Consider the following 72,089-nt stretch of genomic DNA (forward strand, 5'->3'; position numbering starts at 1 on the left):
TGTAAAGCAGTGACATGGCATGAGGGACATGTCAAGAGGTTTTTTAAACCATGTTTTGCATTTCACGTCCTTATGTCAAATCAAGATCAAGGAATGAAAAAGGGTGTATGGATAGTGATAAGATATGGATAGGATAAGCAAGACCAAGAATTGATAAGAGACATGGACTGAAGGTCGGGATAGGCTAAGGGATAGTGGCAGAAAGTTGCAATAAGCCAAGGAATATGGATGAAAGGTTATAATAAGCAAATGGATAAAGACCAAAAGCTATGATGGACTAAAAGCTACAAACAAGATGCATGATGCTCATGATGATCCTCAACCTTGTCAAGATCAAAGGTGGAAAGAGGAAATGGACATGAAGGATGATAGGATAATGGAACAATGAGGGAAAAAAGGATATGATAGAATAAAACCTGTCCTCAAGTATGGTATGCGAGAAGTTCATGGATTATGCATGATTCCTGTTTGCCAAGTTTTCATCACGGTACTTGCCCAAGGTGCCTGTTTGCCAGGTTTTCACCAGTGGATGAATTATTTTTGCTTTACTTTTTTCTTTTGTCTTTTTTTCTTTTTTTTTCACTCTTTTTTTTTTGTATTTTGACTTTTTCAATAGAAGATGGACACATGATAGGGGATGGAAGAAGGAGCCAAGCGTCTTTTTGTTTGGATAGTAGCGTTGAAAAAAAAATGGACCATGACCTTTAAAAGTATGCTCAAAGATGTTGGTAGGATAAGGACATGGAAAAAGAGATGAAATTAAGGCAAGGATTTATGCAAAGGATGGGATCAAAGGGATCGAAGGATGGAAAATATGCATTGGATAATGGATAGGGTATTGGAAGAATTGGGCTTCATTGGATGGAAATGAAGGCAAGATCAACATTGGCACACACCTTGACGGGTGGTGGATTGATGGAGGAAAAACGGATCTCAGATTGTGAAATTTGGATGGAGGAATAGCTTGGGATTTCGGGACATAAGGGCCCAAAATGGATGAAGAAGGCGGTGGAGGAACAAATTTGAGAGGTTTGGATGGAGGAATAGCAATTTTAGATGCCAATTTTGATTTTTCTTTACGCTTTTGTGCTTCAAGGAGCCGCTTAGGGATCCACATGGTTTTTTATTTTTCATGCTTTTGTGGTTCCTTGGAGTGCATTGCTTGCACAAGGGATTTAGGAACCCATATGTATTTTGACTTTGCTTTATTTTGCTCAGTGGGCCTTTGTGACCTCTTGGATTTTTCCTTTTCTTTTTGGATCATATTTTTCTTTGTTTTGACATGTTGATTAGATTGGACATGTTGATCCTTGAATACATGTGGATTTCTAGACTTATGACTTTTATACTTGGCATCCAAATTGCTTGGAGGGGGAAAGGAATGCATGGATGGATATGAATGAAATGGAGTTCTTTTGGATTGATGAAAATTACTCAAGGATGTGTGCCTTTGCTGACCTTGCATAGAGAACGAAGGAATATAAGGACCTAAGATGGATGGAAGGGATGATGGGGAAGGGATATGTTTGGATTTTGAAGGGATGTTGGATTTAGTAGGGGTACCCACGTCTTGAGGAATTTCACTGAGGCCATGACCCTTAATATTTTCTTTAACATGAATGGATTCTTGCTTATGGAGATCTACTCCTTTGCCTTTATGAATATCTTGACTTGTAGGATACTCTTTTCTTTGGGAAGAAGACATGAGTCCATTATGAGGTGGATATGATATGAGAGAAATAATGAGATCTTGAAGTGGATCGGATTGCACCAAAGTGGAAGAACCCATTATGCATGTCAAGGGTTCATGAACATCTTGCACTAACACGTTAGAATCATGAAGGGGATTAGGATCATGAGGGGGACTAGGATTGTGTGGTGGACATGGTTCAATGACAGGCTCTTCAAGAGATGGAATGGGAGAAATAATGGGATCCTCAAAAGAAATGCAATCTTTGAGTGTATATGGAGCATTAAGACAAGGAGATGGAGGAACAAAAGGATCTTGTGGAGGATTTAAAGGAATAATTTGATCTTGATAAGGAGGAAGATCATTGGAATCCTCTTTAAAGGTGCTTTGCTCTTGAATTTTAAAGGGATCATTGAAAAGGATGGAAGGGATATCTTGATCTTTCTTAGGAAGTGGAATGCCAATGGGATTTGAAAGGATATTGTGTTCTTGGATAGAATGGACAAGAATAATGGAATCATTGTGAGTGCCTGGGGAAATGGGATCTTGGTCAACAATTGGATGGGATGATAAGGTTTCAGGATCTTGATCTTCATCTATTTCAAGACACATTTCTTCATGCTCTAAATTATCCTCTTGACATGGGGTTGGACTTTGGATATGCATGGGGGATTTTGACAAGGGATCAATGTTTTGGCATGAAGGAAATGCACTTTTAACATTTGTGAGATCAAACATTCCAGTCGTAAAGCTTTCTTGCATCTTAGATTTGGATCCACTTTTAGGTATTCGAGGAATCACTTCCTGTTGAGGGACACCTATCATCAACATTTGTGTGGCCATCATTTGATCTGGTGTTAAAGGTGTTGCATTAAATAACGGATTGTTTATTGTTTCAAATGGTGACTTTTGAGGAATAGTCACTGTCAATGTTTTTGAAGCACATTTACTCATCAAGGTGTGTTGAGTTTCTTGTTGCACATTTTCTTCATTTGGATGTGGAGAGAAGCTTAACAACTCACCGCCTTGTTGTTTTTGCACATTAATTTGCTCACTTGAGGAGGTCACATTACTCATCATGTCAAGATATTTTTGTGGGAACATCTTAAAGACCTTGTTCAAGAATTTATCCATCTTTTTTGTCAACTTTGGATCTTTAAGGAACATATCAGCATCATCAGAAGCATTGGAATCTGATGAAGAATCTGGTAAAATATTTGGGTTTATTTCTTGTTGAATGCTTTGATCTGAACCAAATCCTTGTGAAAGAGTTTGTTCCTCATGTAATGTTTGAATTTCATGTTGCAGGTTCGGTTGATTCCAATCAAAAGGTGCATTTCCTCTTGGTGTTGGTGGAACACTCCCATATCCCGATTTCATGGGTACAAACACTGGCTCATATAATGGAGGTGGTCCAAGTTGAACCATTCCATATGGTGGTAATGATGTGTTCGATGAACCTTCAACTTGTAATTTTTGAGTAGGTTGAAACTATGAGTTTGATATGTTGTCAATGGGTTGATATGTTGGTTCGCCCATCTTCTTAGACTTTGACCTTGTTTCAACAGGCATGTCACTATGCAAGTAGAATTTGTAAAGGATGATGTATGATATGCAACTAAATACAAACTAAATAGATGAAAATGCAATCTATGGCAAGAATGCAACCTATGTTTTTGTTGTTTTTCAATATTTTGACAAACTTTTTGGAATGCAAACCTAAAGACTCAACCTTGGGAAGTTGAAATGAAGCCAAGACCTTAAAGGACAAAGGACCAAATGACAATAGGACAAATTGACAATGTCTCACCTATATGCTTGGATACTAAGCTAGGTTTGACAAAATGATATTAATGAGAGGACAAATTTTAGACAAGGTCAAGACTCCCTAACAACAACTTAGGGTATTATCCAAAGTTTTGATTTTCTAAGTTTGACAAATCAAATTTTTGAGACTAAATGCAAGAAGGCAATGATTATGACAATGACTTAGGATATGATATGGAAATGATCTAAGGATATGACAATGCAATGATAAGGATATGCGAATACCAATGACTTGGAATATGTGAAATGCAACTTATGCAACCTAAATGGAAACCTGTCTTGGATATGACAATGAAATGCCAACTTAAGGAAAAATGATCTTGGACCTAAGTGCAAAATGAGGACGCTTGCAATAAAAAGGACTAAAATGAATGAAGATGACAATATGCCTTAGGACCTAAGTGGGACTATGCAAAACCTAGCCTAAAGTGACATGAATTTTGAAACAAAGACATTTAATGTGTTGATGACCATGTTCAAATGTTGGATGAATACTTGGACAAATTTGGACCTTTGTTCGGATTGTGTTTTGAGTTGAATGTTGTTGATTTTGAAAATCCAAGTTGATTATGAGCACTTTTTTGAAAGCTTGTTTTTAATTTAACCTTTGACAATCATAGAAAACAGAATGTTAGTTTGACTTTGACTCAAGACAATCAAGCATATTTACAACAAATCTTATGGTTGGCAAGGGCAATATCTATTGAATCCTCTACTCGAAATACAACACTTAGCCAGATAGCTAGACGCTTGGTAGCACTGGCTCCCCCTTACAGTGCACTCACTTCTCAGGCATACCAAGCTTCGAGTTCAAGGGGCATCATTTCCCAAGAACTTGCTATCTCTAACTAAGGAGTACATGAGAGGTGTCTTCGGCATGCACGTATCACAATGCTTGAGCCAACAGATAGAAGGTTTTTGGCCTCTACAAACAAAAGGTTCTAGTAAGGGAATCTGTTCGGGTGGGTATTGATCCAGTGAATAAATCATTGCTATACCATTCTAGCACCCGTTGTCTACAACTTTCATTGCATCCATAGTTATTTAGAGTGGTTCGGAAGAGCTTGGCTTCAGCCCGTCACCACTTAGGGTCGTTCCCTCTCACCAATGCCTGTGCAAAGTGCCAGGAAAATTGGGAGGCAGGCCCAATTCTAAGGGTTAAAACATGAAAACAAACTAAAAGCAATCAAAGCATGCATGGTGTTCATTAACCTTTAGGAAACTAAATGTGCAACTACTTTAAAAATCACATGCAAGGTGTTTTAATAGAAGTCTTTGGCCGCACCCTACATAAGATTTGTTAGTAGTTTCATTCTTAGTCTTCGTCACATGTAATGCCAAGGTGCTGCACAGAGAATTAGTACCAAAGAAAAGCAGAATATAAGAATAGAATGAAAACAAAGTAATTTGCAAGTAAAAACACTAATTTTCACCTCTGTTTCTGGCCTTACATAGGCACAGAATGTCTCAACATAGGCGCAGATTGCCTTGACATAGGTGCAGAATGCCTTGACACAAGTGCATATCCCTCTGACACAGGTGCAGGTCTCTCCTACCTAGGTGCAGAAGTGCCCAAAAAGCCCTGAATTGCCTTGTTTCTTGGGTTTTTTAACCTGCAAATCAGCTCAAAAGCACTCAAAAACACAGTTAAGGGGTTAGTTCACATCGAGTTCACAAAGAAATGTAGATAGGAATTTGGAATTCATCAAAGCTATAGAGATTAAACTAGCTCAATCACGAAAACTAAATTGCAATGATAACAATCCTAAAAACATTTAATAGAGACACGAAAGAAAGACATTCAAATCAAATGCAAACCATCACAAATGCGAATATCTCCTCCATAATTCTCCATTGTCCTTCTTTCTCCTTCAAATTGCTTTGTTTGTGGATCTCACCTACAAAGGCAAAGACATAATATGAAAGCAAGATTGTTAAGATGGAATAGCAGCGTAAGGGTACTAGAAGTGTGATTGATTGATCGAATCCTTTGATTGAAGAAATTCATCCAATTTATAGACAAATTGGAGAGATGACAAGATTAGCATGAAGAGATTTCAAAGGAAATTTCAAATCAAGAATGACAAATATGACAAATCATGACAAAATTGACACTTTCTATGCAAGATTGATTGATTGACAAATTATGACAAAATATGACAAAGTTGCCATGCAAAAATTGATTGATTGACAAATTATGACAAATAATGACAAATTGCTATGTCATTCCCATGAAATTAGGGGAAATATTAGAAAAATAGGAGAAAATAGAAAATTAGATGAATTGGAAATTAGGAAATTAGAAATTGATGAAAATTAGGTAAATTAAGAATTAGGAGAAATTAGTAAATTGGAAAATTAGGTAAATTAATTAATAATTTTTCATTCATTAATTAATTCACAAAAAGAGGGGGAATTAATTAGCCAATTAAATAAAAATTTAATTGCGACGAGAAGACTTAGGATAAATAAATAAATTATTTAACCTAGAGGGAAAATGACAAACAAGATTAAATGAATAAATCATAAAACCCTAGAAGATGAATTAGAAATGCAAGGATGAAAATTAGGTCTTGACAAAAGATAATTGATGCAGGGTTGATTTGATCATGATTCAGACTGACAAAGGACCAATGTTGATAAATGATTGAGATTGGTTGATGAATTGACCAAGATTGATAAAGAGATCAAATTGAAAGGTGCGAATTGACGAGGAGCAATGACTAATTGATCCAAACTGACACAATTGAAAAGGACAATGATCGATGATAAATCGATCGCGAAATGACAAGATTGACAAGGACAAGGATCAATGACGAATCGATTGCAAGATGAGAAGATTGACAAGAGGACAAGGATCGATGATGAATCAATCGCAAGATGACGAGACTGACAAGAATGAGGATCAATGACGAATCAATCGTAAAAAAGACAAGATTGACAAGAGGACGAGGATCGATGACGAATCGATTGCAAGATGACAAGATTGAAAAGAGGACAAAACCTTAATTCCATCATCGATTAGGATTGACGATGTCTAAAATGATGATAAATGAGCACGCACATTGATGTGACAGGATAAGATCAACCAAAATCATGACTGAAGATTGCTATCGACAAGACCAAATGCGAAAGTGAGACAAATGAAGAATGCAGAAGAAGGACTTGATGCTCACAAATGATAAAGACCAAGTGCGCAACATAGAAGAAATGTTAATGCGATGCAAAAAACCCTAAAATAAGGCAATGCGCAAATGTTAAAGTATGACTCCGCAAGCATTGACCATTTTTAGACATCTACAATATGTTCTATATTCTTTCATCTTGTAGAAGAAATACACTTATTCAAATGTTCTAAGATTTGTCTTAAAATTTCAAATAATTATTAGAATGAAAAGGTAGATGCTAGATTATTTGTCCTTTATACTTGTAAGAGATATACATCATTCTGAAATTAAAATTGGTTTTCTAGTAACTAAGCACTTACTTGATTGAAAATATTATAGATGACAAGCTCTTTACTCTTTCCTCTTGTGAAAGACATACATTAATTTGAAATTTATGTTGACTATTTATGGTGAAAATTATTGTGAAATTAAAAACATAGATGCTAGCTTCTCTATTCTTTCCCCTTGTAGAAGACATGCATTGATTTGAAAATACTATTTTTTTAATAGGTGAATAATCATTAGATAAAAATCAAAGATGCTAGTTTCTTTGTTATTTCCACTTGCAATGGCATACATTGAGTTAAAATTGATATTGGTAGTCTAATAGCTTAAAAAATGTTAGATTGAAAATATTGATGCTAGGTTATATGATATTCCCCTTGTATAATATATACAATGATTTAGAACTAGCATTAGTTGTGTAATAGCTGAAAAATTGTTAGATTGACAACATATATACTAGTTAATTTTTTTATTTTTAAAAAAATTGATATTCATTGTCTAATACCTCAATAATTGTTAGATTGGAAACGTAGATGCTAGGTTCTTTGTTCTTTCTCCTTGCACAAGAGACACATTGATTTAAAATTGATATTCATTTTTTAGTAGTTGAACAATTTTTAGATTCGAAGTATAGATATTAGGTTCTCTGATCTTTCTCATTGTAAAATATATACATTACTTCGAAAGTGATAATGATTTTCTAATACCTAAATAATTGTTAGAATGAAAATGTAGATGCTAGTTTCTTTGTTCCTCCCCCTTGCAAAATTTATACAATGGTTTGGAATTGACATTCATTTGTGTAAGAGTCCAATATTTGTTAGATAAAAATAGATGCTAGGTTCTTTGTTCCTTCCCCTTCTAATAGATGTGTCATGGTTTTGAATTGACATTAATTATCTACTAGCTAAACAATTATAAGATTGAAAATATAGAAAATAGATTTTTGTTCTTATATAAGATAAACGACATATATTAATTTGGAACTGATATTAATTGTCTTATAGTTGAAGAACTATTAGATAAAAACATAGATGGTAGATTGTAATAGTTATCTAATAGGTAACGATGAAAATATAGATGCTAGATTATAGATTATCTGTTCTTTGTCCTTATACTAAATGTCGATTGATTTGAAATTGATATTGATTGTATAATAGCTGGACAGTATTGATTTGTCTGTTCTTTTACCGTGTAATACACGTTCATTGAATTTTTGAGTACGCCGTGTAATGGGCGTTCATTGATTTTTCCTCTACTTCACAGGTCACTTGTTCCAGGCAACTACTTGGACGTTCATTGATTTTTTTTTTGCACGCACAACTCAAAATCTTCTGATTTCTGCCACGATGACGTACCGACAAGCTCTTAAATCTGAAGGAGCTTCTGCGAGATTTCTCCGCCCCTCTAGCATTATTTTCATGCATTCTCGCAAGATAACGTAATTTTGCTTAAATTCAAAAAGGGAAATTGGAAGGACAGGCGTAATGCTTTGAGCAACTGAAATGAGTGGTCAAAATTTTATGTGGATTGAGAAGAAATTTGGTCATACATTCAAAACTATTACTACTATTGATCTACCGGCGCCTTTCATTTCTGTCAATTTGCTAATTGTCTTTTGGATTTATCTTTAAATATTAAAGATCGTAGGAAGGTATATTTTCACAGTCTATGTAAGACAATATGTATAGCAAAGATAAAAGTTTGAAAGGTAAAGTTAAAATGTAACATACAAAGCTAATCAGTCATTGCAACATTATGAGAGGGTTTTAACTATCATCTTTTCTCTAAACATTATCTTATATGGGATTATCAATAATCGACTTTTAAATGATAAGATCATTCTCTTCTTTGAGAGCACGGGATTGTTTAACATGTATTGGGGAGATAGTTAGCTCTGCTGGGATTATGTGTCTCAACCTTGGAGTCTTAACATTGGTTATTTAATCATTGTTTATTCTAATTTGTTAATTTTCTAAGTTGTCATTCACTTTGTGGGTCCTCTTGGTGAGGTGGCGTCCTACATGTCAGTGATGAGATGTTATAATCTTGTTTTTTAGGAAATTGGTGTCCACTTGGAAGATTCTACATTTTGGGAAGGTGTTGTCATATATTTTCAACTTGGAGTGGAAATTGATTTGGAAATTTCTTATGTTGACTAAAGAGTATGGGCTTGTGTTTTCTATTATGGATTGGAGTTGTTTTTTAGCAGTTAATATTTATGGTAGAGTTCACTTTTGACAAGTGGTGTGAGGTAAGGAAAGTGCCTATTCCTAATTATGGGAGTTGCTATGTTGAACTTGCATTACATTGGGCAAGATAACCATTTTGGATGAGATAGGTGTTAGTGCTTTGGAAGGTTGCTATGTGCAACATGTCATGATATTATTTATGACGTGACTTACCTCTTAGGCTTTGAAGATGATTTTGGAAACCATGGAAGCCTACTACTTTGTGTTGAGCTTTATAAATATGTGATGCCTTGGTTTATTATTTAAGAGAGGTTGAAGATTTTGAGAGACATCGTTATGCTGCTAGAATTACTCCCAAATCCTGTAATAGTGTGGAGACTCCTGAAGAGCATAGCTCTGAGATTGTATTGTAACTGATGTTGTTGTTGATTAATACAATTGAGCTGAGTGTTTTGGAGTGTGGGTTTTTTCTCGAAAGGGTTTTCTCACGTATATGGTGTGTTATGTGTTTATTCTATTTTGAATATCTATTAATGTTTAGTTAGATGTGCATCTGAATCTGTAATTGTTAACGGGTTTAGAAATTTTTGCATTCGCTCTCCTGATAGTTCAGTGTAGGAAGTTGTGTTCCGCTACATGGTATCCTTTCAATTGGTATTAGAGGTTGATCACCTTTGATCTCAATTGTGGGGATTGTTGGGTTTTTTGTACTGATCTAGTTTCAGTGGGAGTTTTGCAGAAGTGATTTTCTTGATATCCTATTGCAGATAAAGATGGCATGCACATCTGGCGGGATTGAGATGGAGAATATTTTTTTGGGTGAAGCATTGGTTGCAGCTTTGGCAACACAAACATATGAACATGTGTGGTTAATAGATTCTAAGGCATCTTTTCATATGACCTCACATAGAGAGTGGTTCTCAAAATAGGAAGAATTTGATGGTGGAGAGGTGTATCTCAGTGATGATTCTAATCTGCAAATAGTTGGTCGTAGAAGAGTTCGAATTAAATTCGCTAATGGTAGAGTGAAGGGAATTGATGGTTTGTTGTATATCCATGGTTTGGCACGCAACCTCCTTTCAGTGAGAAAATTGAATGATGTGGGTGTGCAAGTTATCTTCTTGAGTGGAGGATGTAAGATGACTAGAGGAGATATGGTTTTGGCTAGAGAAGTTTGAATAGGAATCCTGTTCAAGATGGATGCTTGCACTATCCAGTACAATAGTTCTTCTGATAAGTTGAAGAAGAGGAAATCTTTAGAGTCTTCATCCTCACCATCAGATATAGTAGTGAAGAAATTTGTTGCATCTACTTCCGATGGTCATGCTTTTTTGGGTACCTAAGGGTGCTCATTCTTTGGAAATGAAGCTTACCGCAGAGTGGACAATGTTATGGCACCAGAGACTCGACCATATTGGTGAGAAGGGTCTCCAAACCTTAAAATCTAAGAGTCTTGTAGAAGGCCTTGAAGACTGCAATCTTGAGTTCAACCTATGTGAACATTGTATCTTTGGTAAGCAAAATGATGTGCAATTTTATAAAAGTTCTCATAAGTCTTCTGGGGTGTTGGACTACATTCATGCGGATGTGTTTGGTCCTATAAATGTTCCTTTGTTATCAAAATTTGTGTGCTTTTTATCTTTTATAGATGATTATAGTAAGAGGACATTTGTTTATTTCCTCAGGAGTAAGGCTGAAGTCTTTAGTCAGTTTAAAGAGTTTAAATCGTTAGCTAAAAATCAAACTGATGGAAAGATTAAATGTTTGATAACTAACAACGATGGTGAGTTTTGTTCTACAAATTTTGATAAATTTTGTAAAGACTACGAGATTGAAAGACATAAGACAACTCCATACACCCCTTAGTAGAATGGAGTTGTAGAAAGAATGAACATGATATTGATAGAGAGGGCTAAGAGTATGCTGAGCTGAACTGGCCTTAAGCAGAATTTTTGGGCTGAAGTTGTAGCCACTACATGTTATCTGATCAACAGATCTCCTACATCAGCTCTTATTGATAAGACACCCATGGAGGCATGGTTTGGTAAAAAGCCTTCATTAAGGCATCTCAGAGTATTTGGTTGTGAGGCATATTCAAATGTGCCAAGTGAGAAAAGGTCTAAGTTGGAAAACAAAGTGGTTAAATGTATCTTCATTGGCTATGGTGTCGGTGTGAAAGGGTACAAGCTTTGGGATCTAGTCACCCAGAAGGTTATCTATAGTTGAAGTGTAATTTTCAAAGAGATGAAACCTTCCACTATATTATTGCAGCCAAAGAAAAAGGAGGAAAAGAATGAGGTAGTTAAAGTTCCACTCACTCCAACAAGAGATGAACTACACACTCCTAGTGGACCTGATAATGAGGAGAGCTCTACTAGTTTTTATAATTTTGAAGAAGATGAAGAACCTCAACCTCAACTATTGAGGAGGTCTACACGTAATAGGTGACAACCGGATAGATTTGGCTATTCACCAAAAAGGTTTAGTTATTCATTATTGGATTCCAATTGTTGTTTTTCCTTGATTGCTAACACTGATGAGCCTAGGAGTGTTAGAGAGGCTATGTGTATGGATGATGCAGATTCCTGGAAGAAAGTGATGGATGAAGAGATGGCTTCTTTGAAGAAAAATGATACTTGGGATCTAGCACCTTTGCCTGATGGATGTAAACCTGTTGGTTGTAAATGGGTGTTTAAGAAGAAGTTGGGTCTTAATGGCAGTGTTGAAAAAGCATAATGCACAGTTAGTCATGAAGGGGTACTCACAAAAGGAGGGAATTGACTTTGGTGAGATTTTCTCTCCTATAGTGAAGCTGACATATATTTGTTTTCTATTATCACTTGCAATAGTGTATGATTTGGAAATTGAGAAAATTGATGTGAAGAGAACATTCTTTCATGGTGATTTGGAGGAAGAATTTTATATGTCACAACCTAATCATTTTGTGGTTGAAGGTAAAGAACATCTGGTATGTAAGTTGAAGAAATTTTTGTATGGTTTGAAACAGTCTCCTAGGATGTGGTACCAAAAATTTGACACTATGTGTTGAGTTTGGGATTTCAAAGATCTAAATCTGACTATTGTGTGTATTTCAAAACTAAAAAATGGTCGCATTCTTATTATTGAATTGTATGTAGATGATATGTTATTTTTTGGAATGGTAATATGATTTCAGATTTGAAGTTTCAATTGTCAATACAATTTGATATGAAAGGGTTAGGTGTGGCGAAGTATATTGTGGGGATGGGGATCAGAAGAGATAGAGCTAGTAGAAAAATTTGGTTAAGCCAGAGAAAGTATATGAACTCGGTGTTGGAGAGATTCAACATGTCAACTTGCAAATCCTTGGTAGTTCATTTTCTCCAAGGAATGAAGTTATCAGTGGGTGATTATCCAAAATCTCCTAATGAGGTAGAGGACATGACCAGAGTACCAAATGCAAGTGTTATAGGCAGTTTAATGTATGCCATGGTCTGTACTAATACAGACATTGCCCAAGCAATGGGACTCCTGAATCTATTTATGGCTAATCCTGGATGAGTACATTGGGATGCGGTGAAGAGAGTGTTCAGATATTTGCAGGGGACTTCTAAGTATTCCCTATGTTTTCATGCTTATCGTAGTGGACCTCGACATTTAGTTTGCATTCATGGATTTGTGGATTCACATTGGGCAGGTGACACTAACAGCACGAGATCAACTAGTGCATATGTTTTCACGATGTTTGGTAGTGCTATCAGTTGGATGAGTAAGCAGCAAGCTATAGGCACTTTGTCAACAATAGTGGCAGAGTACATGGCACCTACTCATGCTTGTAAGGAAGCCATTTGGCTTAAAAGGTTGTGTTCTGATATTGGTTTTGATTCAGGACAAATTACAATTTGTTGTGACAGCCAGAGTGCCATTAGTTTAGCTAAGAATCCTACTTTCCATGCTAGAACAAAGCATATTGATGTATATTTTCATTTTGTTCATGATATGGTAGAAGATGGAAAGGTAAAGTTGGAGAAGGTTGATACTGTGGCAAATTTCGCAGATGGATTGACAAAGCCAATGAGCACTGAGAAGTTCAAATGGTGTGTCATTTCGATGGGCCTTGGGGCCTAAGCAGTTGATTTTGTAGACTCTTGCTAGGTCTTCGACAAGTGGGAGAATGTTGTGATTGGGTGTCTCAAACTTCGAGCCCTAACATTGGTTATTTAATAATTGTTTATTCTATTTTTTGTATTTCTTAGTTTCCATTCACTTTGTGGGTTTTCTTGGTGAGGTGGCATCCGACATGGTAGTGATGAGATGGCATAATCTTGTTTTTTAGGAAATTGATGTCCACTTGGAAGATTCTATATTTTAGGAAGGTGTTGTCACATATTTTCATTTTGGAGTGGAAATTGATTAAGCAATTTCTTTTGTTGACTAAAGAATCTTGGCTTGTGTTTTCTATTATGGATTGGAGTTGTATTTGAGCAGTTAATATTTATGGTGGAGTTCACTTTTGACAAGTGGTGTGAGATAAGGAAAGTGCCTATTCCTAGTTATGGGAGTTGCTATGTTGAACTTGCATTGCATTGGGAAAGATAACCATTTTGCATGAGATAGGTGTTAGTGCTTTGGAAGGTTTCTATGTGCAACATGTCATGATAATGGTAATTATATTATTTATGACATGACTTACCTCTTAGGCTTTGAAGTTAGTTTTGGAAACCATGGAAGCCTACTACTTTGTGTTGAGCTTTATAAATATGTGATGCCTTGGCTTATTATTTAAGAGAGGTTGAATATTTTGAGAGACATCGTTATGCTATCGGGATTACTCCCAAATCCTGTAATAGTGTGAAGACTCCTAAAGAGCATAGCTCTGAGATTGTATTGTAACTGACGTTGTTGTTGATTAATACAATTGAGCTGAGTATTTTAGAGTGTGGTTTTTTTCTTGAAAGGGTTTTCCCATGTATGTGTTGTGTTATGTGTTTATTATGTTTTGGATATCTGTTAATGTTTAATTAGATGTGCATCTAAATCTATAATTGTTAAAGGGTTTAGAAATTTGTGCATTCACTCTCTTGATAGTTTAGTGTATGAAGTTGTATTCCACTAGCTAGTTTCCTTTCAAGCTCCACCCAAGGAAATATACCGAATCCTAGTCAATAAGAGGCACCACATCCAGATGAAGAGGTCGAATGTGGTCGTAAGACTTTAGACCAATCATGGGAAGCCTCATATCTATTTTTTTGAGGTTGAGAGCTATGAGATAGGGATCCATAATTTTCTCTATTATGCCAACTTCAAATTTGCAATTTCCTTGGAGAAGGAGAAGATGGGGGAGGGAGGACTCTAGGAATAATGCATGGAACATCACCCTAATGATTTAAAATCCCTTTGTAAATGTGTAACTTTTCTAACTTACACTTGAATTTGTATAATTACATGACAGAAAATCATAAATTTTGTATACAAAAAAAATGAACATAAGTTTTACATCCTAAACAATGTTGTATTTCTAATTTTTCATATGGTAAAGAGAATTTCAATCTTGAAAGCGTTCCATATTTCAATATAATTGAAAGAAACACAAAGTTACTCTCTTAACAAGACTATATTTCATGAAAAAGGAGCATCCCTAAAAGGCCTAAATGAATCGTGAATTCACTTCCAATATTTCTTGGATCTAGTACAATGCTAGAAGAGATGCTTGAGAGTCTTAAGAAATCCAAAAACTAAAAAGTGTGGACTATGCATTCTTGAATAATTTGAGTGATAACCAAGTAGAAGGACTTAATAAAAAATGCACGAGAAAAATGAGCCAATTTAGGTTGAGGAATAACTTGGGAAATAAACAAGAATCAATGAAGACAACTACAAAGAGAAGATTGAAGTTCCAAAGGTTGGTTTGGCTATAAAACATTGGAAGATGAGAAGAAGGGCATAAATATCCTTTAGAAGGCTTATAATTATGAAATGACTTTATTATAAAATATCATTTTCAATCCCTCACAAAGGATTGAAATACTTAACCCTAACTCTCTAAATCATCTTGGGATATATTGCATCAATAATAGTGTGAAAGTTTCATATTCTTGATTAGACAAGCTGAATTTCCTTTGATTTTTGGCCAATGAATTAGTCCTAGCATCTTTTGTAATGAGATTTGACATTTTAATGTTTCATTAGAAGAATTTTAAGGTGTGGATTCATGGCACTTTAGTTAGAAGGTGGTGTTGAAAAGATAGACTAGGAGACCTCCAAATATGTTATTTATTGATTGAAAGGACAGTACAAAAATTATTTCCCATCTATAGAAGCCAAGGAAGAGGAGCCTCATAGTTTTCCAATCACTTTTAATGATAAGTTTTTTTAAACTTGAACATTTTCTCTCGTGAGGAGAGTACAAGAATCTAAGCCTCTTCAATTTGATTACCTTAATGGCACACTTGAACTAATATAATGCTTCATGGAAATTTAATAGGCTTCATTTTCATCAAGAGCCTTGAAAAATTTATTTAGAACATAAGAATATACATTTTTTATGGATTGCTTTCAATCCAAAGCCATGAACATTAGGTGGAAGATATATAGTTTTTAAGTCACATGATGAAATCCTTAATGGTCATCACTAGATGTTACAAATGTGAAGTTGATACTATGTAATTATGTTTGTTATTGATGTCAACATACTAATTATGTGTTTCAGTGATTGGTTTGTGCTTTGCACTTTTGATATGTTGCAGTTGTAGTCATGAATTTTTGGTATGTTTCTAGATGTTTCTTTAGGATGTCATTCTTATGATTTGGTGCTCTAGAAGTTGTGCTCCAGAAATGTATTCAGTGATGATGGTGTTCAACAGTGTTTGTAGTGCTCCACATTTCTTCGCATTTCTGGTTTTGATGATAATGTTTTTGAGTTATGCTATTGTCATCTTTATCTTTATTATTCTGTTTGGGAAATGATGATGTGCTCCAGAGTTGTGGTTATGGATATGTTCATTCCTGGTACGATTGACCTTGAATGTTTTATTTTTTCTCTAGTGATTGTGGCATATGGATAATGTGTTGTTTTGGTCGATGAAGTGCATTTTGGTGTGGTCCACTTCTCATTCCTTTCCACTACAAGAATGTTTAGTGTAGACCTTTTTCAAGTTGTGTTCTAGTAAATTATTTGGCAGACTTGAGAGACTTCTTATTGAAGGGATTAGTATAAATAAAGGATGATTGTAATGAAAAATATATAGAATTAGGTGGATTGAAAAAAAAAATCTATTTCTTGTTGGTGTGAATTTGTGGTTGGGCAGTGTGGTAGTGTGTTGTTGTTTGTTATTGGAGGTAGTGAGCCAAGGATTTTTCTCGACATTGTAGTGTAGTGGTAGTTGTCCTACAGTGGTGGGTTATTTATTTTTCCTTCTTCTTCTTCTTCTTCTTCTTCTTCTTCTTCTTCTTCTTCAGGGCAGTGAGCCCTTTTCTAGTAGTTTTATCTAGGCAGTGAGCCAACCTGTGATGAACATTGTGGCAGCAAGCCATTGTTTGTAAAAATCACCTTAATCGGTGTAACCCTAATAGATGTTTTACACTTGAGAATTAACATTCTCTGTTGTTTTTCTCTTCTTGGTTTTTCCACATAAAATTTGGTGTTTCATGTGTATGCTCTCTCATGCTTATATTAGTTTATGATTGAGTAATTAAGTATTAGTTTACTGGATCCATTTTTGTGGAATAAGTAAAATATTTCAATTGACAATTGATTCACCCTCCTATTAGTTGTTTGAGATATTCAACAATTGGTATAAGAGATTTGGCTCTTAGAAAGTGAGACTAACCACTCAAGGAAGATCTGATGGCACACAAATTGACTATTCCTACCCTTGAAGGAACCAACTATAGTTTTTGGAGAGTGAAGATGAGAAGATATTTGATTTCTCTAACTTGCAACACTTGAAAAGTTGTGGAGACTAAGTATGTGATGTCGGTAAATGGTCCTACTACCTCGAATGAGATTGAAGCCTATGAAGAAATTGAATAAGCAAGGTATGGCATATTTAGTGCTTTATCTAATACTGAATTGGCAAAGGTTGTTGTATTAGATACTACTTATGAAGTCTAAGAAAGACTAAAAAGTATCTATGAAGGAAATGATAGAGTTAATCTATCTAAGATATAGACTACCAAAGGCAAATATGAGAACTTGAGGATAGAAGAAGGTCAAGACATGACAAATTATTTTTAGAAGGTTGACAGTGCAGCCAATGATATTACAAATCTTGGCCACACCTTGGATGATAAGGATGTGATAGAAAATATTATGAGGACTTTATTGGAGTGTTACAATGATAATATTTTAGGCATTGAATAAATTTATGATACGTCTAAGGTCACTAGGAAACAATTATATGACACCTTGACTACATTTGAGATGAGGAAGTTTGGCAAAGACAAAACAAGAAATGAGATAGTCTTTAAAGCCACAAAAACCACAAATTAAGATTCATATGATGAGAGCCTAGATGAAATGGAAGAAAACTTTGTAAGAAAGCTTAAAATAGGAATCGACAAGTATAAAGGTATGTTACCTCTTAAATGTTTTAAGTGTGGAAAGATTGGTCATTAGGTATCTAGATGTCGAGAGAGGAACAAAACAAAATTTTAAACAAAACAAAGGAAACCTTAATAAGAAAGCCTACTATGTTAAAGAGGATGTTAGTATTTCAAATGATGGGTCAGATTATGAAGATGATGACTGTTTGTTCTTGGTTAAAAAAGACGATCCTAACCCTGGCAATAATAAGGTGATATCTTTGAAAGGTAATACTTAGGTTGTTGAAACCATTGCATCAACATTTCATGTTAGAAGAGATAGAAATGAATGCTTGATTGATAGTGGATGTTCAAATCATATAACTAGTGATAAAAGTAAGTTTCTAAAACTTGAAGATTATGATGGTGGTTCTGTTAAATTTGGAGATGATCAAACTACATAGATTGTTGGAATAGGTTCTATTACTTTTGATGGAAAACATAACACTGACAATATATACTATGTGAAAGGATTAAATCATAATCTCTACAAGTGTTGGACAAATGTGTGAGAATGGTTACAATGTTGTCTTTCAGAATGGTGTAGCAGAAAGAATGAACAAGACTATACAAAAGGCAAGAAGAACTATGATCAAAGAGGAAATCTACTAGAATTTTACTAGAGAGAAGTGATATATATTGTGCAGTATACACTCTTAATAGAGTTCCATTCTTGAAGAAATATGGGAAGACATATATGAGTTATGGCATGGAAGGATTCCATCAGTGAAGTACTTGAAAGTATTTGGAAGTAAATGCTACATTTTGAGAGAAGGAAATCTTGGAAATTTTCATAGAAGAGCAGATGAAGGTATATTCCTAGGATATTCTACAAAGAGAAAGGTTTATTGATGTTTTTGATTAGGGTAAAACAAGTTTTGAAGGGGCCTTGTAACCCTTTACTTTCAAAGAGTTGTCATCGAGGAATGGACTAGACTACCTAGCAGGAAACTACAAGTTTTAGGAAGGACCTAATACCTTCTAGACTTATGGGCTTCTAGTTCCTACGAAAAAATTTGCAAAAGACATAAACACAAAAATGCAGTAGTTGTAACACACCAAACACCAACCAAACATCAAGAGTAAAAAATTACAAACCAGGCTAGTCGAAACATACGGTTTAAAACAACAAACAACAGACCTTAGAAAAAATAGATCGAGGGTTTATTAGGAACCCTCAGCCAATAAGAAGGGTTTTCCTAGGCTCCCATAGCCTGTAACAACAAACCAATCCTCAACCTAACAAAAAATAAAAACTGGCCAAACTAGGCCCTTGAAAATAAGATACATGGGGTTTTTTACAGGATCCCTCAACCTTGAGAGTGGGTTTTACAAGGGCCCCACAACCTGAAATAGGGTTTTTTAGGCTCCCACAATCTGAAATAATGGGTTTTTTAAAGGCATCCCTAACCTTGATCTTGAGAATGAACAGTGCAATGCACATTAAACCCTCTAAGATCCCCACCTCAATAGGGGATAGAGTAGGAAAACCAACTAGAAGACCATCCTTTGATCTCCAATAGACAAGAAATATGGAATCAATAGCACCCTGCCAATATATTCCATCATCGTGAATAATAAAACCCAACTTCACTTCAATAGGAGAAGGGTTGACTCCAGCACCATCCCAAAATAAAATCTCCACCTAGAAAGGAAAAGCTTCCTCAACCAAAATAATGGGAATAGGCCTAGCTTCCATAATCTTATCCTATAGAATGAGCACTAGCTTACTAATAGATAACTCCACCTTAATAGGAGATAAAGGGAAGAGTTTAGAAAAAGAGCTAGCAACAATTCCCTTACACTAAAAAAATAGGGTTTCATTAGTCACCCAACAACATTTCCAGGCATATTTGTAAACATCCAGCTCCACCTCAAGAGGAGAAAGGACAAGTCCAGTCACATCCATCTTCCTCTCAATAGAAGACATGACCACCTCAATAGGAAAGACCAGAGAATCCCAAAGATGCATAACATGAAACATAGAAACCAAAACCTAGAAAGAAAGTTGATAGGGAACAACAAAACCTTCACCATCGGGAGAAGAGGGGAACAAAAGATATAACTAGAAAGGAATAAACCTTATCCTCCAAAATCAACCCAAAAATATAGGGGAACCAAATAGCACTAGAAAAGGCCCTCTTCACAAACCGAGGAACAAAAATAGAACATAGGAACAGATCAAATATAACCCCAAATACCGAATAATATGAGCCAAGAAAGACCCTCACAAGAAGATTCCAATAGGAGAAAAAATCATAGCCAAAGGTACACGATCCATCTTCCAAACTGAGATGAGAGAAACTCTCAACCGCATCTGAAGCAGAAACCCAAAGCCACGAAACCACAGAAAGATAAGAATTAGGTCCTTCGAACACAAAAACAACAAAACCACCAACAAAAGCCACATTGTGACCTTCGCACCACCCACACACTCTTTTGAACTTCCCATACATCCCACGATCCACCTCCAGTCGAGCACTCCTTCTACAGAGAGAGTCAACTATAGGGAACAAGATTACATCAGCATCAAGATAGAGGGGGTCGAAACCAATATCAATAGAAATCCATCACATGTAAAAGGTGAACATTGTGTGCCAGAAAAAACAACGAGCACTGGTCTTATCAATGTTACAATAAAAGATTGAATAAAATTGTGAAGGTTGAGAAAAATATTTCCAAAGACTTTGGTATAAAAGCAGGTTGTGTATCTGATGAGTCCACAAGCAAAGAAGGTGAGGAGAAGAACATAGAAGAAGATAAGAAGAAAGAAACTCAGGTTTCTCTGCCAACTATATCTAAAACTCTAAGGTATGTACAAAAAAATCACTCTGAAAACCAAATTACAGGAGATAAGAACATAGGTGTTATTACAAGAAGTAAAGTTGTTGAAGAACAAGTTCTTTTGTGTTTACTTTCTGAAGCTAAACCTAAGATAGTTGAAGAAGCTTGTAGAGATCATAATTGCATATAAGCTATGAAGGAAGAATTAGATCAGATTGAGAAAAATTAGAGTTGAGAACTATTTGCTAGACTGACAAATAAGAATGTCATTGAAACAAAGTGGGTATTCTAGAGTAAGTTGGATGATGATGGACATGTTGTAAGAAAAAAGGCAAAAGTAGTTTGCAAAGGTTACACACAAGTTGAATGCATTGATTTTGAGGAGACATATGCTCCTATTGCTAGAATGGAAGCTATTAAGATATTTTTGGCTTTTGTAGCATATAAAAATTTCAAAGTTTATCAAATGGATGTGAAGTTAATATTTTTGAATGGGGAACTTAAAGAAGAAGTCTACATTGAGAAACTAGAAGGATTTAAATTGTTAGATGATCCAGATATTGTCTGTAGATTGAAGAAGTTGTTGTATGGGTTGAAGCAAGCTCCTAGAGCTTGGCATGGAAGGCTAGACGAGTGTTTATTGAATAAAAGTTTTCAAAAAGGGCCTATCAACAATAATCTTTACTTTAAAGTTTAATTAAATAAGATCCTAATTGTTGTAGTAATTTGGAGGAAATAATGGAATGTGCAAGAAATTTGTTGGTAAAATGCAAAAGGAATTTGAAATGTCCATGATTGGTGAGTTGAACTTCTTTCTTGGATTGCAAGTGAATCAAAATAGTAAAGGTATTTTTATTTCTCAGTCAAAGTATGTTAGAGATTTGTTGAATATTTTTGGATTGGGGAATTCCAAACCGAGATCTACTCATATGACTATTGGATGCAGGTTGACTAATGATCATAATTCTCTTGAGACTGATGCAAGCAATCGTAGATCAATGATTGGAGGACTATTATACCTGACTGCTACTAGACTAGATATCATGTATGATATCTTCCTTGTAGCTAGATTTCAGCAAGATCTTAAATAGTCACATGTTGTTGCAGTTTACAGGATTTTCATATATCTAAAAGGTTGTAAATGATTTTGGACTTTGGTTTCCTAGAGGATCAAATTTTTCTCTAAAATTTTATACTGATGCATATTGGGGAAGAAGTGTTGATGAATAAAAGAGTACTAATGGAGGAGCATTTTCCTTGGCTCCCAATTAGTTTGATGGCTAAGAAAAAAGGACTTCATGTCTTTATCAACTATATAAGTTGAATACATTGCAACTGCATCATGTTGCACTCAGATACTTTGGATAAAATAGACGTTAAAGGATATTGGTGTGATGTTTGATGAACCAATCTCAATCATGTGTGACAATACACATGTGATAACTATCTCTAAGAATCTGGTATTGCATTCAAAAACAAAGCATATCTCTACTTGGTATCACTTCTTTAGGGAGAAGGTGTTGGACAATAAAGTAAAAATCGAGTATGTTCCTTCAAAAGAGTAGGTTGCAGATATCTTTATGAAGGATTTGTGCAAGGATACTTTTGAGTATCTCTAATAGAAGTTGGAGGTAATACCCCTTCCTACTTTGAACTAAGTGAATTTAGTAGTGCATTAGACTAGGGAAATTCATGTATATTTTATCTTTGACTAATGATTGGGGCTTCTTCTTATGGGGAGATGTGTGGATTCTAAAGCTGATTACAAATGTTGAGTTGTTGCCTTCCTTTTCCCTTTATGTCAAAGGGGTTGAGATTGGAGATATTGGAGAGATTGGAGAGATATGGAGATGTTTGGGAGAGAGATGTATAGATAAAGGAGTTATGAATTTGATTTTGTATTTTTTGTTGATGAATGTTACCATTAATGAGAAAGGGGGAGATTGTTGCAAATATGAAATTGATAGTGTGTCAGTATGGTTGTCATTGATGTCAACATACTGATTTTGTGTTTTATTGATTGGTTTATTTTGTGCACTTCTGATATGTTGCAGTTGTAGTCATGAAGTTTTGGTATATTGTTGGATGTTTCTTTCGAATGTCATTCTTATTATTTGGTGATTCAAAAATTATGTTGCAGAAGTGTATTCAGTGATGATGGTGTTTGATAGTGTTTGTAGTACTATGCATTTTTCTGCATTTCTATTTTCGATGATAATATTTTTGAGTTATGTTATTTTTATCTTTATCTTTGCTTTTTTTTATTCAGGACATGATGATGTGCTTCGAATTTTTGTTGTGGATATGTTCATTTCAGATCTGATCAACCTTTGATCGACCTTGAATGTTCTATTTTTCTCTAATCATTATGGTGTATAGATAATGTGTTGTTTTGGTCGATAAGGGTATGTGCTAGATCATGAGGGGCCAAAAAGTGGTGATATTCTGACTAAGTCTTGATTGATAGATTGATTGAAAAATATCTATAACTTTAAAATGGTATCACATTTTTTGAATTTGAAAAATGTGTCACATTCTATGCTTCATATACTATAGCATTAAAAAAAGAAAATTTGAATTTCATTAAGTTTTGAACAAGTTATGGTGGTCAGACATACAAGTTTTTATATTTTTAAAAACCTGTAGTAAAAAAATCATAATTAATTATTTATTTAGAAATAAAATTAAAAAAAATATGTGTCACATCCAAACATGAGTCTTCTACTTAGATTTAAAATATTATTAAAAAATATTATGATTTGATTGTGGTTAGGGTGGTCAGACAAGCACCCGCTTCTTATCTTTTTCCTGCATTTTTAGTACTACTGCACTCAAATTTAAAAATTTTTGTCAAATAGATTTATTTATTTTTAGAAAAGAACTAGTAGCTTAAAATCTACATTCAATTTTCTACAAATTCTCTTCTTACATATTTTTAAAATAATGTTGGTATTTTATTCAAATTTTTACATCAAGGTGCCTAGCTAAGTTTTGTTGATTTTCATTGCCACTTAAGGGCCTGTTTGGCCCACCATGATCCTGTACATACCCATAAAGTGCATTGTGGTGTGGTCCACTTCTCATCCCTTTCCATTGTGAGAATTCTTAGTGTAGACCTATTTCAAATTTTGTTTTGGTAAATTCTTTGGTCGATTTAGGAGACTTCTTATTCAATAGATTAGTATAAATAAAGGATTATTGTAATAAGAAATATATCAAAGCAAGTGGATTGAGAAACAAAATCTATTAACTATTGGTGTGGATTTGTGTGAAGTTGTGTGAAGTTGTGGTTGAGTTGTGTGGTAGTTTGTTGTTGTTGTTTGGTACTAGAGGTAGTGAGCCAAAGGTTTCTTTCAGCATTGCAATGTAGTGGCTATTGTCCTACACTGGTGGATTACATCTTTTTCCTTCTTATTCTTTTGGGTAGTGAGCCCTTTTTGGTGGTTTTAGCCAGGTAGTGATCCCACCTACGGTGAGCATTCTGATAGTGAGCTATCCTTTGTAAAAGTCATCTTAACCAGTGTCACCCTAATAGGTGTTTTATACTTGAGAATTAGAATTCTCTGTTGTTTTTCCCTTCTTGGGTTTTCCACGTAAAATTTGGTGTTTCATGTGTGTGCTCTTTCATTCTTATATTAGTTTTGTAATCGAGTAATTGAAACAATGTAAAAAACTTTATAATCTTCAAGTAAGAGGATCTAAAACAAACCAAACAAGAACATTCATAAAAGTGAGTGGCTACTAAAGTTTTAGATAAAATCTAGAAGTTACTAGTTAAAGAAAGAGGCTTGGTAACCTAACAGTTGAAAATTATTCTCAATCTTTCCAATAATGACTTATTAGATGGAAATAGGAGAATCTTGGAAAGGAAAGGAAATTATTCAATTAAAAAACTTTCCTATATTTGATTTATTACTTTCCAAACTTATCCAAGAAAACTCACTTAGCAAGAAATGATTTCCTATAGAACTATGTTTATTGTCATTAGATGCTTCAACTAGATGTTAGAAAATAAAGAGGTTATTCATCATCAATGAGGATGAGAAAAGATTGATAAAAAATGGCCATTAACTAATAAGTTAGCAAAATTAGGAAGATTAATCCCATAAACTAATATTTTTGAAATCGCATGGGCCAAACTAAATAATAAATCCCTTCTACAAAAAGCATATAAAGAGCTATGGAACTAGGAAATTGTTGATGGGTGTATTGAAAAAGAATAAATAATATGGATTACTAAAATTTAATAGTTCAATTGGTATAAGAGAAAAGTTCCTTGGAAGAATCTTAACAACTTGAAGTGGATCTGATGACACACATAGTTGTTCAAGAAAGATTTTATTCAAAAAAGTCATCGTCCTTTGATTGATTCAATTATTGTTTTTAAACTGTGAGGATGAAAGTATATTTTATGGTGCTAGGTTTTGATAATAAGTTGTGGGTGGTTATGAATTACATGATAATCCCCCATGAGATTAGGTTAGAATGAACGATTGTTAGAATAATGCCAAGGCAAAGAATGCTATTTTATGTGGATTATCGAATTCTAAGTTTGTGAAGATTATTTATTTGAGGATAACAAAGCAAGTATGGGTTAAGTTGAAAAATATCTATTAAGGAGATGAAAAGGTTAATAAAAAAAATCTTTAGACCTATCAAAGTTAATTTGAGCCTGAAAGTGAAGGGAGAATAGAATGTTGCCACATTCTTCCTCCAGGTTGATGAAGTTGTCAAATCTATCAAAGGAGACCATTATTATGAAAAATGACATTTAGATCCTTTCCCTTAAGTATTAATGAAAAGGTATCTATTGTTGAAGAAGATAAAGACTTGGATAAATTAACAATGGATGAGTTGCATAAAATTTTAACTTCTTATGAGATGAAGATTGTTGTTGACAAGTTTTGAAAGAAAGAGCCTACATTTAATGTTTCTAAGAAGAAAGAAGATTTTGATTTTCATTATGAGTGTGATGTAGAGGAGGCAAAATTTGTTAGAAATTTACATAGAGGTTCTAAAAAGTATAAAGTTTAAATTTCCTTTCAATTTTTTTAATTATGATGAAGTGGACATATTATGGCTAAGAATCCATACAAGGACTCTAATGAGAAATGTCTAAAGAATGGGAAGAATTAATTTTCTAAGAAGAATCAATTTTAAAAGAATTAGAAAACTTTCTTTATGAATGAGGATTTAGTTGTTCATTTGATGAAGAGGAAGATCAATCCTCTTTTGAGAATTAAGGTGAAAAGGCTCTATTCATGGCCATGGAGACTACTATTGGTGATGCTAGAATAAATTCCAAAAATGATGATGAGGTGGATCTTGTAGAAGAGTTTATTTGCATTGGATAAGAGATCAAGAGGTTGAAGAACAGGATCACTAAAGGAGTGAAAGCTAAAGAAAAATTGGCTCAAATATTGAGAAGGAAGAGATGATGGTCATTGATCTAAAGATTCAAGTAGAAGAAGCAAAGAAAATTGATAAAGTTATGATAGAAAAACTACTAACAAGAGATAAGGATTGTTAAAAACTAGAGGCAAAAATTGTGTCATTGAAAAGAGATCTTGAAAAATTAAACAATGTATATGTAGTGTCATAAAATTATTACCCTAGCAATTTACAACTGCATTAGGGTCCTCACACATGCAAAATCAAATCCTCTAGCCTGATTGGAGACCAAAGAGTGCTTGACTTGCAAAAATATCTTGTTCCTTGGCCTCTGCATCACCCCGTCCGCATTCTACCCTGGAGAAAGAGGTAGGAAAGAGGCGTGGCGCCACTGTCCTCCCAGGATAGGAGCATGGTGCCCCTATCCTTGCCCTATTTTAGGGGAGGACCCTTCCTAGAGCATGACTTGTGGGTCATGCCTCAGGCGGGAAACCTCCCAGATGTCAGCCCATGACAAAATTCAAATCCTTCAATATTGTATTTAAGGGGAATTCATCCTCTCATTTGTATAAGTTGGAGTTGGATAAGCTGGATAGGTCAAAGTTGGAAATATTCAAGTTTCATAAGCGATCAAGCATTTAATCATTCAAGAATTTAAGCATTCTTTTCCAGCATTGATCATTCTCAAGTCTCCCTTCAAGGCAAGGCGTTGCATTCAAGTCAAGGATTCAACCATTGAAGAGGAGATCCCTTTGAACATTCAATTCCACACAAGCACTTATATCAACATTTCTATCACAACCTCCCTTGAGGTGATTTATAATTTAGTATTTCATTTACATCTACTTGCAAGTACTTTCTTTCATTACTTGGTTAATTCCAAAACTAGGGTTTGACCTAAAGGAAAACCCCCAATCCCAACCCATTTTCCTCTCTTTTCTGTGTGTAGGTTGCAAGTGCACAACTATACTTTTGGATTTGGGCTTCATTTGCAGAGGCGGAAAAACCCTTTCTTTTCACAGATTTTTCAGAGGACCGTGTACATTCCCACCACAATCCAAACAACTTTTCATCAGATTTACAGGGCGACTTTGTCTCAACATTTTACTGCCAAATCCAAGTGCATAGCCTCATCCCATATTTTGATCTCAAGTTATAATTGATTCTTTGTCACTTTTTCTCTACATAACTCAATCAATTCCTTTCCATTTCAAACAATGAAGAAGGGATCATCCTAACATTCTCAATTCATTCAGAATTAAATCTACCATCTTCATGTGGAGAGATTGAATCTAGTGAATTATCTCATCCCTTATCTTCCTAATGTAATGGTGAAAAGTGCTTGAAGAATAATCAATAGTGAAACTCTCATCTCTCTTTGAGGGAAAGGGTAGTTTTCCTCTTGATCTATCACTCATCATTTTCCCACCATTACATTTTGGTGAACCCGACATCTTGTATTCTTTCCTTTGAACAAAATTGCATATTTTCATTTACAAGTTTCAACTCTCTGCAAACTTAGTGGTTAAATCATTCATAACCCTAGTTTTTCAATTTAACATCGAACTTGTGATTTGTAAAAATTTCTTGTGGTTATCTTAGATCTGAAAATTGTTTTGATTGTCAAATTCAATTTCCTCACTATCTTGTTCAATTTGCAATTAAAATTTATAAAATAAAGAGGTTACTTGTTAAAACCCTAATATTCATAAATCATCTTGAACTTGTGCAAAAATTGGATTTCAATTTAATTTTTAGTTTTTTTATTGTTCTCAGATTTGTCTTCAATCCTACAATTCAAATTTTCAATTTCTCCCCTTTTTCCCAAAATTCAAATTTCAAAATTAAGTGGTTAGGTCATCAAACCCTAATTTTTAGAATTAATTGGATTTTGTGTGAATTTCAAATCAATTTCAATTACATTCAGATTTCTAAACATTTTCCAAGGTGTCCCTATCCATTAGGTTTGACCCTTTTCAAAATTACAATTCAATTCCTCTTTTTCTTCAAAACCCTAATAGGGTCCTATTTTCACATTTGTGTCTTCATTTCACCCATCTATAGATCGTTAAATTTGCCAATTTTTTGAGGTTAGCTTTAAAATGATCGTAATATCCATCCCTGAAAATTTTGAAAAAAGTTGGTCAGACCTTGTGCGTTCCCACCACGGTCCTCGAATTTTTTCTCAAAATTTCAGGAGACTGTTATGACTATATTTAATAGCCTAAATCCGAAAGATTGGTTGATTTTATTGATTTTTTATCCCTCTAGAATTGAAAATACCTTCAAAATTCAATATTTCAACTTTCAAGAAAAATTTTAAAATTAAGAGGTTAATTATAGTCTGCTTTGATTTTAAAAATTCTAATTTTAAAATTAAGTGGTATTCCCTTGGCCCTAATTTTTAAATTCCAATTTCCTTTTATTTTGGAAATTGTGTCATCCTCTTCCTCCAACAAAGTTCAAATTGCGTAATCATTATTTTCTTTACTTTTGCATTACTCAATTTTGTAAGCTTTGTTTCACAATTCGAAATTCAAATTTTTCCTCTAGTGCATGAATTTTACCACTATTAGTCCTACCTATCCTATCCCCGTTATATGAAGCATTCAAATTAAGCCTTCCCAAGGTTTAATTACCAAGGGGATGGAGCCTAATGGGTGACTTCTTTAATGAGGATCATGCTAATTCTTCCCATCCTAATCATGTGCCTATTGATGGATCTCATGATAAACAAGAATCTTTAACTAGGGTTTCTTTAGTTTAACTTTCTACATTGGACAATCAATTTGATAGTTTTCAACAATGGATGTACAAAGAATACCCTAATAGTGAAACTCTTCCATTAATTGAAGGTTTTAAGTGCATGCTTCAAAGTGATAAGAATGGAATTGATATATTGCATGGCATTACACATATTGTTGATTCTAATGTCCTACCTATCAAGAGTTGTGTCGAAACCCTAAGTTATTCACAACCTTCAACACAAGTCAATTCCTCTATTCCTTTGATTAGAGATAGAAATTCAATAATTAGTAATTTATTTAAATAATAAAGATTATTTAAATTGGGGAATTAATCAGAATTAATTTAATAATAAATATTTAATTAATATTTAGAAAATGATTAAAATGATTAAATGATGATAGAATAAGAAATAGAAATTGAGAATTAATTTATTTAAATAATAAAGATTATTTAAATTGGGGAATTAACCATAATTAATTAAATAATAAATATTTAATTAATATTTAGAAAATGATTAAAATGATTAGATGATGATAGAAATAGAAAATAGAAATTGAGAATTAATTTATTTAAATAATAAAGATTATTTAAATTGGGGAATTAACCATAATTAATTAAATAATGAATATTTAATTAATATTTAGAAAATGGTTAAAATGATTAAATGATGAAAGAATAAGAAAATAGAAATTGAGAATTAATTTATTTAAATAATAAAGATTATTTAAATTGGGGAATTAACCATAATTAATTAAATAATAAATATTTAATTAATATTTAAAAAATAATTTAAATGATTAAATGATGAAAGAAATAGAAAATAGAAATTGAGAATTAATTTATTTAAATAATAAAGATTATTTAAATTGGGGAATTAATCATAATTAATTAAATAATAAATATTTAATTAACATTTAGAAAATGGTTAAAATGATTAAATGATGATAGAAATAAAAAATAGAATAATTAGTAAGATTATGAGGAAATATGAAATTAGAAGAATAAGATTAATTAACTTAATTAAATAATTAAAGAATTATTTAATCAATTAGACGAATAATTAGTACATGATCAATGAGACATTTTTAGGTGTCTGCATAAACCACAATATGATGCTTCTAATGTAGTTGTGAAGTTATTTGATGGCTTCTCTTGCCCTACCATTGGTTCTATCACTCTTCCTATTGAGGTTCATGCTAAATCCATGGATGTTGACTTTGTTATCATACCTTCTTCTAAGCAATTTCATGTGAAGTTCGGCTATCCTTGGCTATCTTCCATGAAGGCTATTGCTTCTCCAATCCACAAGTGTCTTAAATTTCCTCATAATAAAGAAATCATAACTATGAACCATATCTTATTTTGTCCATCCGAAAGAAGCCCCGGTGTTCCTATTGATCTCTTTTGGCCTAAACAATTTCAATCTCTTCCATCAAGGAGCGATGCTCTTTTTCAATCTTATAAAAAAATGGAAGAACGATACGATCTTATCCTTAAGTCAACCTATATCTCCAACACTTGATATTCCTATTATTCTTCAAGATGAGCTTCTTCCTCTCTTAGATAGAACTAATCTCCCTCCTAAGGAAAATTTTCCACCTACTCCTATGGATGTGACTTTACCTTCTCTTAAGGAGAACCACAATATTCTTCCTGAGGTTATACCTATACCTCCTCCTCATGATGGACTTGGTCTCCTCTCTACACCTAATATTCCTCATTTCAATGGTACAGTTCCACCTCCTTCCTCTTATTAGGAGAAGAGGCCTGCTTCTCCTATTGTTCAATCAAAAAGACCTCAACCTAAATCTTCAACTATCAAGGAGAGAAATGTTCCTACTTGTTCAAGTGTTCCTCCTTCTTCTCATCCTTCCACTAAAACTTGACGAAATCATTATGTGAGAGAACGCCGATGAAGACGTCATGTTTGAGCTTGTGAAGCTATTTCTCACAATACTCAGTCTCCTCAGACTCCAACAATTGACATGATTCCCTTTTCTCCTAAGAAAAATGTTCAACCTACATCTCCAAATCATAAGTTGCATAAAACATGTGATGGTTTTACTCCTATTCATGTTCTTTTTCCTCTTGCTTTAAAATTTGATGAAGAAATGGGTCAAAATGTTATTCATAATGGCAATAGAACTCCTAATGCTTCTAATAGTGAGTATGAGTATGTGGATGTGGACAAACATTTATCAGATGAGTTTTCACAAACCTTAATCCTAGCTCCTATAATCGAACAAAGTGATGCATAAGTGCACAAAGATGGTGGTCAAAAAGGGGGTATAAGTGGACACTTTTTTTTTTCTGAAATCAGGTGAACTTGAACTTGGAGGCAAAATTTGAAAGTCATCCACTCAAGATATGAAGATAATCCAAGAACAAATATTGTAGTACTCTGAATCTAGTTCCCAAACTACTAAACTACTTCAAAATTGGATAAGATTAAGGGGGTCAAATCCTTCGTGTACAAAAAATTGACTCTGATTTTTTCTGAAAAACATAACATAGTGTCTAACGCGCACATCAAAAAAGTCATAGTTAGATTTATTATTTTGACAAATCCTTTGGCAGAAAGATAGGTAAGAGTGAGAACTAAAAGATGTGTATTTTTTTGTAATTTTTTTATGAGTATTTTTTTTAAATGATTTTTCCAATCGAGCACATCCTGAATATTAGGTATTTGTGCGTGCGCGAAGCATAAGTTGCACTAAACAAATCAAAAATACATTTTTTTTAATTGTAAAGAATCAAGTGCACTACAATAATATACAAAGTTTTTTTAAATTTGGATAAGTATATCAAAAATTATTCAAAAAATGGTGCACCTATGTCTATGAGAACTATGGAGACACTAGTAAAAGAAATTCAATAATAATATGTTATTGTTGTTCAAATTGAAAAAAAATTATATGGTTAGAAAGATCAGAAGATGGGTGAAAATATGGTGGCAATTTTAGAAATACCCACTTGATGAAGTGTAAACTTGATGATGACAAAGTTGATAAACCAAGTTGATAAAATAAAACACATCAAAAATGAGAGAAATGGAGGGAAATCAAACTTCCAAACCGTAGCTTTGTCGTCCAGGCCTATTTCCAAGCCTAAACAGTCAAAAGCGCGTACGGGGTACTTATGGTGTAAGCAGCACGTACGCGCTCATTTTCCTATAAACAGTGCATGCGCGCTCTTTTTACTATAAACAACACATACGTGCTATTGTATAATATGATATTCTATATATAATATGTGTATATAAATATAATATATGTATATATAATATATAATATATATATATATAAATATATATGTATATATATATATATAATATATTAAACATATATATACACATGTAAGTGTATTGTTTCCCCCTCTCAAACACATACAAGATGCCTCTCTCTCTCTCCCTCCCTCTCTCCCCTTCTCCCTTCCTCCATACCCCATCCCTCCCTCTCTCCCCTTATCCCTTCCTCCATAGCCCATCCCTCTCTCTCTCTCTCTCTCCCCTTCTCCCTTCCTCCATACCCTATCCCTCTTTCTCTTCTTCTCTCCTTCCCTCCCTCCATACCCCACTGCAACTTTGTCTACACTTCTATAGAAGTAAGTGAATTTATTTCTTGTCTACAACTTCTTCTTTTATTTTTATCATGTATGCTCTCCTAAGAAAATTGATTGATGGATTTGTGTGTGTATATTGAATAGGAGGAATAGGGTTTGAAATTGAACCATGAGTGTGTTACCGTGACAAACAAGGAAACCTATAGCAATATTCTTCTTGAATGTGTTTTTAATGAGCAAAGCAGATGTGGAAAATAGTGTCAGCAAAGCAACATGATGAGTCAGAGTACCTGCAATATTTTTTTCAAAAAGAAACAATAGGCAGGAAGAGAAAGAGGGAGACTAACATAGATGATGTCTTGTAGAATGATAGTTGTGGGTATGCGAGAGTTCCCATGTTGTTACACACCACCTGTCACCTATAGAAATTAAAGTTTTTTGTATGCATGGTAGTGGTAGTATATGATGATCATCACTTATCAAACAGCTTGGAATGGTACATACCCATGAAATAAATCAAGTGTGTAATTCCTATAGTCACAATTGAGATTAGTCTTATAACCTTGCAAATTTAATAGCATCATATGTTTTAGAACTTAGGCAATACTCTTAGGGTTAGGTCAAGCTCTTACACTTTCTTTTTAGTGAAACCTCATTGTTTGTTTGCTTGGAGTCTCGATGAGTGATGGATTTGTGTGTGGATATTGAATAGGAGGAATAGGGTGAGAAATTGAACCATGGGTGTATTACCATGACAAACAAGGAAACCAGCAGCAATATTCTTCTCGGATGTGTTTTTAATGAGAAGAGGAGATGTGGAAAATAGTGTCAACAAAGCAACATGATGAGTCAGAGTACCTGCAATATGTTTTTTGGAAGGAAACAATGGGTAGGAAGGGAAAGAGGGAGAGTAACACAGATGATGTCCTATAGAATGATAGTGGTGGGTATGCGAGAGTTCCCATGTTATTACACAATGCTTGTCACCTAAAGAAATTAAAGTTTGTTGTATGCATGGTAGTGGTAGTATATGATGATCATCACTTGTCAAACAACTTGGAATGGTACATACCCATGAAAGAAATCAACTGTGTAATTCCTATAGTCAAAATCAAGATCAATCTTATAACCTTGCAAATTTAATAGCATCATATGTTTTAGAACTTAGGCAATACTCTTAGGTTTAGGTAAATCTCTTACACTTTCTTTTTAGTGAAGCCTCATTGTTTGTTCACTTGGAGTCTCATTGTATGATGTTCTATTCATAACTTTAAATTTAATATATCATTTTATTAGCCCACCATATGACCCCTTAGGTGTCATTAGAGGTCGTATTGTTTCCTAAGAGGTCATATGGTGTCTTGTGACCGCTTAAGACCCCTTGGGACACCAATGACCCATAACAACACCATATGGTGTTCTAAAGGGTCCTATGGTGTTCTATGACCCCTTAGGACACCATTTGGTGTCGTTATAGGTCCTATGGTGTGCTGAGGGATAATATAGTGTCATATGACTCCTTAGGACACCCTAGGACCCCTTAGATGTTGTTAGGGGTCAATATTGTGTTCTAAGGGTCATATTGTGTCTTGGATTCGATATCTCTTCCTCTCCCTCTGTCCCTCCTCTCTCTCTCTCTCTCTCTCATCTCTCTCTCTCTCTCTCTCTCTCTCTCTCTCTCCTCTCTCTCTCTCTCTCTCTCTCTCTCTCCATACCCCATCCCTCTCAGTCTCGCTCTCTCTCCCCTTCTCCTTCATCCATACCCCATCCCTCTTTCTCTTCTCTCTCTCCCTCCCTCCCTCTCTCCCTCCCTCTACTTCTCTCCCTCTCTCTACCTTCCCTCCCCCCTCTCCCTCTCTCTCCCTCTCTCTCCTTCCCTCTCTCTCTCCCTCTCCCTCTCTCCTCTCCCTCCCCCCTCTCTCTCTCCCTCTCCCCTCTCCTCTCCCTCCCTCCCCATACTCTCCCTCTCCCTTCCTCCATGCCCCTTATTCTCTCCCACCTCCCCCCTCTTCTCTCCCTCTATCCCTCCCTCCTTCCCTTCTACCCTCCCTCCTCTCTCCCTCCCCCCTACTCTCCCCCCATTCCCTCTCTCTCTCTCTCTCTCATCTCCTCTCTCATCTCTCTCTCTCTCTCTCTCTCTCATCTCTCTCTCTCTCTCTCTCCTCTCTCTCTCCCTCCCTTCCTCCATACCCCTTCTTCTCTCCCACCCTCCCCCCCTCTTCTCTCCCTCTCTCCCTCCCTCTCCCTCTCTCCCTCTCTCTACCTTCCCTCCCCCTCTCTCTCTCCCTCTCTCTCTCTCCCTCTCCTCTCTCTCCCTCTCCCTCCTTCCCTCCCCACTCTTCTCTCCCTCTCTCCCTCCCTCTACCTCTCCCCCCTCTCCCTCTCTCTCTCTCCCTCTCTATCCCTCTCCCTTCTTCCTCTCTCTCTCTCTCTCTCTCTCGTCTCTCTCTCTCTCTCTCTCCTCTCTCTCTCTCTCTCTCTCTCTCTCCTCTCCCTCTCTCTCTCCCTCTCCCTCCTTCCCTCCCTGCTCTTCTCTCCCTCTCTCCCTCCCTCTACCTCTCCCCCTCTCCCTCTCTCTTCTTCTCTCCCACCCTCCCCGCTCTTCTCTCCCTCTCTCCCTCCCTCTACCTTCCCTCCCTCCTCTCTCTCTCTCTCTCCCTCTCTCTCCCTCTCCCTCCTTCCCTCTCTCTCTCCCTCTCCCTCTCTCTCCCTCTCCCTCCTTCCCTCCTTGCTCTTCTCTCTCTCTACCTTCCCTCCCCCCTCTCTCTCTCCCTCTCTCTCCCTCTCCCTCCTTCCCTCTCTCTCTCCCTCTCCCTCTCTCTCCCTCTCCCTCCCCCTACTCTCCATCTCCCTTCCTCCATACCCCTTCTTCTCTCCCACCCCCCCTCTTCTCTCCCTCTCTCCCTCCCTCCTTCCCTTCCACCCCCCTCCTCTCTCCCTCCACCCTACTCTCTCTCTCTCTCTCTCTCTCTCTCCCTTTTCATTCACATCTTTTCTACTTCCAATAATGTGTACGGGGTACTGAAACTATTAGTTCACTACCCTTCCCTAACTTTTTTAAGGCAAAGGAGTGCATACATGATACTTATTACTTGTACTAAGCCCATTATTCATTACCCTATGATAACATTTTTTAGGCTTAGGAGTGCGTATGCACTACTTATTAGTCCAGAATGGGAAAAAAGAATATCATTGGGCTTGTCAACATTTTATGGACTAACAGCACATATGTGGTTATTAATGTAGTGCATACGTGCTTTATAGACATAGTTTTAGTTGCCCAAGAGCCTCAATGACCTCAAAAGAATTTTTTGAGGTCGATGAAGGCCCCAGTGTAACTGTGTCTGCACTTCTATCATTGTTTTATACACTAAAGTAAGTGCATTTTTTGTTTTTGCATGATTTCAAATGATTGAATTGTTGTTCTTAGTTTTTGTCAATAGTATTGTGATTGTTTAATAATTTGATTCTAAAAAATAGTGATAAGATGCATATTTATGGTTATTTATTTGTTTATGAACTTTTGTTTACATATGTATGTAATATGATTCTATTTAGGACAACTGATATCAACCATGGGAAAGAACAAGCGAGGAACAATGGAACAATGAGAGGCTCAAAAGGAAAGACAAAGACAATGTATGAAGAAATTATGTGACATAAGAACAATGGGAGAAGAAGGTATGTCATCCTCAACATCCCAATTTGATTTACCAAATGAATATAATGCACCTAATGCAATTGAAGAAGAGACATTTGATTTACCATTTAAACCTAATGCAATTGAACAAGATAGCGCATCGAATAATCAATTAAATGATGAACATATGACACCTTCTCTACTTGATGAATTGAATGTACATAATGCACCAATGTTAATACCTCCTAGAATCATCCATAGGAAACCAAGGTATCTAATTGACATGGACGAGAATATATTGAAGTCAATGCCCAATAAAATGAATGAATGAACTTGTAGGAGAATGGTTAAAAGAATATGGGAAAACTATTTTAATAACTTAAATCAAACCGTAAGATGTCAATTAATTGTTCAAATGATTAAAAAATTGAATTTTAGAGACACAATAAAAATTCTATGCCTAAGATCATCTGAAAGTAATAGTGAAATAACTATTGTGGGAAATATATTTGATGCATGTCAAGATAATGGTTCAAAATCATGTACTAAAGATTCTAATGCTATTCGACATGTCATTACATCAACCATAAGGAGAAAGAAAATAAAAAAAGATCATTTGATAAGCAAAAAAAGTAAGTCATTAAACATTAGTAGAACAACATTAAGTAAAGCATTAAAGAGGCAGGAAAAAATAGAGGAACCTAACAATAATTCTCTCTGGGAATTCTTGGGTAGACTACCATGCAAAGACAAGGTTGTTGTTGATGCACTAAAAACATTAATTGAAAAATTTTGGCATGACAACACAAGATTTTCACCCAACCACAGAGATGTTGTTAGAAGGTGAATTGGGTCTACAAATCATGAGCCACATGCCAAAAACTATTTGGATATGACTCAAACTAAATTTTATGAAAGATTCCTTCAAAAGTTTTCTCAAATAAGAATTTCTCAAAGATTTTTTGAAATGGAAAAACTTTTTCATATTAATATTAATCATTTTTGCACCACGTGTTGTTGTAGGATGCATATTGAATTTTCCATGCATTATGATATTTTTTGTCATATTTGTTCTACTTTGCACACTAACGATGTTTTGTAGGAATGTAATATACAAGCACCTCCTAAGTTGGTAAGAGAATTTATTTTAAGTGTGCTATGTAATAGACATGATGGTTGCATTTATTATAAGATGCCTTGTTTGGAAGGTTCTTGTGCTATATGTGGTGGTTTGCAACGTTTACCAAGATGCGTACATCTAGAGAGCACACATGAAATTCGTACGAAACTAGTTTCTTTTGAAAAATACAAGACAGTCACATATGGAGTTAAAGATGGAAAAGATTTGAAGAGATGTGAGCTAGTGAAAAATGATATATGTGTAGCTCAATTTATGAAAATGTTTCAAGAGAAACTATTTTATGAGTACATAATGCATACACATAGAGCTCGATGGTTCGATGAGCAATTGAATTTATGTAAGGACACATTTCCTCTTTGTACCATTGTCTCTATTGTTGATTTCACTAAAAATTATACACTACAACCTCAAAATGAAGTTCAATCCATGCATTATCACTCTACACAAGTTTCTATTTTTGTATACATAGCATTCATGCATGCAGAGGATAGTAGAGAGGAGGATAGAAAATTTGTAAGAGAGTATCACTTCTACATAAATGATGATTGTACTCATTCATCAAATTTTGTACAAGGATGCTTTAAATTTTTCTATGATAGTTTAAGGGAAAGGAACATATGATACAACTGACACTTAATATGGTCAAATAATTGCACCACACAATTCAAGAATGAAAAAATGTTTTATTGGTTGATAAGGATGCATATGACAAGTGGTGTACAACATTTTTGGAATTTCACAGAGGCTGGACATGGTAAGGGAGAGCATGATGGTGTAGGAGCATGTGTGAAAAGAGCCCTAGCTAGGGAAGAATTGAAGTATGAAGGTGGTGCTTAGTTGATAGATGCAGAAACAATTGTGTGATGGTGTAAGTCTACGACAGGTCCAGGTAATCCAGGTACGTCATTGGTTCATAGATATTTTTGGTTGATCAGTAAATCTAACATTGAAAACTATCTAGATTATTGTACAGTTGCAGGATCATGTGACATGCACTTATTTATGAGCTCAAATTCAAGTTCACTGGTAATTTATATGAGATAGATTGTATGCTTTTTCTCTTCATGCATGTATTATTTGTTGGAAGAATGTGAATCACAAGAGTGGGTTGACAAATGGTCTTGTAGATTGTTGGTTCCCATTGATTCATATCAAATTCCCAAAGCACTACAATTGAGCTAGATGGAGACATCAGTGGATTTTGACCATGTATCCAACCTCACACAACCCCAAGAGTTCAAATGGATCAACCATATGTGTCCTGGATTTTAAGAAACAGTCTATCAAACTTTGATAATTTTTTGGAATCGAGGCACTTGAGAGATTGCACCAGTATGATATGAATCTCGATGTTTTGGTGCTTTGGGATGCACAATAGGGGAATGCCTAGCATAAACCTGCCCACCCAGATGCACTTGCAACATCATTTTGTGCACACGACAAACCGAATCAATTCTAGCCAATTTGGCAACTTTGCATTGCATGCAACTGACAGTTTTTGTAGCAGGCGAAAAAATGCCACCAATTGAAAATGGCTTCGACTCATCAAAAACTAAGATAGGAAATTATAGAGGAGCCTCACATGACCCCATGAGTTCAAACAGATCAACCATATGTGTCCTGGATTTAAAGAAACAGTCTGTCAAATTTTGATAATTTTTTGGACTCAGGGCACTTAAGAGATCGCACCGATACAGTATGACTCTCAACGTTCTAGCACTTTGGGATGCATGATAGGGGCATTCCTAGCGTAAATCTTCCCACCTGGATGCGCTCGTGATGTCGGTTTGTGCACATGATGAGCCAAAGCAATTCTAGCCAATCTGACAACTTTGCATTGCATTCAACTGATGGTTTTATAGTAGGAAAAAAATTGATACCAATTGAAAAGGGCTCTGACTCATCAAAAACCAAGATAGGCCATTGTTGAGGAGCCTCACGAAACCCCATGAGTTCAAGCAGATCGACCATATGTGTCTTGGATTTGAAGAAATAGTCCGTCAAATTTTGACAATTTTTTGGACTCAGGGCACTTGAGAGATTGCACCGATATGGTATGACTCTTGACATTCTGGCACTTTGGGATGCATGACAGGGGCATGCCTAGCATAAAATTGTCCACCTAGATGCACTTGTGACATTGGTTTGTGCACACGAGGAACTGAATCAATTCTAGCCAATCAAGCAACTTTGCATTGTATGTAACTAACGGTTTTTGTAGCAGGCAAAAAAAGGCTACCAATTGAAAATGGCTCCGACTCGTCAAAAATTGAGACAATCCATTGTAGAGGAGCTTCATGTGACCCCACAAGTTCAAACGGATCAACCATATGTGTCCTGGATTTGAAGAAACAATCCATCAAATTTTGACAATTTTTTTGACTCAGGGCGCTTAAGAGATCGCACTAGCACGATATGACTCGACATTTAGACAGTTTGGGATGCATGAAAGGGGCATGTGTAGCATAAAAATTCCCACCCAGACATACTCCTGATGCTGGTTTGTGCACACGATGAACTGAATCAATTCTAACCAATCTAGCAACTTTGCATTGCATGCAACTGATGGTTTTTGCAGCAAGCAAAAAATGCTACCAATTGAAAATGGCTCTGACTCGTCAAAAACTGAGACATAAAATTTTAGTAGAGCCTCATGCAACCGCACGAGTTCAAATGAATCAACCATATGTGTCCTAGATTTGAAGAAACAGTCTGTCAAATTTTGACAAGTTTTTGGACTCAAGGCACTTGAGAGATCGCACCTGTACGGTATGACTCTTGATGTTCTGGTGCTTTGGGATGCATGATAGGGCCATGCCTAGTGTAAAATTGCCCACCTAGACACACTCGCGACATCAGTTTGTGCACATGACGAACTGAATCAATTCTAGCCAATCTGGCAACTTTGCATTGCATGCAACTGACAATTTTTGTAGCAGGCAAAAAAATGCTACCAATTGAAAATGGCTCTAACTCATCAAAAACTGAGAGAAACCATTGTAGAGGAGCCTCACATGACCCCATGAGTTCAAATGGATCGACCATATATGTCCTGGATTTGAAGAAACAGTCCATCAAATTTTGACAATTTTTTGGACTCAGGGCACTTGAGAGATCGCACCGGTATGGTATGACTCTCGACATTCCAGTGCTTTGGGATGCATGACAGAGGCATTCCTAGTGTAAAACTTCCACCTAGATGTGCTCACGATGTCTATTTGTGCATACGACAAACAAAATTTGACCATTATGAGCGTGAGGGTGCTCTTGCACCAAACACATATTGTTGTTTATATTCATATTGTCGATTTTTGTTGTTTATATTCATATTGTTGATTACATATGCAAATATTCATTTAAATTTATAAAAGGGAAACCACCAAATATAACGAATACACAATAATGAACTAAATACAAGGAGTTTTGTAGGGTTAATTCAACATTTTAGAAATTTTATCAAATCATATTCCACGAGTGCAATGTTTTATATCATATATTTTTGTTGTTTATATTCATATTGTTGATTACATATGCAAATATTCATTTAAATTTATAAAAGGACAACCACAAAATACAACAAATACAAAATAATGAACTCAGTACACATTTATTAGATAAAATATCGATATTTATATATATAAAAAAAGGCATGTCTACCAAGTCAATATAAGTATTACAAAAATGTCGCATATGCCATGTCCAAATCGATATACAATAAAAATGTAGAATATATCTACATGTATTGGTCATTCTATGACCAAAACTAACAATATATAATCCTAAACTTGTAGTGGATCATCAAAATTAAGCCTCTTCGATGTAGTACACAGCTCTATAGATGACTACAAAACCACAATTCAAAAGCCAAGTTAGAATTCTTTTGTAAAAAATAGTTCACAATTAACAACATAACTATGCATTTAACTTATTGCGGGATTGTTTTGCTTATTTATGAGCATTGTAAAACCCTCGCCCTACTAGAAAATAAGAGGTTATCCACCTCTCTGAGGAAGAGAAAAATGGAGGGAGGCGATTCCAGCAAGGAGAAGGCGTCTTCTAGCAAAAAAAGAAAGAGTGCCCCTGGGATAGAAATAGAGAAAATGGGAAAAGAAGGCAGTGAAATGGAGACGGATGATTCCGATGGTGAAGACAACTTGAAAGATGAGGAGGTGGGTAATGAGGAAGAAAGTTGTGATAATGAGTCTGACAATGAAAGCCCTATCCACAGTGACTGCCCTGACAAGGACAACAACCATCCTATAGAGGATGTGGAATACAAGAATAATGAGGAAATAGATGCTAATTCTGAGAGGGAAAGGAACAAGGAACCTGAGAAGGATATGACTAAGGACAGTTTAAGCGAGGATAAGGAAAGTGTGGATAAAGGGTTATTCCTGGATAACCTTAAAAAAATCACTGAGGCAAGACTGAATTATGATAGATGGACCTATGAACTCTTGAAGAACCTGGAAAAAAGGGGAAAAATACAACTAAGAAGAGAGAGGATGATGATAGGGAGCAAATAAAATGGAAGCAGGATATGGAGGATAAGGTTAAATTGCTAGAAGAAGGGAGAGAGGCTATGGAAAATTTGTTGGGTATTATCCCAAATATCCTGTCAGCTGTCACTAAAAAATTGGAGGAAATTGCTAAGGTCTTTGATCATACCATCTCTCCTAAACGAGTGGTGTAACTTGACATGGATGATGAGACTATCCAGATTGGCAGTGGTGAAGCTACTCCAGTTGGTGGTGCTGCTAGGAGGGCCAAGACGAGTGTCAAGAAAGTTGTGGCTACTTCTGTTAAGGATCTCCCAAATCTCAGGGCTAACACCAAAGATCTACATGGGATTAGCAACACCTTGGCTAATACCCTGAAAAAAATCAATTAGTCTCTCTTCTTGGGTCTGGCTGGTTTTGCTAGCTTTGTCGGGCTTTAGTCAGTTTTCTATGGTTTTTCATTGGCTTTTCATTGGCCTGTTCCTTTTTGTCTCTTGTTGCTTTTTCTATTAAGCTCTATTTGTAAAGGGTTTTAGGGCCCCTTCAAAACCTATTTTTACCTTAATAAAAAACTATGCATTTAACTTTAATTCCTTTGCAATTCAAATGTAGATTACCTCATCGGCTACTCTAGGAGCTAATGTCTTCGCTCTCCTCTCCTTGTCACTCTTAGGAGTTTTCTTGAAGACATACTTAAATGGATCCACGTTATGGTCATACCGTGAAGGGGTCTATTGTAGATTAAATTTACAATTAATACAATGTACTAACATAAATATATCAAAAACACTTAAAAGCTATAATATAGAGAACAATGACGTACCTGTACCTGAGATGCTTCTTCAATGGACTGAGGATGGCTCACCATCAATGTAGAAACTGTCCCTATTACCTATACAAAAAAATTTCAAATATTAAATACAATTAATATAATCATAAGTATTGAAGGTTAAAAACAATTAATTTTACATATCAAACAAAAGTGTATCGGATCCTGAGATGCTTCTCCACTGCGCGGAGGAGGGTTCACCATTGATGAAATAGGTATGGATATTTTCTCTATGGAAAAATTATAAGATTATAATATATCACAAGTTTACATGTACGCATGCATATAATCATGAAATCAAGAAAATAAAGTAGAGATACATACCTCTACCCTCTCTTAATCCATAGGCAAATCAGGTGCATTCAACAAATCCACATAGCTCAATGATCATTGTACATGTAAAATATACAAAAAACACTAATCAATCTACAAATCCCTAACTAATACTTGATTTCAACATTTTCAAACAATTGTACAACTAAAATTGTGTTCAATTACCTTCTTCCCATGTTTTGGCATCTTCGAGGAATTCTTTTTCTTAGGATGAGCCAAAGACATAGAGGGGGTACCCTAAAAAATCAAAATTAACATGAGATATTAGTATAGATAATAAATTAAACATAACTTTAAAAATCTAAAATGAAATGACTTGCATATTCCATCAAAACAGTACATAAAAAGGGTTGTACAAAATATGATGTCGTATAGCCTTGTAAGCCGAAATCGATCATTGGGAGTGTGATGTCATCAATATGGGACATTTCATCCCCTGTCAACACCTACAAACCAGAAATTGGACCAAGCATTAAAGATAGTTATTATATCTTGTATTTTTTTGAATTCAAAGTGTACTATTCTATTTTAACATGTTACAAAATTTATACCTTAGGCATCGAAGTTGTAGCTATAGTAAATGGGGGAAGACTATGGGATACCACTGTTGCATCCTAAAATGCATATTATTTGTCTCAATTTAAATCGATCTATAAATGAAAATTCATTTATGTAATTACAAATTTAAAGTGACTGATAAATAAAATGATATGAATTCAAATCAACACACTCGTGTTTGTGGCTCATGGGCAAACACCATGTCCATCAACTCATCTGTCAATGCAAAATCCTTAGCCATGCAAGCCTAACATCTTATGCATACTAAGAAGGGGGGGTGAATTAGTATACCAAAAAATACCGAACTCAAACACTTAAACAATTTAGCAGTAAGCTGGCATAACACATTTACTAACAAACCGGTTAAAACAAATGCAAACCAAACAGCAAATAGGGCATTCACCCATAGGAGCACAATCACCATAATGCAAGAGGTTTTAACATGGAAACCCAAATGAGAAAAACCATGGTGAGCTGAAACTCACAAGTAACTATCTGCATAATAGAAACCAGACCAGTTAAGGTCAGGCCAGTTAAGGTCATACAATGTTCTTCACCAGAATAGATCCTGTTATGAATCTCAATCTCTGTTAGGACATAAGTCTGATTAAAGACTACCTTGTGAGAGGAGTTCAAATCCATAGTTGTGAACCACCTTGCTAGAGGATTTACAAAGGCTTTGTCAGGCCTACCTAGTTAAGGGTTTCAAACTTGTCGAAGGTGTGAGTAATCAACAAGTGAGTGATCTAGATACTAGCATAGTATGCTTGGTTAGATCCTTGATAGCTCATTGTTAATGCATTTTAGCATTACTTTAGTCTTCAATATCTCCACACTCTCCTTCTTCACATAGACCTAATCTCCTCTTCTATGATCACACATACAAAAGCCCCATATACTTCTAAAAACCCTGACTCCTACTAAAACCCTAGACATGATGTCCTTATAAAGGAATCTGATTTTATGTCAGTCCAATAGGATTACATTGCAAGTTCCTAGGTTCAGTGCGTCTGGACACATTTGGTAACATGACACAAAATCACTACCAAATTGTTGGTGGATGATAACTCATCACAAAAATACCGGTTGGTAACTCATCATAGAGTAATACCGGTTCATACATTTAACCAATTACCGGTTGTCAAAACGAAGACTAGGAAAATGATAACCGTCACTTTTTTTCCTTCGTACCACTTGAGATCCTCAAACTACTTGAGGTCTTCATACCGCTTTGGGTCTTCATACCGCTTGAGATCGGTAAACACTTTTTGCAAAACACCGAAAGTCTAAAGACTATAATACATAATACTGGTTGGACCAAATACCGGTTGAGCATAACTCATACATACAAAAAGTGATCTCAAAGTAAGTGTGTATCCATCAATGACAATCACAACATCATCATCAAAAATGCCAACAATCTCCCCCTTTGGCATTGATGGCAACACTTAGGAAAAATTTTGACATCTAAGTGTTTTACAACAAAAATATGCCATAATCAAAATTCCTACCCCTAAGCATATACACTATCCTTTTTGTAGAAAATACAATGTATACTAATCCCTTAAAGAGATATCATGAAAGTATACATAACATTCATCAAAATTTTAAATACAAAATACTACTCCCCCTTTGCCAACAATGACAAATTACTGCAGAATAACCCTTGTTTCTCATTATCATTAATATAATAAATGTTTATGACAATAATGAGTGAAACTTATCACAAACCCATTTAAAATCCTACATAAAGGTCTTCATGGATAAAGACCATGAGTCAAGTAATGAGGTAGCCACCTCACTTTCTGTTTGCATCTGGGATACTTGTTCTTCCATGGCATCAATTGTGTTCATCTCTTGAATGATCGTTAAGGCATCCATATTGAAATAGCATTTCTGAAGTATTTGCAATCTAGGTAGTAGAACTAGTTGAAGTTCCTGCAAATCTCTTGACTGGTTGCTGATCTCCAACTTGATTCTGGCAGACTGGAGCTGAAATCGATGAACAGTTTGCCCATATCTAGTGAAGGAATCATAGGGCATCTTAAAGGTGCTTATATATGCCTGCAAATCAGACTGCATTTTTTCCTTCTATGCAAGCACATCATCACAAAATAGATGGGGTTGGCTTATCTTACTTAGCAGTAGTTTTCTCTTATCCATAGTATCTCTTATGTCATTTTGCTCTTTCTAAAGTTTAGACCCGATCTCGTTTAGTTTCTTCAGTAAGGCAGTGTTTAGTGCCTTTTGATGCTTCTTTTGTGCTTTATCTTCAATGACCTCTTCTAGGCATTGTACCTGGTCTTCCACAACTGTGCATAGAAGTTTTAGTTGGGCCAAAGAGGAATCAGTACTATGGAGGTTAGTACCAAGAATCAAACTAGTAAGAGTTTCAACCACAGTTTGAATAACGTCTTGCTTCTTTTTCCTCCTTAATGCTTCTAGTCGCTCTTGAGCAAGCTTAATGCTTTGGAGCAGCTCTGATTCATTTGCAGATTGGAGATCAATAGGACTGGTAATGTCAGCTAGTTTGGCTTGACTACCGGTTGCCTTTGGTGTCTCCACATGTGTGCTCTTTGCCACTTCCTTCTTCTCTTTGGCTCTTTGCTTTTCCTCTTCTACCTTCTTTTGCTCCTCTACTTCTTTCTTTTTCTTCTCTTCATCATTCTTCCTTTCTTCTTCCTTCTACTTCTCTTCTTCTTTCTTCTTCTCCTCTTCCTATTTCCTTTTCTCCTCTTCTTGTTTCCTCTTCTTCTCTTCCTGTTTCCTTTTCTCTTCTTCTTTCTTCTTCTCCTCTTCACGTTTCCTCTTCTCTTCTTATTTTCTTTTATCCTCTTCCTATTTCTTTTTCTCCTCTTCTACTTGTTTCCTCTTCTCTTCTTCTTTTCTCTTCTCCTCTTCCTATTTCTTCTTCTCCTCTTCTTCTTGTTTCCTCTTCTCTTCCTCTTGATTCTTTTTCTCTTTCTCAAGCTTGCACTTTGTCTTGTTTCTCCTTGTCCATTCTCTCTTTATCAGCCTTTTCCTTTGCTACATTCAGGGTGACATTTTCCACATCTAAGGCATCAACATCAATAGTTTCCCTCTATGCAGTAACTAGTTCACCTTCATTGTCATACACCTCATCTGGTTTTCCGGTTTCCATTTCTTGTTCAGTCTTTTTGTTCGCTTCAAACACTTGGTGCAACCTCAGAGTGGCTTTGGTATGTGAGTGTTTATCTTTCGCCACTTTAGGGACTTTCCTTCCAGTAACAAGAGTCTTCTTATTCTTATGAAGAAGAGGCCTTTGTATTTATCCATAACTTCATAGAGTTATGAATTTGACACATCAGGAAAATATTGTGCAAAAATTTCCTCTCCTATTTCATGTTCCTTTTCTATGGCAATGTGACATTTGTTATCTAAAGAATTGTATAAAGAATTTGGTGTCACAAATCTAATTTCTGATGGTGACCAGTCATTAATACATAAATATTGAATAACTTCCTATTCAACTTCCTCCTTTTCATTGTCATTAAAATCATCAAAATGATCTATTAAATCACTTAGCACTTTTCTCCTAATATTCTTGATAGTTCTTTGACAATGTGTCAATGGTTTGTAAGAGGAAATGTCTATATTTACTGGTGTTGATGATGCCAGTTCATTATTGGTTGTCTTTGCTTTCTTCCTCGTTTGCCTAGTCTTTTTAGGCTACACTTCAAGTTTTGTATCCTCAAAATCTGGTGAGTTGTTCTTAGTCTTCCGCTTTCTTTCAAAAACCTTGGTAGGTGCAACTTCTGGTTTCTTCTTGGTTGATGACCACTTGGTCACTTTAGGACTTGCTGAAGTAACCAGTATCGATATCGATGGCACTGCTTTTCCCTTCTTCACTAAGGGATCTTCAACCGGTGTTACCCTTTCCAAGTAGGTGTCAATTCTCTTCTTCTTTGGATCAAGAGGTGAGGTGATTAGGGTAGAGGTATACCCATTGAGCATGTCATATATCACCTCATATCCCATGGGCTCCACTTCTTCCTTTGTGGGCTTAATCGCCTCCATTATGCACTCATCTACTCTGATGGTAATCAGATGTCCTCTTCATACTTATTGATAATATCACCAGATATCCTCATCCTCTGGCTCATCTTCTGTCTGAATTCATCAAAGTATTTTCTCAAGACTTCAGGATAATCGGTTCCCACCATTTGAAGACTTTCTCTGATTTGTTTGGTAACTGGTTGGTCAGCAGACAATTGAATATCATTGACTCACAGAGAATAGCCTTGAAAGTAGAAAAACAATCCTACCAACAATTGTCCAAATTTAAATCTTAAGGCATTGTCCTGTTTGATAGACTTCATGTTTACCAGAAGTTGCCTTTGCATACAGGTGCATAGATCAAATGATGCATCTTCCATGATCATTTTGTAGGCAACATTAACTGCAACAGTAGAGATAATGTTAATTATGCTAGCATAGAACATCCGGTATCCAATCACCATGTAGGCATACTTGACCAGATCATCCTTGATGGTGTTAACGGTCATTCCCCATTGGTCACTCATAGAACCAGTGAGCTTAGTTATTTCCATCTTAATGACTTTCCTTAGGGTTGGTACCTCACTAGTATTGTAGAAACCAATGACGACATGAATAGCTTCAGGCATAATGTCATGTGTTCTCTCGAGATACATTTTGTCTCCATGTACTCTGCTCAAGATAATGTGGATGTGATCTTCCATGAACTCTTCAAGAAAATACACTACATTGTGAAGTTTCTTCCTTTCTAGGATGTTGTATTCAAGTTTGATTTTCTTGTCATCCCTGCAAAATAAACGTAACTGAAAATGGATCACTAGGGATCCTAGGTCTTCTATTTTGCAATCAATATAATCTAAAATACCTTCCTCAACTATAACACCAATGGGTATCTGGGATAGGGCATTGTATTTCATCTTCCTTTGTATGAAATCTATTGAATCAATAGGCACACTTGAACTGGAGTGTGAAGCAGAAGCCATGATAAACAAATAAACTTGAAAAATACCTTCACGAATTGAGATTTAGGGATTTGACACTATAGCTAGCAATGCACCACTTCGGTTGCTTGGAACACCGCTTAGTGTTCTTCACTTGATTGATTAATACTATCTCTGGATTCTACTTCAAAGTTATTGAAATCTCCCTAAATCACAAAACAAATCACCTTTGGTCACTCTGCACTTGAGAATTTCTTTGCTCGCAAATTGATAAGTGAAAATGATGAAAATCTCTTTTAAACAAATTCTTCACCTACCATAATAAATGCTCCACCATTAGGGCATAAACCCTAATTTTGCCTTTGACCATTTTCGGTCTTCTGCCAATTGACAGGTAACACATTCTGGTTAAGGTTTTTTATCGATATAAACTGGGGGTTCAAAATATTTCACCGATTTACTCCCCCTAAGCTTTTCTATAGCTTAGTTTGTCGGTTCAGAGATTTCCACACTAGGCGCAGAAACCAGGTCTTCTTGTGATACTTCTTCTGGATTCTTTTTCTAGGTTTTCTTCATGTCCATTGGAATAGTTTCAACATCAATATTTCCTTCGGGAGTGATTGGTATATCATCCGATATGTTCTTTCTCATCCTGCAGAATTTTGTTGTGTGACCTAGTTTGTTGCAATGATAGCAAACCATTCCAGGTGCTTTCCATGGTCCATTATTCATGTTTCCATTCTTCCTTCTACATGTTGCAGCAGTGTGACCACTACCATGATAAATCATACAAGTTGCTCTCCAACTGATTGCCACTTGATATCCACCACTACCTAACTGATGATTATAGGCATTATACCAGTTTGGATTTCAGTTCACAAAGGATTCAGGAAAAAGTCCTTGACTCCTTTGAGGATATCTTCTAGTGTTGTGCATGACAGAACTACATTAAAATGCTCTATGCCCAAACTTGTTGCATGCATAATAGTTACCATTGAATCTATTGGATCTAGGCTTATTGTTTAGAAAGTAAGGAAAATTATTGTAAGCCTTACTTCTACATACATTGGCAGTATGTTCTTCCTTGAGACAATTAAAGCAAACAGGTTTGAAATTTTGCTTACCTTTATCCTTTGGTGTCAATTGCTTCTTTGATGCTCTATCTTTTGTTCCAGAGCTCTCACCTTCCTCATAACCAGAGAAACCAAGTCCATTAGTATTCTTTACCAGTTTGGCTGATTCAAGCTTTTGCTCTAACTTAGCAGCACTCTGATTGAATTTGGCAAGTATTTCCTTTGACTCAGTGAGTTCCTTGGAAATAACAGCATTGGATTCCTTCAAGGTTGCATTCTCAAAAATAGCCATGCTTAGTTCACCTTGCATTTCTTCTTTTTCCACTTTACTCTCTTGGAGATGAGTGGTAAGGGCATTGATTTCTTGCTTCAGTTTGGAGATCTCATGATCTTTGTCTTTTTCCAGATCTTCAGCTTTCCTTCGATTCTCAAGCTCTTGACACATTTTGATAGTCAGTCATTCCACTTCCCTTCTTAGGTTGGCATTAGACTCATTCATTTTTTCAACTTCTTCAACTAGGGCTTCCATGTCTGCTTCATCAGAAGAATTATTTTTAGTAAGCTCCATCAGTTTCTCAGCATTCTCTCTTCTTTTTTCTAGAGAGGCTTTATATTTGACTTTGAGTTCATCAAAGGCTTTCTCAGTCTGAGTGAGACAGTGAGTAATCTCCCTCACAGTGTATTCCCCCATATCTCCTTCCAAGTGGTTAGACTTATAGAAAGGTTGTCTCTGATACCAATTGATGAATACTAAGATGGGGGGTGAATTAGTATACCAAAAAATACTGAACTCAAACACTTAAACATTTTAGCAGTAAACTGATATAACATATTTACTAACAAACTGGTTAAAACAAATGCAAACCAAACAACAAATAAGGCATTCACCCATAGGAGCACAATCACCATAACGCAAGAGGTTTTCATGTGTAAATCCAAATGGGAAAAACCATGGTGAGTTGAAACTCACAAGTAACTATCTACAGAATAGAAACCAGACCGGTTAAGGTCAAACCAGTTCTTCACCAAAACAAATCTTGCTAGGAATCTCAATCTCTGTTAGGAGATAAGTCTGATTAAAGACTACGTTGTGACAGGACTTCAGATCCACAGTTGTGAACCACCTTATTAGAGTATTTACAAAAGCTTTGTTAGGCCTACCTAGTTAAGGGTTTCAGACTTGTTGAAGGTGTGAGTAATCAACAAGTGAGTGATCTAGATACTAGCATAGTATGCTTGGTTATATCCTTGATAGCTCATTGTTAATGCATTTCAGCATTACTTTAGTCTTCAATATCTCCACACTCTCCTTCTTTACATAGACCTAATCTTCTCTTCTATGATCGCACATACAAAAGCCTCATACACTTCTAGAAACCCTGACTCCTACTAAAACCCTAGACATGATGTCCTTATAAAGGAATCTGATTTCATGTCGGTCCAATAGGATTACATTGCAAGTTCCTAGGTTCAGTGTATCTAGACATATTTGGTAACACAACATAAATTCACCACCAAAGTGTCGATGGATGATAACTCATCACAAAAATACTAGTTGGTAACTCATCACAAAGTAATACCAGTTCATACATTTAACCTATTACCAGTTGTCAAAATAAAGACTGAGAAAATGATAACTGCTTCTTTAGTTCCTTTGTACCGCTTGAGATCCTCAAACCGATTGAGGTCTTCATACCACTTTGGGTCTTCATACTGCTTGAGATCGATAAACACTTTATCCAAAACACTGATAGTCTAAAGACTATAATACATAATACCGGTTGGAACAAATACTAGTTGAGCATAACTTATACATACAAAAAGTGATCTCAAAGCAAGTGTGTGTCCATCAATGATAATCACAACATCATCATCAAAAATGCCAACAACATCTACTCCTGCAAATCGTCCACAGATGAGATGAGGATCCATCTACACTGGTTGCATCATCTATCCTTGAGCATATCCCTGAGCAACTGATACACATATGCTAGATGGCTCATCATCCAATACAATAGGGTGTGCTAATGACGTCCCATGCTGGATGATGGCACCAGTCAATTTTGTGGCCACCTAAAGAGTCTGTAGCTCCATCGACTCTTTCACCTCTACTGGGACAGCCTAATGCACCTTGGGTTTGGGTGCTAGGGGGCGGTGACTCTCCGCGGGTAATCACCTATGGGCTCTAGGTCTATCTTAGGTAGAGCCACCACCTCTACCATGGAACTCTCTCATGTAAAAATAGTTTGGATGCACATTGAGCACAAACTCACAATATACTTTTCTCAAAAAATATAATGGTGCCTCATAATTATTACAAGGTGGATCATCATAGACCATCCACCACCTCTGCCAAAAATGATTCTTCATCTGTACATTGGTACACCAATGTATGGGAAACTTCTTTGCATTAAGAGGTAATGGCTGACTAGTTTTGGGATCAATGAAAAGGGCACATATTTGTTGTTTAGTAATATTTTTGTTTTTTACTCCATCGTATGATAGCCCATCGCCATAGAATTAATGACACCTATCCCTAAAGCTTCCCCATTTGGTAATTTGTGTGGAAACAGCTATGGTACCACTAGCTAATTTTCTAGGCTAGTGGTGAGGGATTGATGATGCTCAAGTTCAGAAGTTTTCAATTTAACAATCAGTCTATTGATTTTAGATGTATTTTGTCCTAACTGATTAATTAATTTCTCATGTGCTTCGGGTGTGTGGTCAAATGGAAGAATTGGGGGTTGTTCTTGTATGTTTTTCAAGAGGTGCATTTAGTTATTCTTGTGGGTTTTTAGGAGGTGCATTTGGTTGTTCTTATTCTAGATTAGAAGAATCTAGTTTTTGAAACAAAAAATGAAAAAACCTAATCAAAATTAATGAAATTAAATTCAAAATGTAAAACAAATTGAACAAACAGGAAAAAAAGACAAAAATAAACAAAAAATAACCTTGATCCATAGCTTGGAGGACAAATCTAGCACCCTGTTCGCGGTGTAGGATAGGAAATGGGAAAAAATGAAGTAAAAAATGCGCTATTCATAGGTAAATGAGACCCAATTTTTTTTAAAACTTTTTTTACCATGTACGCAGTTATATTTGGATTATTAGCACGTATGTGCTCATTTTCCTATGAGAAGTGCGTACACGCTCATTTTCCTAGGCATAGCACGTATGCGCTCATTTTTTGAAAAGTAGCATGTACACGCTATCTTTTCTAGGCTCGGGAAGAACAAACCTAAGCGCGTATGCAGGAATTTCAAATTTTAAAACCGTGTATGCACTGCTTGTTTTTCCATGTTTTTTTGGATGGTGTCCACTTTTCTGACCACCATCTTTCTGCACATACCCTGACCTACAACATGATCATAGTCCTTGTTTGGATCTTGTGATAGCTCCATCTATTGTGTTCAATATCATTCCTCTAGCATGTTGCTTGCCTTGCCAAAATAGTGATCAACAAGATCGGTAGGTGGATGTCATGCTAGATTAGTGATACTAGTACTATATATTTTCTCTCTCTCTCTCTCTCTCTCCTTTATTTCTCCTTTATGACCATTCTTTTATGTGTATCCCTATTGTTCTTTTGTTCCCTTAAATGTCTACTTGGGGATGATGCACAACATTGAGATATTTTCTTGATCTCTTTCATGTTGACTCAAAAGACATCCTCTCTTCCCTTTCTTCTAAAGTAGTGTCCTTCTTTGGGGAATGAAGATTATTATATACATATACATACATGATATACATGAGTTATCATATAACATACTGATCCTGAGGAAAGCGACACTACCTCGTGTTTTATTTTCATTATCCTTGGGTTTATACCTCGATTGGGAGCTAAATATTTGCGATAATGTGCTCCCTCTCTTCTCTTTCTCTTGGGTGTATCCTACCTTAAATTCATCGCTCCTGATAAGGCATGTGTGATCTCTTTAACGTGGGGGCATACACTCTGCTCATACTTTCCTTCTTGTGATACTTAGAATTACTTAGTGAACTTTGTTTTGATTTGTAATAATTTTATCCTTGCTTTCATGATGCATATTGAAGGGAACTTTTCTACTTCCAGTCATGGTTCTCTCCTTCTTGATCTTCCCTTTTACTTTTTCAATTGAATTCATAAGATCCTAAGTCCACTGGGGGCTTGGTGCATCTTGCCCCCTTGACATGGTAAAATTCTTTCAATCTTGTTTCCTTGTACTTTATCGACAGTATTGGCATACGCTTATACTCCCGCTAAAGTGGGGGCTAGATGTAGTGTCCTAAAATTGGGACCCTAGCAATTTATGACTGCATTAGGGTCCTCACGCATGCAAACTCAAATCCTCTAGCTTGATTGGAGACCTAAGAGTGCTCGTCTTGCAAAAAAAGCTTCTTCCTTGGCCTCTGCATCACCTCATCCGCATTTTTCCCTGGGGAAAGGGGTAGGATAGGGGCATGGCACTGCTGTCCACTCTTTGACAGGGGAGTGGTGCCCTTTTCCTCCCAGGAAAAGGGCATGGCACCTTTGTCCCTGCCCTATTTTAGGGCAGGACCCTTCCTAGAGCATGCCTTGTGGGTTGTGCCTCGGGCGGGAAACCTCCTCGATGTCGGCTCGTGATGAAATTCAAATCCTTCAAACATGTATTTAAGGTGAATTCTTCCTCTCATTTGCATAAGTTGGAGCTGGATAAGCTAGATAGGTCAAAGTTGGAGAGATTCAAGTTGCATAAGCGATCAAGCATTCAAGCATTCAAGCATTATTTTCTAGCATTGAGCATTCTCAAGTCTCCCTTCAAGGCTAGGTGTTGCATTCAAGTCAAGGATTCAACCATTGAAGAGGAGATCCCTTTAAACATTCAATTCCACACAAGCACTTCTATCAACATTTCTATCAAAACCTCCCTTGAGGTGATTTATAATTCAGTCTTTCATTTACATCTACTTGCAAGTACTTTCTTTGATTACTTGGTTAATTCCAAAACTAGGGTTTGACCTAAAGGAAAACCCCCAATCCCAACCCATTTTCCTCTCTTTTCTATGTGTAGGTTGTAGGTGCGCAACTATACTTTTGGATTTGGGCTTCATTTGAAGAGGCGGAAAAACCCTTTCTTTTCATGAATTTTTTAGAGGATCATGTACAGTCCTACCACGGTCTGGACAAATTTTCATCAAATTTGCAAGGTGACTTTGCCTCGACATTTTACTTCTAGATCCAGGTGCATAGCCTCATCCCATATTCTGATCTCAAGTTATAATCGATTCTTTGTCACTTTTTCTCTACATAACTCAATCAATTCCTTTCCATTTCAAACAAGGAATAAGGGATCATCCTAACATTCTCACTTCATTCAGAATTCAATCTATCATATTTGTGTGGAGATTGAATCTAGTGAATTATCTCATCCCCTTCTTCCTAATGTAATGGTGAAAAGTTCATCAAGGGTAATCAATAGTGAAACTCTCATCTCTCTTTGAGGGAAAGGGTATTTTTCTTCTTGATCCATCACTCATCTTTTTCCCACCATTACAATATTGAAGTCAAAGTTTGGGAAAAGTACCAAGATCTTGGATTAGATAATTAAAAGTAAGATATCACCACATCTAAAAATTGGCATTGGTTTTGCAAAGGATCAAAAGGGAAAGGGAGTTGAAGAACCTATGAAGTAAAATGGTAAGAGTTTGGAAGAAAATGGATCTATAGTTCAAGATCTAAATAATTTGTGACAACTAAAGAGAAGAAAAAAGTTGATGATAGTTAAAGTCAAGTGTAGGAGTAGATATGTGACACCTCAACACCCCCAAGATCCCTACAAGAATAAAATATTTTCTACAAGAGATAATGATAAGATAACTTATATAATAATACATAGATTTATAATGATTGAATATAAATAGAAATGTACATAGGCCTTTCTTATAAAGTCAAGGTGATGAGGTAAGAGTACACAAGATGTGAAAACACCTTAATCATGTGTGATGAGATAACTACCCTTGATAGAAACATTAAATTCATGTGCTAATATTAAATTTATATGTGTCTAAAGTAAATAATGAGACATGACCCCATTATAAGATAATTCCTAGAATTCCAACTAGGAACAATAGTAAATAACAAGTTAAACATTAAATAAATTTATGAAATCTAACTTAACATAACTAATTATCTAGTATTCTTAAAGAAAATTAACATGTGAATTATGTCCCCTTCAATAGGAATCAAGTTACAAGACCTTGTTGGAACATTATATTCACTCTAAAACACGCCTTCAATGGAACATAGGGAGAAAACTTATTATAAAAATTATGCAAGATGATGATGGGTCCTAGAAACTAGGTTATGTTAGGTTCCCATGCACAACCAATCATGTAAGTAATCTCTCACAAATTGAGAAAAGGAGAAAAAATTGTGAGGCAAAGATCATCTAAAATGAGAGATAATGGAAATTCTATACAAAGGATAGAAGAAGTGATGTATGAAGGTCTCAACATCACTATCCCCCATGAAATACATTCATCACCAAATTTAATAGATAGCCCCCCTAGGAGGGAAAGAGAGAGAATATGTAGCCCCCCATAATGAATAATCTTCTATAAAATGGTGTCTAAAAATATCATGCCATGCATACAAATAAATTATCTCTCAATAAATAAATGAAACCATGCATACAAGGATATTGATCATATCTCTAAAGAATGACCATGTCTCCTTGTCCATGTTATTGATGCCACAATCCAATCAAGTGATGTATGCCCAATTAATGAAGAATGTGACAACTTGGAATAATGCAAATGTAGAACAAACTCTAAACACAAATAGGACAGCTGAATTAGTCATTAAATATAGATGTTAGCGATCATAAATGTAAAATAAAAATAGATCCATCACTAGTTCAATCAACATCCTTTCAATATGAAGGATGACCACAAGAGACATTGCCTCTCATAATGAGATTTCCCACTACAAAGAACACTAGAGGCACTATTGGAGTAAACTCTACAACCCTCAAATCTCAACAATCAAAGGACAAGATACACCTACACAAAAACTGTTGGAAATCATTGTACATTTCTATTGCTAGGATATGTTATTGTCATTGATGTCAAAATATTCCTATGATTTGCTTCAGTGATTGCAGATTGAGAAGATCTTATGATCTGGTTTGTAGTTTTGTTTTGATGTATTGGTGGTTTGCAGAGCTTAGTATTTCCTCCGGTATATTCTGATGTGATAATATATTGAGATGAGACTTTGGGATATTGTTTGGGATGGTCTTATGTACCTTCATTTCAGATGGTTTATGATTTGATGCTTTGGAAGTTATTTTTCTTCATGATAGTTGTTGTTCTTGAGTTTCAGGCATTGACAGATGAAGATTTGATAAGTGGTGTTGGTGCAACTATTGCTAATGATTATAACATGCTTGCTGGTGTTTCCTAATTGTGTCCTATTTGTCCTGATGTTTCGCATTGATTGTTGTGTGACATATTAGTAGTTTTCATGAATCATTGATGTTCTTGGTGTAGTTGTTGATAATGATTATAATGTTCTTGCCGGTGTTTCCTAATTGTTTCCTAGTTGTCCTGATGATCTACATTGATCATTTTGCAATTTATTGATGGTTTTCATAATTCGATGATGTTCTTTGTGTTATGCGACATTTCTGGTGGTGTAGTGTGTTGCGTTTGATCTTGGTGTGATTTCTGGTGGTGTTATGTGTTTGATAATTTGAATTAGGTCCATGTTATGTTAAGTAAATCATTATATCAGTCCGGTGGTAGATCTTTGTATCATGTGATGTAATTTTGTATTTATGAGTTGAGGGTTTAGTCGACCTTGTTTTCAAGGTTGATGATTTGTATATATAGGTGGTATTGTCATATAATTTGGTGATAGTGGTTGTGTCTGCATTATCAAAGAGAGATTTATGTGAGAACAAGGATTCATCATTCGGTATTGTGATTGAGTAGAGATTAGTGTTGTAGGGAAGACATTTGTGCTTAATCAAAATGGTAATTAGGCATTTGGAGATGATATTCTTTTAGTTCATTCCTTCCGAATTGTCATCAAAATCTTGTTGTAAGTCAGTGATACTTCCCTAAGGGTTGTAGCCTTTCGGGTCATTATATTTTGAGTAGTGAGCTATAGGCAGTTTTCCTGAATGTATGTGCATTCCCCATTGTAATATTTTCACATACTACTGCAGAGTATCATCTTATTGTGGGTAGGTTCCCATCATGGTTTTTCCCTTAACCAGGTTTTCCACATCAAAATCTTGGTGTTGTGCGTTGTGCTTTCAATTTTCTTATCTTTGTTACTGCAGCAGTTTATCAGATTTGTATTTGTAGCGAAAGTTTGTAGATCTCATGAAGACCAATTCACCCCCCTCTCAGTCTTCCTTCATTATTATTGCCAATAATTGGTATTAGAGATAGATGCTCCATAAGAAGTCTAACCACTTGAGGAGATCTAGGATGGTAGTTGCAAGTGTTATCTTTAAGAAGGAAAGTCTGAGATTTGATGGAAGTAACTATGCTATATGGAAGAACCGGATGGAAGTTCACTTCAAATGTCTTGGAGAATATTAATGGAAGATTACAAAGAATGCCTATTCTTCTCCTTTGAATGGACTGGTTACTGTAGATGAGATCAAGGAAGCTAAACATAATATTAGAGTGAAGGAAGCATTATTGAGTGCCTTGACTGATTCAAAGATGACAAATGTAATGGGACTTTATACCATGCATGAGATCTAGGAGAATCTTGAAATTCTGTATGAAGGAGACAAACAAGTGAAAGTTGCTAAGTTATAGAGTTTACAATGAAAGTATGAGATGTTGAAGATGAGAGATGATGAGAACATACACTCATTCATGGCTAAGGTGAATGATCTTGTCCTAGGTATCAGATGTGTCGGTGGAACCCTTGAAGAAGATGAAATTGTTGCTAAGGTGCTAAGATCTTTGCCTCCTGCTTATAAACATAAGGTGGCTTCTATTGATGAGATCTGGAGTGTTACTACAATGACAAGATATATGTTAGTTGCAAATACTATTGCATTTGAGCTAAGCGAGTTTGGAGAGTCACATGGAAAGTCTGAGATAACATTTAGAGCATCGACATCTATATTCAAAAAGAAGAAGTATGATCCTGATGAGTGCAGAAAATCCATATATGAAAGAGAGATAAGAGAGATGGAAAAGAAAGAAAGAGATCTAGATGAGCTTGAAGCATTGATTTCTTAGAGATTGCCTAAAGGAGCTAGTAAGCATGATGGAAAAGTGCCCATGCAATGTTTCTCTTGTAATAAGATAGGACATTTTTCTTCTAGATGCTCGGAGAGAATGACTAAATGTGATAGGCATGATAAGTTTGATAAGCATGATAGGAATGATAGATATGAGAAGCATGAGAAATATGACAAGCCTTACAAGTCTAATAGGAAGTATAGAAATCAGAAGAACTCTTATTATGCTATTGATGAAGGTGTTACAGATGATGAATCTAAAGGGGATTAAGTTTTATTTCTTTCCATTAAGGAAGATGGACCTATACCTATTGATTCCACTAGCTACGATGTTGAAGAGAAATCTTTAGCTATTAAAGTTGAAGAGAAAGATGAATGGGTTATTGACAATGTCTATTCACATCATATGACTGGTGATAAAAGAATTTGTGAGTATGGAAAGATATGATGGTGGAATAGTAAGATTTGTAGATGACAAAGCTTATGTGATCCATGGTAGAGGTTCTATTTCCTTTGATGGTAAGAATAATATTGATGGTATCTTGTATGTTGAAGGTTTGAAGCATAATCTTTTGACTATTGGACAAATGGTTGTTGAAGGTTATGATCTACAATTCAAGAATGGAAAATGAAATACCCTAAACACCTCTGGTATAGAGATTACATCTGGAACTAAGACTTAAGGTAACATTTTTCATTTGAATCCTAGTGAGAAAAGTTGTTTGATTGCTGAGATGTATAAAAATTGAATGAGAGATATGAAAGCAGAATTAAATCAGATTGAAAAGAATAACACTTGGGTGTTTGTGCCTAGACCTAAAGATAAGAATGTTATAGGTACTAAATGGGTATTCAAAAACAAATTGAATGAAGTCGATGAATTTGTCAAAAATAAAGAAAGACTAGTATGCAAAGGATATTCACAGGAAGAAGGAATTGATTATGAGGATACTTTTGCTCTGGTGGCTAGACTTGAAGTTGTTAGACTATTGCTTGCATATGTTGCCTATAAAGATTTCAAGGTATATCAGATGGATGTCAAATCTCTCTTTTTGAATGGTGATCTTGAGGAAGAAGTATACATTCATAAACCAAATGTATTTTAATTATCAGATGATGGAGACATGATATGTAAACTAAAGAAAGCAATTTATGGATTAAAACAAGCCCCTAGAGCCTGGTATGAGATTAGATAAATATTTGTTGAAATTAGGATTCAATAAAGGTGTTACTAATTGTAATATGTACTTTAAGATTGAGAATGATAACATATTGAATGTTAAGTCTTTTTTGATGATATTATCTTTGGAGGAGATGATAACTTGAGCATGAGGTTTGCCAATGATATGCAGAAAGAATTTTAGATATCTATGATTAGTGAAATGAAATTTTTCTTAGGTTTGTAGATTTCACATACTAGAAAAGTGTTGGATATTGTTGGTCAAAGCTGCTAGTAGGATATATTATTTTCATTGATGTCAACATATTCCTATGTAGTGCTCCGTTGATTGCAGATTGGGAAGATCTTATGATCTGGTTTGTAGTGTTGGTTTCCTGGTCACTATTTTGTAGAGTTTGGTATATCCTCTAGTATCTTCTAGTGTGATCAGATCTTGTGCTGAGTTTTTGGGATATTTCTTGGTATGGTATTTTGTATCTTCATTTCATATGGATCATGATTTGGTGCTTTGCAAGTTATCTTTCTTTGTGACACTTGTTGATTGGTTATGACTAATGAAGATTTGATAAGTGGTATCGATGCAGCTATTCCTGATGATTCTAATGTGCTTGTTGGTGTTTCCTAGTCCTTTCCTATTTTTTTTGGTGATCAACATTGATTGTTGTGCTAGATATTGGTGGTTTCTATGAACCGGTTATGATTTTTGTGTTATGCATTTTTCTGGTGGTGTAGCGTGTTGCGGTTGATCTTGGTGTGATTTCCCATGGAGTTGATCATTTGAGAACTTTTTTTAGGTCCATGCTATGCTATATGTAAATCATTGTATTAGTTTGGCAGTCAATCTTTGAATCCTGTGATGTAATTTTGTAATTGAGGGTTGACTATTTAGCCAACCTTGTTATCAGGGTTGATGATTTTTATATATAGGTGATGTATTAATGTAATTTTGGTGTTGATGTTATGTCTGCATTATTAGAGAGAGGTTTGTGTGTGAACAAGTGATTTATCCTTCGGTGCTGAGTTTGAGGAGAGATTGGTGTTGCAAGGTAGACCTTTGTTCTTAACCAGAACTGTAATTAGGTATTTGGAGATGCTATTCTTTCAGTTCATTTCTTTTGGATTTTAGTTTGAATCTTATTGTAAGTCGGTGAGACTTCCCTAAGGGTTGTAGCCTTCTGGGCCATTATATTTGAGCATTGAGCTCTACGAAGTGTGCCCAAATGCATATGCATTCCCTATTGTAATATTTTAACATACTATTGTAGAGTATCATCTTACTATGGGTAGGCTCCCACCGTGTTTTTTCTCTTAACAAGGTTTTCCATGTCAAAATTCTTGGTGTTGTGTGTTGTGTTGTTAATTTGTTTATCTATCTTATTACTGTTTTTTTTTAGATCTGTGTTTTGTTTGTTATTCTGGTGAAGACTAATTCATCCTCCCCCCTCTCAGTCTTCCTTCTTGGTTGTTGATAACAATTGGTATCAGAGCTAGATCCTATGATTGAAGCTTAATCTCTTGAGGAGATCCAGGATGGCAGCTCAAGGTGTAATCGTTTAAAAGGATATTCCAATATTTGGTGGAAGTAACTATGTTATATGGAAGGACCAGATGGAAGTGCACTTGAAATGTCTTGGTGAAGATTATTGGAAGAATACAAATAATTCCTATATTGTTCCTCTGAATGGACTTTATAGTCCTGATGAGATCAAGGAAGTTGAACACAATGTTAGAGTGAAGGAAACATTTCTTAGTGTCCTGACTAATTCTAAGATGACAAATGTAATGGGAATCCAGACCATACATAATATCTAAGTGAAGGTTGAGATTCTATATGAAGGTGATAAACAAGTGAAGGTTTCTCAATTGTAGAGTTTGAAAGGAAAGTATGAGACATTGAAGATGGGAGATGATGAGAACATAGACTCTTTCATGGCTAAGGTGAATGATTGTGTCCTAGGTATCAGATGTGCCTATGGAACCATTGAAGAAGATGAAATTGTTGCTAAAGTGTTGAGATCTTTTCCTCTTGCCCATAAACATAATGTTGTTTCTATTGATGAGATCTAGAGTGTGACTATAGTGACAAGAGATATGCTGGTTGGAAAGCTTGTTGCATTTGAGCTGAGCAAATTTGGAGAATCACATGAAAAATCTGAGACAACATTTAGAGAATTTGCATCTGTATTTGGTAAGAACGAATATGATCCTAATGAGTGCATAATATCTAGATATAAAAGAGAGAGAAGAGAGATGGAAGAGTAAGAAAGGGAGATGGATGAACATGAAGCACTGATTGCCTAGAGATTGCCTAAAGGTGTCAGTAAGTATAATGGAAAGTTGCCTTTGAAATATTTCTCTTGTAATAAGATAGGAAATTTTGCTTCTAGATGTCTGGAGAGAATAGCCAAGTATGATAAATATTATAAGTTTGATAAGCATGATAGGAATGATAAATATGCCAAGCATGAGAAGTATGATAAACCTTACAAGCCTAACAAAAAGTATAGAAATCAGAAGAACTCTTACTATGTTGTTGATGAAGGTATTATAGATGAAGAATTGGAAGGAGATGAAGTTGTATTTTTTGCCATTAAGGAAGATGGGCATGTACTTGTTGATTCCACTAGTTGTACTATTGAGGAGAAATCTTTAGTTGCTAAAGTTGAAGAGAAAGATGAATGGGTTATTGATAGTGGTTGTTCACATCATGCATGACCGGTGATCTAAAAGCAAATTTGTGAGCATGGAAAGATATGAGGGTGGAATAGTTATATTTGGAGATGACAAAGCCTATGTGATCCATGGGAGAGGTTATATTTATTTTGATGGTAAGAATAAAATGGATGATGTCTTGTATGTTGAAGGTTTTAAGCATAATATTTTGAGTATTGGACAAATGGTTGAAAGGTTATGATCTACAATTCAAGGATAGAAAATGAAAGATCTTAAATGCCTCTAGTATAGAGATTGTATCTGGAACTAAGACTGAAGGTAACATTTTCCATTTCAATGCTGGTGAGAAATGTTGTTTGATTACTCAAATTGATGAGAGTTGGTTATGGCATGTGAGAATTATGTGTCATGTAAATTTTGATTCAATGATTAAGATTAGTTCTACACATGTTGTTAGAGATCTTCCTATGATTGTGAAGCCTACTAATCCGATATGTAAGGAATTCTAATTAAGTAAGCAAACAAGAATTTCTTTCAAGAGGAAACAATATACATCAGAAGGATTGCTAGATTTGTACATATTGACCTATGTGGATCTACAAATGTTAGAATTGTTTAGGGTGGTAGATATTCTATACTGCTAGTTGATGATTATTCTAGGATGATGTGGGTTGTCTTTTTGAAGGAGAAATCAGAAGCATTTGATAAATTCAAGATATTGAAAGCTAAGGTTGAGAATGAACCTAGATTGAAGGTGAAGAGTTTGAGATCTGATAGAGATAGAGAATTTTGTTCTAGTGAGTTTAATTCATTTTGTGAGAAACATGGGATTAGAAGACAATTATCTTCTCCTAGAACCCCTTAGTAGAATGGAGTTTTTGAAAGGAAGAACATAACTATTTTGGATGCTACAAGGACTATGTTTATTGAAGGAAACATTCTGAAGATATACTGGAGAGAAGCTATTAGTACGGTTGTTTACATATTCAATAGAGATCACATCAAAGGTGATAACGGTAAGACCCCTTATGAGCTTTGGTTTGGTCATGTTCCTACTGTAAGTTATTTTAGAGTATTTGGTAGAAAATGTTATATCAAAAGAGATGAGGATATACAAAAGTTTGACAGTAGAAGTGATGAAGAAATTTTCTTGGGATATTCAACAAAGAGAAAATCCTACTTGTGCTACAATAAGAGACTAAGGAAGATAGTGGAGAGTGCAAATGTGAAGGTGGATGAGAACCTTGCAAAAGAGATCAGAGCATGTGGTTATGATGATGGGCAACATATTGTTTTAGCCCCTATTTATCCTAAAGAGCCTAAGAAGAATGATCCGATAGAGACTGTTAATCTAGATGTTGTTGGTGAAGGAGTGCAAGAACCTAAGAATTAGAACAATCAAAAGACTCTGAGGTATGTAAGATTAAATCATTCTAAAAATCAGATTATTGGTGATAAGATAAAAGGTATGATGTCTAGAAGAAGGTTAGCTACTGAAGAATTATGCTTGATTTCTAAAGTTGAACCTAAAGATGTTATTGAAGCTTGTAAAGATGAAAATTGGATGAGAGATATGTAACAAGAACTAGATTATATTGAAAAGAATAGCACTTGAGAACTTGTGACTAGACCTAAGGATAAGAATGTTATTGGGACTAAATGAGTGTTCAGAAATAAATTGAATGAAGCTAATGAAGTTGTCAGAAATAAAGCTACACTGGTTTGCAAATGATATTCACAACAAGAAGGGATTGATTATGAGGATACTTTTTCTCTGGTTGCCAGACTTGAAGTTGTTAGACCATTGCTTGCTTATGTTGCTTATAAACATTTCAAGGTATATCAGATGGATGTCAAATCTACCTTTTTGAATGGTGATCTTGAGGAAGAAGTCTATATTGAAGAGCCTAATGTATTTTTACCATCAGATGATAGAGACATGATATGTAAATTGAAGAAAGCTCTTTATAGATTGAAACAAGCTCTTAGAACCTGGTATGCTAGACTAGATAAATATTTGTTGAAATTAGGATTTACTAAAGGTGTTGCTGATAGTAATTTGTAATTTAAGATAGAGAATGATAACATCCCTATTATTGAAGTCTTTGTTATTAATATTATCTTTGGTGGTGATGATAACTTGAGCATGAAGTTTGTCAGTGATATGCAGAAGGAATTTGAGATGTCTATGATTGGTGAGATGAAATGTTTCCTGGGTTTGCAGATTACACAAACTGGAAAAGGTATATTCATATCTAAAACTAAGTAAGTGAAGGAATTGTTGAAGAAGTTTGAATTAGATGACTCCAAACTAGTTGTAACTCCTATGGTGACTATTGAAAATTGTCTAAGAATGATGAATCTCCTAAAGCTAATCAAATTTTGTAAAAATCTATGGTTGGTGGACTGTTATATCTTACTCAAACTAGGCCAAACATTATGCATGTTGTATCCATGGCTGCTAGGTATCAAGCTGATCAGAAAGAGAGTTATGTCACTGCTATGAAGAGGATATTCAAATATTTGAAGGGAAATTTGGACTATGGATAATGGTAACCGAGAAATGATGATTTCATGCTTTGTGCCTACATTGATGTTGATTGGGCTAGTGATGTTGATAAATGAAAGAGCACTACCGATGGAGCCTTCTTTTTGGTTAAGAAGTTGGTTTCATGGGCTAGCAAGAAACAAGATTCAGTGTCCTTATCTACTGATGAAGGTGAGTACATTGTTGCTACTAGTAATTGCACTCAGGTAGTTTGGATGAAACAAATGTTGAAGGATATTAGAGTTATTTATGATGAGCCTACTATTATATATTGTGATAATTCCAATGTTATTAACATGCTAAATAATCTAGTGCAACATTCAAAGATTAAACATGTGTCAATCAAATATCATTACTTGAGAGAGAAAGTTAGAGAAGAGAAGGTGAAGCTAGAGTATGTATCTAAAAAGGAACAAATAACTGATATTTTCACTAAGCCTTTTCCTATAGATACATTTGTCTACTTGAGAGACAAGTTAGGGATATCCACCCCTCCTGATCAAAACTAGATGCATTGAGTTGCATCAATTTGGTAGAGTTCAAAGCTTTATCTCTTTATCCGGGTTGGTGAATTGGTGTTGCTCCTTTGCTAGAGTAGTCTGTGTTTTTGGAGTGATTTTAGAGATTCATGAGTGATTTTGGTTTTTTGTTTTGAGATATTTAGCATGTTGGAATCCAAGAACACTAAGAGGGGGGGTGAATCAGTGTTCTACAAGTGAAGTTATTTTTGAACTTATTACTTATTAACTGCTTAATAGTAAATAAAATTACAATGCATACACCAAATAACACAAAGAAAGGCAACACCATAACACCATGATTTATACGTGGAAAACCATGCAAAGGGAAAAACCATGGTGGGGATGATACCCACAATATCTATATACTTGATCAAGGTATACAAATACTACATAAGAGGGTTTGCACAAGCAGAAAGGCCAACTGCCTAGAGCTCACTGCTCAAACACAAAATAGGAAGTCTCACTAGCTTACAGTACATTAAAAAGTGTTTACAAATGAATATGAACCTACAACTAGAATTTGACCATGGTGGATAAGTTTCGATGAATGCTTTGTCCTACTACTGATTATGTTGTGCACATGAAGTTGCACACAGTCGCTTCCAATCATTCACCAAAACTCACTAAAATATTCACAACCAAAAATTTACATACCATCATATCCACCTGATTTGTCGCTGAGGTGATCTTCCTTAAATACCCTATTATCCTTCACCGTGTTGGCTGCAATAAAAGTATAAACATGTCATCTACCAAAATATACTGAAAATCAAATGTAAATCTAATGACCATATCATCCATCACATGTTACCACTAAAATCCATGAAGACATAATCAGGACCAAAAATTTTCCTTAGTTGGGTCCTATTCATTACCAGGTTCCATATACACATTACCAAGAATAGGACAAGTTACTGAGATGAAAAATTAACCGGGATGAAGTGAATGTCAGTGTCGGTGTAAAGCAATATAAATGTTGGTTAGTGTAATGCATGCTAGTTAAACAAACAATGAAACCTTTTACTTTGAGATGATGAGTTGCCATCACTGGCAACCCATAATGCTATAAACCCTTGCCAGATGAGTTCCAATTGCCAATAATCTCCCCCTTTGGCATAGATGGCAACACTCGTGTGAAAAATGATAAGATCCATGAAATCACCACTCAATCCATGAATATGTTGATCTATACATGAATCTACTATATACAAGTATGATGTAATAATCCCCCTAAGAAATATATACATTTTTCACTTATTCCCTTCCCCTTTGATATCAATGACAAACTAGGCTACCCACAAAAAATTTTTTACAATTATAAACATGAGCTGGTTCTATACAATTTTCAAAATATCAGCGTACATATTCTTCAAAAATGAAAAGTAATTATGCCAACCATTATTAAGAGATTTGAGAATAGAGATGAAACCATTCAAGATGTTGGAATAATATTATATCTCTTTTGAAGTAGTCAGATCCTCCTTCTGCAAATTAGAAAAACACTTTATTTTATGAAATAACAAGTTATCAAGCCAGGGACCAATCAGATTTCAGAGCTCATTTTCTCTTCTTATTATTCCATCCCTGTCCTTCTCCAATTTCAAAATTTGATCCATAACCATCAAAATTGGACCATCCAAAAAACTTGTCAGATTAACTGCCAGGTTGTAGTAGTTAGAAATTTGGATTAAGTTTTTCCTACAGTCTGATAGTTGCTTGTTTATGGAGTCGGTTAGCTTATCAAACTATAGACAAATATTGTAAAAATTACCTCCTTCAGTCAAATCTACATAATGGATTGTAAACAAGTCTGAATTTTCACCTTATCAGTCTCAATCATGTGCCAAAATGTTAGCTTCTGGGCCACCACAAAATCTTCTTTAGCTTGTGCTAGTGAAATATTCAATAAAGAATCATAATGTTTAGGAATAAAGTCAATGATTTTCTCTAATTTACCCAAAGAGCTTGAACCTTCCTATGCATTAAATTCTAGGACTAACTAATGCAAAACCTCAAAATTGTGTTCAATCGATTCCCTGTCCTTAGATTCTTCTTGTGCTAATTCCTATGTAGCCTGTGCTTGAAGAGTTGTTGCTACCAAAATTTTCTCTATCGGTGACATTTTATGGTAGGGTTTATAAAAAATGATGGAAAGTTGTGGTAAACTTCCTTTAGCTATGGTATAAGTGTCAATTTCCAAGTCAGAGGAGAGATCCACCAAAGTCTCCTTACCCTTGTCAGTCGATGAGATAACTTTTGTATCCTTTAGCTCATGTGCACCGGTGGCTTTGCTACTTGGTGCCTCATCCAAAACTTGAGAATCCTATACACCGATATCCTTATTTACATCTACCTTAGTATCCTCTATTATCTATATAGTATCTGTCGGGATGTTCTCTACTTCAAAATATGACTCAGTAACCAGTACAGTGGTATTTGGTTGAGTGCTTGTCGGTTTCTCAGTATCTACACTTGGTTTTTATCTATCAATTTTCCTTAGGCAACCTAATATTCTGTGATTGCACAAAACTGGAACTTAATTCATAGTTGAGACCCAAAAGAACTCTTACCCATATATCAATTGTCTCTTTTCTAATTTCTTCAAGTCTGTCCAACATGAGACTATTTATCCTACGCTTATGGCTGAATTCTGATGATCTAGTTTTATTGATTAAATCATCCATTTCAGGAGGAGTTATTGAACGAACAAGACTAACCAATTCAGTCTCTTTAATCTACCTATCCAAATATTGAGCATGTAGCTTCCTGAATTCTAATCTATCATATAACTCCTTAGGCAAAACTTTCTCCAATTCTATCAATGTCCTACTAGATAAATCAAGATATAAAAGAATAGCCTCTTCTATTTTCTTCTTGTCTTCCTCATGAAAATTATCAAAGAAAAGAAATATTATCTAGATTACCATCATTTACAATTTGTTCAATCAAATATTGAGCATTCATCTTTTTCTTACCGGTTCTCTTCTTACGTTCAGGTTTAGTTTTCTCAACTGATTTAGACTTCCTTTTATGTACAATGGTGATCTTTGGCCTCTGGGGAGTCTCCTTGACTAGTTCAAAATTTTGTTCTTTCTTCTTTCTCACCACTCTAGAAAATACACCTTTCTTCTTAGGAACCTCCTTTATTTCAATATCAAATTTTGTTTCTTTAGATGATACAGTCATATATTGCTAGCTCGTCTTTTGTTTCCTCTTGGGTGGCTCTACTGATGTCTCACTAGTAGGCTCAACTGAAGGTTTTTCCAATTGTTTGGATGTTTCAGATGTAACTAGGACCACATTGGGTGTGGCTTGAGCTACTTTCCTAGCTTATCTTTCCTCTCTTCTCTTGTACATTAATTCTTTCTTCCTCTGTTCCTCCAAAATTTAAACATGTTGCTCCATCTTAGCTCTATTCGAGACCTATTTTACATTTACTCATGAAATGTCTTGAAAAAGGCCCATAGATTGTCTTTTATATTCTTATCCCCTTGTCTATGCAAAATTTGAGCAATCTGGGTTACTACCAGGTGGTCAAAACCGCACCGAATCTTACCAAAACTGGGAATGGTGCCCCAAAAGTAAAATACTAAACAAATTATGAATGAGTCATACCAAAAGGTATTCTTTTTGTCTTGCTTGATCTTCTGCAAGTTAAACATGAGTTCCTTAAACATTACACTGCATAGATCATAATGGGCATCCTCCTTAACCATTTGATATGCCACCAAAATATTGTTGCTAGCTACAGAGTAACCGGTTTGACTAATATACTTTATATCTGATTACCATTGTTGAAAAATTAACATATATATCTTTAACATCATCTACCCTCATAGACCTTCCATCAAAAGTTGCGTCAGTAAGTTTATTCAGTTTAGTGTTAGATAACTTATATCTAGGGCCAGGAATGCTTCTTATTTTGTGAAGACAGGTGATGTCTTTGATGACTTCCTGCATAATCTTGTACGATTGGTCCAACCAAATGAATTCTCTGTGAGTGCGGCTCAAAACATAACGTATCCATTTTGCCTCATCAAACATTAGGAAATCCATAAACTACATGAAACCCTTCCTCTACAATTGTGCAAATTCTAGTTTCAGCTAGTTATTAGTGATTATCTTATTGGTGAAGAGGCAGGACAACTCATAACTTCCAAGTTCTTCAATGTTGTAGTGAATGTATGCCCTGATATCCTTCATATGAAGAACTACATGATAAACCTTTGAAAATATACCCAATGGTTCATCCAAAAGGGATTTGTATGGATTCTTCTTAAAACTGGTATGAGGGCGGTTCTTGATCTCAACCACCAAGGGAGTTTCAATGCTAGATGAAGATGAAGTTATTGTAACCAAACACGAAAGCTAAGATTTCTACAAACATGAAAAATACCTCAAAGATGTTGTCAAGAGACAAAATTGCCTTGAAGTAAAGTGCTCGCTAAAGTCTCTCTAGAAATTTGAAATTCTCTAGAAATTTGCTCACTTGAATGCTCGATCATTGTGTGAGAAAAATAACTTTACCTTTCCTTTTTATCTCAATTAACCCTAAATTTTTACTGTCATAAATGTTGTCAATGAGGCTTGAATGGTTGACATGATCTACATGTAGACCCCGATAAACCACTAAAATCTCCTTAGTATCCATCCATAATCAAAATCTTCTGATTACATATCTAATCTAGGGTATCTGTATAATGATCAATGATTTTCCTAGCCCTAAGGTTGAGTGCCTTAGTTACCGGTTGTATCTACTACCAGTGTAGGACCAGATGACTCCACCGGTTGTTTTGTCGATGGTGTATCAGATCTTCTCACCCATCTCATCTCATGTTTCTTCTAGATGTCTTCTACTTTTGCCTTGCCCTTCTAATTTGCATTTCCATTAGTTGTCGGTGGGTTCTTACTTCTACAATATTTAGCAATATACCCAATCTTGTTGCATGCATAACAGACAATATTATTTTTCTGAATTGCCTTATTAACCCCTTGATTTTCTTAATTTCCTTTTGATCTACATTGGTTAGCCATATGTCCAAATCTACTACATGCATGACATCTTACATTTCCAAGACTAGCGAATGATGCATTATTCTTGTTATTCCTATTTTTGCACTGTCTAACCATATGCCCATATTTATTGCAAATAAAGCATGTACCATTGAATTTCTAGGCATTAGGTTGTCTTATCGGTCATTTCTGATTCTGGTTGTCATGATTTTGCTTCTATCTAGATGGTTGATTTTGTCATGCAATACCAGATCTTTCTCCTTCTGTTCAACATAATGTACCACTAAGAGGGGGGTGAATCAATGGTACCTAAATTCTTTTCTTTTTAAACAACCTTGGTATATCAGTTATCACCGTAAGCACTAAATAATCAAACTGGTTAGACAAATGTGGATATAAAAAGAGGCAAACACACAAATATAACCCACAACACCAGATGTATGAGGAAAACCCAATTTGGGAAAAACCTCGGTGAGAAATGTTGTTGGAGTCTACTGCTCCAATCCACCCTCATAATGAAATAATGCATTATAATGATTTAGGGCACCAACCCAAGGAGCACCAACCCCTGCACCAAGCTCCAACTCATTGATGTAAAATGAAATACAAATTTGATATAGTTATAGCACTTGGTTGCAAATGAGTTCTCCAACACCTGATCAATAGATTACTGTTGATTAACAAACTTCTCTTCTTCACTAGTTCTCACACTGTCAGTTATCAAATTACTCTCTTTGATCACTCCCTAGTTACTCTTAGCCTCTCTTATTTTTCTCTCAACCTCACACCACACTATGTCACACTCAGATGCCTTCTTGATAAATCACACCTCATTGGTTAGCTTAGCTATTAGACCTACAATAGTTTACCGGTTACTTTGTCTTTGCCGATTAGACCCTCTCATCGGTTTGCTTGCTAACTCACTTTGCAAATTTCTTAGAATAAACTCTAAGGAAGATAATATTTCTCTTTTCTCAAGCTCTCTTCTCTCTCACTCTTCACATCAAGCATCAACTCATTTTAGTCTCAAGCTCACATATTTATCTTCTAGGGTTCCCACCCCAAAAAACATTAAAATAGTGTCATGTTAGGTTTTGCCTTCACCAACTCAATCCGTATTGGATTTGATCTGATCTTCTTTTCCAGAGATATGATCTACATGTCATCGATCAGTAGCGCCAACACCTTGCATTCCAATGTGTGTTTTTTATATCTGGAGGTCTACAACATGCTTTTCTATTTTTCTTTGTCACATGCCATTAATGGCTTGACTATTTCCTTCAGTGAAGGGGTACGAAGATTAGATCTTCTTATAGGATAAGTTCAATCTCTTTCTAGCTTGTCTTCCTCAAGTAGCAATCTTCTACCATCCTCCCATGACTCATGGGTTCTTCATAAAATTTGACCTAATTGCTTATTGTTACGTCGATGCACACTTCACTGACCTATTCATGATCACCACCTAGCTTCCCACTGTCATCTTTGTCGACATCTTCCTCTGCTTGGTTTGCCATATTGGTTTAACATTCTTTGTTGACCAAGATTGACTACTAGTTCAACTCACCTTATTGGTATAACTTAACTCCATCGATGTTCATTCATACCTGCAAACCTCTTCTCTATTGGTGGGTCAACTTGGCCTTCCATCAAACATGTTGGTCCTACTACTCAGTCCATTTACTGGCA

The sequence above is a fragment of the Cryptomeria japonica genome, chromosome 5, assembly GCF_030272615.1.
Source record: "Cryptomeria japonica chromosome 5, Sugi_1.0, whole genome shotgun sequence".
Taxonomy (NCBI): domain Eukaryota; kingdom Viridiplantae; phylum Streptophyta; class Pinopsida; order Cupressales; family Cupressaceae; genus Cryptomeria; species Cryptomeria japonica.